General features: G+C 41.5%; 2 protein-coding genes and 1 long non-coding RNA gene across 3 annotated transcripts in view; all 3 read right to left on the reverse strand.

Moving 5' to 3' along the window:
• Window positions 1–13,496: 13,496 nt before the first annotated feature.
• CDC42 (cell division cycle 42) lies at window positions 13,497–49,364 on the reverse strand. The gene is made up of 6 exons (XM_016214650.2): window positions 49,306–49,364; window positions 25,198–25,353; window positions 22,795–22,867; window positions 20,664–20,773; window positions 20,345–20,542; window positions 13,497–14,959 (listed from the first exon to the last, which is right to left on the reverse strand). Exons 2-6 carry the CDS (start codon window positions 25,300–25,302, stop codon window positions 14,870–14,872), a joined length of 576 nt encoding a protein of 191 aa, XP_016070136.1. The 5' UTR covers window positions 25,303–25,353; window positions 49,306–49,364; the 3' UTR covers window positions 13,497–14,869.
• Window positions 49,365–59,765: 10,401 nt separating this feature from the next.
• Window positions 59,766–63,715, reverse strand: LOC107538355 (uncharacterized). Its single transcript, XR_001603310.2, has 2 exons — window positions 63,607–63,715; window positions 59,766–60,705 (listed from the first exon to the last, which is right to left on the reverse strand). It is a non-coding gene; the product is annotated as an uncharacterized LOC107538355 (long non-coding RNA).
• Window positions 63,716–70,560: 6,845 nt separating this feature from the next.
• CELA3B (chymotrypsin like elastase 3B) overlaps window positions 70,561–72,089 on the reverse strand; it is a 5,214-nt gene continuing 3,685 nt past the window's right edge. Inside the window, exons 6-8 of the mRNA XM_016214584.2 lie at window positions 72,071–72,089; window positions 71,305–71,457; window positions 70,561–70,578 (exon numbers count right to left, since the gene is read on the reverse strand). The exon at window positions 72,071–72,089 is cut by the window's right edge and continues 124 nt beyond it. Of these exons, the coding sequence (XP_016070070.1) occupies window positions 70,561–70,578; window positions 71,305–71,457; window positions 72,071–72,089 (190 nt within the window). The remainder of the gene's footprint in view (window positions 70,579–71,304; window positions 71,458–72,070) is intronic.

A 72,089-nucleotide genomic window follows, 5' to 3' on the forward strand; every position in this document is an offset into this window, starting at 1 on the left:
CAACAGTGTGGACTCATTTCTTCGGGGCCCAGAGTGGAAGGCTCCCCAGCACCTGGGAGCAGCTGGAAGTTGGAACTCAAGGATTCATCGCTGCTGGTCTCCCCATCCTGTGCCAAGTGCATCTATAAACAAGCCTTCTCAGTGGCTCCCTGCAGCTACTCCCAAGGGGTCAAAAGGGAAAGACTAGAATCCAGGCAGTCCATGGCTTGGAGAATTGAGCCAGGCAAGGCCTGGTCTGAAAGATGGTCCCTGGGTGTGGCCAGGCCTGCACTGCTGGCCCTGTGCCCAGAGCTTTGGATGGGTTCACCATTACCAGGATTGCTGCCCTATGCCAGCTGCTGGGACCCCAAGAGGCATGGGGCCTGTGTCACACTGCTGTAGGTCCCACTGTTTTACAAGTTGGCAGAGAGAAAGAGCTTGCTGGGGTGGAGATGCCTGGATGCTGGGCTGTTGTGCGTGATTCTGTTTGCTATAAAACAGCCAGACATTCCTAGGACCTGGAATCCCGCCGAGGCCATGGAGCTAGCCCTCCCGGCCATATATCTCCAGGCGGGGGACAGGCCTGAGACATCTGAGATAATAAAGACATGATTGTCTCAGCCCTGGGGCTTGTCTCCCCTTTGTCCCAGGGCCCAGCAGCCAGCAAGAAGTTTAAAGACATCCTCCCCCTTCTCCTGGGAAAGTACAAATGCATCAGATTCTATAGCCCCTGGGGTGAGCTTCCCAAGAACCAGGCCTGGGATTCCTGCTCTCAGCTCACCAGTGGAGAAGACAATCAGGGGTCCATCCCATGGCAGCACACAGGCGAGACTGTGAGTAACCAGGATGTGGAACACTCACTCAGGAGGCATGGCCTTCTCTGGGCATGCATCTCTAATTCTCATCAGCCTTCCAACATAGGAACATATCTTTTAAGAATAAAGAAACTGAAGCTGAGAAAGGTTAACAGATTTGTCTAAAGTCACAGCTATTTGCTAGCAGCGATGGTTTGAAACTTAGATGTTTTACTCCAAAGCCTACAACTTCCACAGTAAGTTAATAAATTCCACCCCCTCCCTTTTAATGCTTCTTCCCCTAATGTCCGGCTTCTCAGCCCCAAAAGGGGTGGTTTAGCCTTTAATATCTAAAGGGAAAAACTCTTGAGGGAAACAAAACCCAAACTCTTTCATCTGGATGTGAAATCTTCGGCTGTCAGCCTGGTCTCCCATGAGTAGTCCCTATCTCAACCTGACCAAGTGTGAGCAATAATCTGTCCCAAGGGCATGTGGCTTCATGGAGGGAAAATGGACACAAGGGCTTCAAAGGATGAATCCTATCCACCTTGTGAATTGGTGGAATGCCAGTTCTAGCTTTCCCAACCACAGTACCACTGAGTGGAAAAAGGGCACCACCCACACAGAAGTACGGTGCTAGAGTACAGGGGTGCTAAAGCACAGGGAACACTGCACTCAGAACCAAAAGACTCTGGTTCAACCTGTGAAATCTTATAGAAGCTCAATTCTAAGCCAGTTTTCTCATTTGTAAAATCACCTGTTCTACTTGCCTCACAGGCTTTCCTGAGGATGAGCATGTTTTTCCCGTTGGTTTCTTCCATATTTTGACTCGCCCTCTTCTCCCTGCCTTTCTTCTGTTCAAATATCTGAACTCATTATGTGCTCAATGCCATGCTCGACACAAGGAGAGCCTCACATACAGGTTAAGAAAAGATGACAGACGACCCTGGCCAGGTAGCTCAGTTTGTTAGAGCGTCGTCCCAATATGCCAAGGTTGTGGGTTTGATCCCCAGTCAGGGCACATACAAGAATCAACCAGTGAATGATGAATAAGTGGAACAGCAAATCAATGTTTCTCTCTAAAAACATCAGGCAGTGTGAGACCAGAGCCAAGTGGCTACACATGAATTGAAGGCCCAGGCATGCTAAGAAATGGCCAGGGTGTTTAAGCCTCAGGCCTGCCCAAGGCCTTCTCAGCCTGACTATGGGGCCTCAGGCCTTAGCTTCCTCCTAATTCATTTATCTGCCCACAGGTAAGCATATGGAGCACATGATCTTTCAAGGCTACTTCCAGGCTCAGGAGTCTACCAATTTGCTCCTAACTCCTTGATTTTCCCATGTTCTACTGTGGGCGTTAGCAAATTAAGGAGCTTCAACACTGTTAGACATACAGCTTCCCTCCTTAGAAGCTAAAGGGGGCTGGCAGAAAACCACCAGTAGGAAATCTTTCTGAATGACCCAGGGAAAAGCTGTAGATTCCCCCTTATTTACCCATTCTGGCCATCTAGGCTCAGAACTGTAAGAGAATGTGGAGGTTACCTGGTCTAACAGTCCCAATGTACACCCAAAGAGAAATTCTCTGCTTGCACACATTCCAACCAATCCAAACCTTTTCTACAGCCTGAAATGAACCAATTCCCTCCAACTCCCACCCCACATGGACATTTCACTCTTCCCTGGCAGCTCAAATTTGATGCTGCTGCTTATAAGGACAAAGTGCATCCGTCTATAACAGGATGTCTTGGTCTGCAAGGACAGAGTCTGCACCAAGGCTTGGTTCATGATCCATTTTTTTTTAAATAGAAAGAATGAAGGCTGATGCTTGCCTGAAGGTTAACTGAAAGACATTCAGGTATGCCCTGGCCAGGTAGTTCAGTTGGTTAGAGCATTGTCCCGATACACCAGGGTTGCAGGTTCAATCCCTCATGAGGGCACATACAAGAATCAACCAAATGAATGAATGCATAGATAGGTGGAGCAACAGACTGATGTTTTTCTCACTCTCTACCCCTTTCTCTCTCTCTCTAAAATCAATAAATTAAAAAATTTTTAATATATATATATATATATCTTTTTTTAAAAAGACATTCAGTTGAGAAATGGCAGCAAGATCATTGGCTCTGGAGGGTAATAACAGTTCTCAGAACTGGAAGTACAGGCTGGAGGTATGGGTGACAAGATGCTGCGGGCAGTGGGCTCTTTTCCCACCAGTTTGAGAGTTTACACTCTCTTCTCAGGGGCAATGAGAAAGGCAGAAATTCAAGAAACCTTGCTAAGTCCCACAGCTGACCAGACTTTTCTTGCTGTTTCTCTGCCATCTAGTGGCTCCTCTGGAGCATTACAGGTCAAAAATGGATGAGAGATAACAAGTGTTCCCTGAAATGAATAAATACCTAAGAGTCAATCACACGGTGATGAGCCATTTTGAACCCCTAACATTATAAAATTGGATGCCCTTCTCTGAGAAGAGCTCCCTAACAGGCCAATCTGTGTCCTTTTGTCTGAATGATCATTGGAGATTGAAGATCCATTATCCCTAATCCTTATGGCAATTCCACAAAAGTTAGCAGGTTTTATGGGCTCACTTTACAGATGTGTAAATCAAGACTGAAAAACTGGTTTGCTCAACACAGCTAGTTATTGAGTCTAATTCAAGTGTAGGTCCTCTACTCCAAAATATGTGTGCTTCTCCTATTATTTGATATTGTTTCTCTTTAAAAAGTTCTATATGGAACTAGTATTGATTCCCAAAACACAAATAACCACAGCTAATGCTCATTTTATATAAATTGTAATAGAGATGTCAGAATATTTACAAGAGATCTGTAAGGGGATATAGTTTCACTACTGAATTTTATTAATGCTTGGATCCCACTGGTATTCCCAGAAAAAAAAAGTGGTCCATAAGATAGGGAAATACAGTGTCTGCCACTGTTAAGAAACCGTATTTATCCTACAAGTAAAAATCCAGTCAGTCTTAACTGGACACTGCAATAAACAAAACACTACAGACTGAACCAAACTTTAGAACCTCTCAAATATATAAATGAAAACCTAATTCTTCTTGAAGACTCATTAAGTCTACTTGTATATTTAATACACAGGTTTTATAGATTTTTATTAAATACCTGTCAATAGCAAAAAATTCCTAGAGTTGTAGAGATGATCCTGCACCAGTGGTGTTCAAATCTCTTGGCAAAGCCCTACAAGTAAAACAGGGGTGCACAAAGTGTGTACCCGTGTTAAGGACAAGGAAGCAGTCAGGGGAACAAACCTGCTGGGCTTGTTTCAATCACAGCAGTTGTTTCATGATACCTTTTCTGTTTCTATAATGAGGTTCTATGTAAGATTTTATTTGGGGGGAAAAAGGAGTCTACTGCTAAAAAGACACAAACCATAAAGAATGGAAAACTATTTTATCTACGCATGGGGAAACTGAGGCCAAAAGAGGTATAGCAACTCTTCCAAGGAAATTCTGGTGCCCCAACTAGAACCTGGGTCTCTCAACTCCCAATACAGAGCTTTTTCCAGTAATGACATTACCAACCTGGGAGAAATTAGGAGATAACATCAAACACCATAATGCAAAAAAACAAAACACAGGACTCCATTTAGTCACACTACATTTACCAGGTTTCATGATCCCTATGGCCTAAGGAAAGGCTGGTCTTAGAATCGAGTGGCATTGAAGACGGGAATTTTATACAAACCACAGATAAAGTCCCCCCCTTTACCTGTGGTTTCACTTTCTGCAGTTTCAGTTACCTGTGGTCAACTGCGGTTCAAAAATATTAAATGGAAAATTCCAGAAATAAACAATTCATAAGTCTTAAATTGCATGTCATTCTGAGTAATGTGATGAAATCTCACACTGCCCCGTTCTCCCCCACCCTGAACATAAATCATCCCTTTGTTTGGCATATCCATGCTGCATATGCTACCTGCCAGTTTGTCACTTAGTAGCTGTCTCAGTTATGAGACTGACTGTTGTGGTACTACAGTACTTATGTTTAAGTCATCCTTATTTTACTTACTAATGGTCCCAAAGCACAGCAGTTTTTCTGGCAATTCGGATATGCCAAAGAGAAACCATAAGGTGCTTCCTTTAAGTGAAAAGGTTAAAAGGGGGAAAAATCGTATGTTGAGGTTTCTTAGATCTACAGTAAAAAAAAAAAATCTGTGAAATTGTGAAGGAAAAAGAAATTTGTGCTAAGTTTTTGCTGTCACACCTCAAACCACAAAAGTTACAGCCATAGTGCATGATATGTGTTTAGTTAAGATGGAAAAGGCATTAAATTTGTGGGTCAAAGACATGAACATAAAATGTGTTCTGACTGTCAGCAACGTGTTGCACCAGAAAGCATTGAGCTTGTACAAAGACTTCAGCAAGGGATGCCCTGACACCGAGCCATTCACTGCTTTGGACTGAAATATATAAAAGTTACTGGAGAGGCTGTGTCTGCCTACGAAGAAGCTGCTGCCACATTTCTAGCAGAGTTGAAAGAAGCTGATTAGGGCTCAGTACTATCTGCGGTTTCAGGCACCCACTGGGGGCCTCAGAATATATCCCCCACAGATAAGGGGGACTACTGCAGTAGTGGATGAGGTAGCAGCAAACTCAGCATACTGGGGTGAAGTCATTCTCATGAGAAGTGAAGAATTCAGGTGCCTACCCACCCTTCACAGCTGCCAGGGGATGTAGCAAACTCCCTAACACCAATACAACTGTGAAGTTCTCAAGCTGTGGAGAAAGGGGGCATTTCTTTAGGGAGTAAAAGATTCAGAGCCAAGCCCAAAATTCCTCTCCCATCAGACCAGTGCAGATCTTATAAAGCTTTACAAAGGAGGTCCAGGAAGCTGGCACGAAGGCTCCCCTGTGGGTCTGGAGCTCCAAACACCCATCCCTGTCACTGAGTTGTTACAGATGAGACATAAGAAGGGTATGATACACTCTCAAGCTCCCTGAACGTCTTATCCTGCTCCTGGCAATGGGGCTGAGGGCCCCTCACTCATATAGCAGCCTATGACCCAGAAGCCAACAGGGCTCTATGGCCCTGGTACTACTTGCCAAGCACTGTGCTAAGTGCTTTATGTAAAGCATTTCATTTAACTCTCACAACTCTCAGGTAAAGTAAATATAGCTATTTCCATTCCACAGAGGAGAATGCAAGACTCAGAAGGTTTAAGTTACTTGCGGAAGGTCAAAGATCAAGTGACAGGGCCCAAATTCAAATCCAAAGCCTACACGTGTGCTTTCCATCACAATGCCGAATTGTATAACCTCTTGCCATCTGATAAACGATCCCATCTATCCTACCTCCCTTACAGGACTGAGAATAAGTGAAATCACTAATACAAACATGATTTGAAGTTTATGAGGTTACTACCTAAATTCAAAACAATGTGAGGACTCCTGAGCATTGGGAAGATGTAGCTCCAGAATCCCAATCAGCTTCCTTTATTTGGGTCCAGCCAATGAGATTTTGTTCCCTAATAACAGAGTTCCTTGCTCCTGAACAGGCCCATATTAGATATGTGGGAAACAATGGTGCTATTCTAAAGGCCTTTATGTGGGATAGTAAAGAGAAAGGGTGCCAGATCTCAGAACTGCACTCAGACTATTCCCCTGGCTTTGGGTACTCACTAAGGTCCAGCTTTCTCATCAAGAAACCCTCCTTGCCAACTTTCGGGCCTACTATAATGACTCTAGGGGCTAACTACCCAAATTCAAAGATACCTCATACTCAAGACAAAGGGTATCTTTCTCTCATGCTACATACAGTGAAGTCACCCTCCCTAAAAAGCTCCTACCAGATACATCTGTCATTGTAGATGAAGCCTCACTGCTCTGCTTGCCCTGGCATTACATGATGCTTGAACTACAATTTTCAGCTTTGTAATCAGTCACATGTATTTTATTTTCACAAGATACATATGGTTAAACACGCAGGCTCCAGAATCAGATAGACCTGAGTTCCAACTCTGGCTGGATATATTAACCAATTATAGAATCTCGGAGTCTTTATCTATAAAATGAAGATACTTATAGTATCAATGTCATATAGCTATTGTGAGAACTGTCGTAACACTGTGGGTTTAACACCGTGCAAAGCATAGTAATTGCTTAATAAACATAGCTATTCTTTCACCAAAGAGTATGTTCCATTTCTTTTATGATCCTGGGTAGTTAGAAGAGAGCTTTCCCTCAGTATAATGTTCCCTCTTTAATTCACTGATTTGTTTATGGGGGCCCTTGAGAGCTAGCTTTCTGCCCACTATACCTATTCCTAAATAGGGCTCCTGACTACTCCCCAAAACTGGCCAAGTGTCCCCCATTCCTCCCTTCCCAGAAATCCATACTCATCCACTTAACCCCACCCTCACCCCATGTAGCTCTAGATTTCCAAATCAGACCCATCTACTAAAATACAACTAAAATGTCAACTTTTTCAAGAAGCTTTTCCTGATTTCTTTTCACCTCTCCCCGTCGTCCCCAAACAATATACACACAAAACTGTATTTTCTCTTCTTCCTGGTATATTCAGTTACCCTCCCTTACTTTTATTCTTACTACAACCTTCCTCATCTACCATACTATCTAACAGAGGGCCTCTCTTAGTACTAAGTAAATATCTGTTAAATTGACTTTACACAAAAGCTTTGGGGAGATTTGTATCTTCTGAACATTTATCCCTTGATGTTCCTAAACTAGCTTGGATCAGCAAGATCTTTATGCTAGCCTCAGAGATTTGGCCAACCTAGGTCAGACCTGGTAACTCTGGGACATTGGGGAAACTGCACAACTGACCTGATCTGCAGAGGTTTTTTGTTTTCCTGCCTCCCAGGCATCCTAAAAACAAAGTAATTTCCAAGATAAAGTATCTAGAGCTCCTTAGATACAACTTACTGTGTACATGAAGTACTTCCACAAGATTAAAAAGCTAGGGGGAAACCCTATCTCTAGGTCTTAGGTTCTTCTTAAAGAAAGCTCTGGCTCTAGCTGGGTGGCTTTGTTGGTTAAGAGCACTGTCCTATACACCACAAAGGTTACAGGTTTGATTTCCAGTCAGGGTTGTACCTAGGTTTCGGGTTCAATCCCCTGTCAGGATGCGTACAGGAGGCAACCGATGGATGTTTCTCTCACATCTATTTCTCTCTCTCCCCCCTCTAAAATCAAAAAACATATCCTCAGGTGAGGATAAAAAAAGAAATGAAAGAAAGCTCTAAACTACCTTTGAGTTCCAACATCCTAGTTCTATAAATACTAAACCTATACTCCTATAATTACTAAAATACAAAATCTACAATATACACCCAGTAGCATGTGACAATGTCATCAGTAAATAATTACTCATAACCTAAATTCTTCCCATTGCAATGCAAATCTGGTAGCTGTTAATATTTGCACTGCACTTTTGTATTTACAGAACACATCCACATGTATGACCTCATTTAATCCTCACACTCAACCCTAAGATGTAGATATTATTCCTAAATTACAGATGAAGCAAATGAAGCTTAGGGACATTCAGTGTTTATCCAACGTCACGCAGCTAGTAAGGCCAGAAAAGAAACTCAAAGCCAATTACTACAGCCAACATCACCTTGGATTTTAAATTTTTATTCACTAGGAATTCTCAGACTGACTCTTCATCTCTCCTAAAGAACCCATAAGTCTCCCCAGCCCACCAGTAATATTTACTCAGCCTTCATCCCCTTCTTCATCATCACCTTCTCCCTTCCCTTCAGACATCTATCAAGACCCCATAAGCAGTTGTGTCCAGAAATTAAGTACCCTCGATTCACCAGAATTTTAACAAATTCACCACTAGGTGGAGCTCATCTCAACAATCCAAGAAGCCAACTGGAGAGCACATAGGAAAAGAGAAAACAGAGGAGGGGTTAAAAGTGGCCACATACACTGTTTAAAAGAAACAAGAAACAGATAGCATGGTTGTGGCACGAGCTCTCCTACCTTCTTCCCAATAGCCCATGGTCAGGAAGTTAACTTCAGTTCAAGGCTTATGGCTCAGAAACAAACATTTGCAAGCCCTCTCCAGTTCCTGCCTCTGAGAAGGCTGGCTACCTGATTTTGCATCAAATTACAGCTAAATCACAAAAGAAAACACAGAAAACTCAGACCCTATCCAATCAAATATCAATTCTCATCAGTATCAGGCTAATACACAGAGGAAGCTACCTCTTTAATCACTCAGACTTAAAAAAAAAAAATCAATCCACCTGAAACTATTTATTTACTGACAAGAAAGGGAAATAAAGCCACATAACACTGGCCCACACCCTGCCCAAAGGTCTGACAAACAATGGGTGTTGGAGGGGGAAGAGGAGTGCATCTGCAGCAAAAGAATAAAATGGTGTTTTTAAGTTAGGAAGAGACTTAACATCCTAGGAAGTACAACTTAGTCTTGGAATAACTTCAATTTTATACTCATTTCTAGCAGCACTATTTGGAATTTGGTCCTATGTGCTCTCTGCAGATGCATTAGAATATTCCTGAGAAGAGTGGAAAGGACACCCATCTCCACCCAGCGACACTTGTAGAACACATTTGTATTGAAGTTATCAGGGAATACAGCCCTTCTCTACATTCCAGCTTTTACTTAGAAAACTTTAGTTGATCTCTACAACTCAAATACCTGCCTTTTTAAAAAATATATGTATCTTTATTGATTTCAGAGAGAGGAAGGGAGAGGGAGAGAGATAGAAACATCGATGATGAGAGTCATTGACTGGCTGCCTCCTGCATGCCCCCGACTGAGGATCGAGCCAGCACCACGAGCATGTGTCCTGACCTGGAATCCGAAGCGCAATCTCCTGGATCCTAGGTCAATGTTCAACCGCTGGGCACACCCAGCTGGGCACCTGCCCTCTTTTTATTTAATTACTTAGGAATCTGCCCAAACTACCGCAGTGCCAGTCTACCAACAAGATTATTATGATTAACTCTGTAAACCCTCTTTCTGATGGAGTCAAGAACTGAGTGCTAGTTTGGGACCACAAGTTTGGAAAACCTCTTTCTTCAAAGAACAAATAAAGCTGTAAAGACTTGTAGCCCAAACTTACTCTAAAAACTCGTATCAAATGTAAATGAAACCTTAAAGAGATCATCTAGTGCCACGGTTCTCAAACCTGGCTGGCATATTAAAATAATCTTGTGAGCCCAGCCCGCATGGCTCAGCAGTTGAGCATCGAGCCTATGATCCAAGAGATTGCAGTTCAATTCCCGGTCAGGGCACATGCCTGGATTGCAAGCTTGATTCCCAGTGCGGGGCATGCAGGAGGCGGCCAATCAATGATTCTCTCATCACTGATGTTTCTCTCTCTCCCCCCCTCTCCCTTCCTCTAAAATCAATAAAGACAATTTTTTAAAATAATAATAATAATAATAATAATAATCTGGTGAACTTCAAAGAAGTGATGCCCCTCAAAAAATAACTTGAAAAACCAGGCTCTATCTCCAGGGGTTGACTGAAATGGCCCCAGGCATTATTTTCCCCCAAGGTGATATTCGCACAGCCAAAGAACCACTGAGGTATGCACTAATCCCCAAACAGAACTAATCTAAGTCCTGCCTGGCGAGCTTTTAAGAACTGGACTGACTCTCAAGTCCCACTCTAAGGAATTTTTTAAGCTTCCCATTAATTGTTGACCAACAAGGCACCTGACTTGCATATGAGACCTCAATAATGATAAAGTACATACTTTACAGACAGAGGCCAGGAGAGTGTAAGTTTCCTACCAAAGGACACACAGAGTTGGGGCTGTCATCCCCAGGCCTCTGGTGCCCAGCACGAATGTGTGCTCTGACACGTGTCTGGCCCGCACACGCACATGCACAGATACAGCTTTTGTCCTTTTCTAACTTCTACTCTCTCAAGAACCACTCTCGAAGTGGGACGAGACCACACAGCTATTCAAGAGAAGGCAGCTATCAAAACTGTAAGGAAAAGAAAACTCCTACTAGAAGTCAGGAGCCCGCATCTGTTTTGTTCTGTTATATCCTGAGAACCTTAGTAAGTGCTTTAAAAAAAAACTATGTTTGAATTTACTAAATATGAATTTTGAATGAATGAGTGGCTCAGACTTTGCCTTGGCTACATGGAATCCTCTGGGCAATGGAACATGAGAACTTTTAAACGTGCTTGACCTCGCACTCACTTTGGCTCACCAGGCTCACCGTGAAAAAGTCATCAACTCTCAGGTTGCCTGCATTCTGGAGCCAACCTGAGCCCAATCTGAAGCCTACAGGCAAAGCCCAACTGACCCACACATAAGAAAAATAAATGCTTATTGTGGTAAGCCACTGTTATAGGTGGCTTATAATGCAATATTAGTGTACCAGTAGCTAATAATTTCTTTTTAAAGGTAGGGGCACTTTGGAAAAAACTCAAAGTAATATCTAAGCTTAAAAGTATTTAAATAGTCCTGGGAAGAAAATAGTAAGGTGAGGTCTTCTGTTGTTCTAAGTAGTTAAGTCACCATGCTCTGAGCTGGGGGAACTCAGGGTAAGGCCTACAGAAAACAAGGAGGGCTGTATTAGAAAGGTGATTTAAAGCTACTTCCTTCACATATCAATCAGAGATAACCTAACCACTGAGGAGCTCAGCCCTTCCTGAAAGTACTAGTTACTACTGCCCAGTGAAATGCTGTCCCTTTCCCACACTATTAAGTTTCCAATGTACGTTAGCTGTACCCAGCGGGGACTAAGTTCCAATCCTTCTCAAGCAGCGTCCTTGTATACCAGAGTTTCTTGGCACTCAGTACCCAAATAACCATTAACAACATCAAAATGGGAGGAGAAAAGGAAAAATAGTTCACACCTAACAATGAAGAAAAAGAAATACCTTTATCATTATGAAGAGAACAATTATGAGATACTATTGATTTAATGACAGCTCTTCAGAACCAAAAAGAAGTACTACTACATTAAACATACACACAAGTTTTAAGAGGTACTTGGATTATAATATGAAAATGTATGGAAAAATATACCTTAGAATAAAGAAAATACTGCAGTTGTTCCTTTCAAACCACAACCCTTCCTTCCCTTCAGAATATACTCCCCTACTGGCATAAAATCCAGCTCTAAGGATGCAACTTGAACAAACTACAGAACCTATTTCTAAGATCTTCAGTAAAACATTGATATATTAGAAAACTAGCGATGTATTAGCCTAAATAACGTAAATTTTTGCCCTGGCCAGTTTGGCTCAGTGGTTAGAGGGTCAGCCTGCAGAGTGAAGAGTCCTGAGTTCAATTCAGGACAAGGGCACGTGCCTCAGTTGCAGGCTTGTGCCTGGCCCTGCCCCACGCCCAGGCCCAGGCCACATCGAATGGTTGCCTCCTTCACTCTCTCTCTCCCCCTTCTACTCTCTCTGAAAAGCAATGGAAAAAATGTCCTCGGGTGAGGATTAAAAAAGAAAAGAAAAAATATAAAGTTTGTCACATACTAAGTCTGCTAAGGACTGTTTTAAACTCTTTTACAACCTGGGCAGTATCACTCACTAAGCCAAGATGACAGACACATTTTCTTAAGTCAAACAGAAAACAATATTTTAGCAGAAAATACTAGCTTCATCCATTTGCCACTCATATTCGTCTGATATGTAAAAGTGAAACTGAAAATATTAGAAAACAATGTTAGCTTCAATCAATGTCACCACTTTCAGCAATGAAGATAAATGAAGATATACCTCCTTGTCACCATCGTTCTTCTGGTGTGCGTAATTCAACACAATCATGTGACCTGCCTTATTTATTCATTCTTGAAATCATGTACCCATCCAATGTTTGTCTTTAGAGCCATCTCATGTGTCAAACACTGCTCTAGGCCAGGGATACAGGAATAATCAGAATGGACCTATATGCCACTCTACGAAGAACTAGGGACAGACAGTACCTGCTCCACAGAGTCTCACTGTCAACAAGTAATAAGACACATTGGTAAAATAGTAAAGCTTAGATCTGCATCTTCCTAACCCCTTCCTAACCAACCCAGTTTAGTTCCAGAACAGTATGGAATCAAGCCAAACATGACTCCCTGTAAAAAACTATCAAAATGAGGCTATACTGTATCAACCTTATTAACTGGACTAACAGTTCTTGGTTTCTAAAATTCTCAGACCAGTATAATGTCCTTAAGGTAAATAAATCGTTCTTGCCACCTATATTCAGATTCATAGCACAGAGTCTAGAATCTGACAGAAGCAGTTTGGGTTAACCACCCAAGAGCAGTGGTTCTCAAACTTGGCTGCATTGTGGAAATACCTGGAAAACTTTTAAATACCCCATTGCTCAAGCTGCACTCCAGTAAGCAGCAAAGTTTGAAAACCACAGATACAGAAAACTTGGAGGAACTGGCTGCTTCCCAACCGAATGATTCGAGGTGTGCTTCCTTTCAACATGAGCGGCGAGCTTCCTTAACACTTCTTCACTAAGACCTGCTAAGAGCCCACTTGGTAAGGAATAGGAATTTGTAGGCTACATGCCAAACTTAGGGGAGAAGGCACAAACCTAAACGTATGGAGTAAAAAGCATTAGCTCAAACTGAATGCCAGAAAAGAAACATAAGCACATAAAAATAATAAAGCTTTTAAAATCTTACCCCAAAATTTGTTAGAAACTGATGTTAACAAGAGTCAAGTTACCACTAGTAAATATCTAAAAAAGAGGCGGAGGGAAAATAACAACCCCCAGACTGGCTTGTGAAGGGTTTTTTTGTTTGTTTAATACACCTGAAAAGAATGCATATACAAAGAATTGAGACATAAGAAAGCAATGGTTCAACACTAATGAATCTACAAGAATTAGGACTTGGGGAAGGTGGAGAAGATTACCTAAACATTTTTAAAAATTGGAAATTGCAACCAAAATAACCTGATAAAGTCCCTATTAACACTTATGAAGAGTCTTCATAAGACTCTCTCCATGATTTCTATTAAACTAGAGCGCCTCAATTGGCTGCTCTAGGATTCCTCATGCAAAACAGAAATAAGGGGATTCCCCTGACTGGTCCCCATGTTGTTAAATGTTCTCCCCACCCCCACCCCACCCCTAGCTTCTTAATGAAGCAGGTCTCCATCCTCATAACTTGAAGAGGATGTGAATCATTCCATAGACATCTGTCTTCTAGCACCACACCTCATATATACCAGGTCTTCAGCTGTGTTCTAGGAACACCATATCATACACTATTAAGCTGCACATCTATGCTAAGCATATAAGACAGTGACTGACAAGGAAAAAATGTTTTGTTTTTTTTAATTATGTACTTAATCCATTTGGTGTATTTCAAAAGGTGCAATACTTTTCTTCATTTATCAGTGAAAGTTAGAGATTAACTTAAAAAAAAATCAGCAAATGGCTGACAAATTTCCTTGAAAGTCAGTCACATATATAGTGCATCCTAGAAAAGAGGAGGGGCAAGACAGGCTCCACCACTTTCATGAGTTTCATCAAGCACTGAACCTGCTCAGGGTGGAGAGAAAGGAGCCCGGTCCGGAATGAGGCATTCGCTGCACCCTCCCTAAGAGCACCAGGCGGAGCACGCTGCCCCAACGAGCTGGGAAGAGGGGCACGCCACCATACCGTCCTCCTCTCCCAAGGGGCTAGCCAGCGGTTAATGAACTTCCTAGAAACGGCTGAATAAAAACAACCCACACTCCCCCCGCCCCCCCAAAAAGAAAACAAAACCCTAGATGCCCCAGATGGCTCCCCAGAGAAGAGCCCAGGAGCAGCTTCAACAACCCGAATTAGTCTGTTACAGAGTCACCACAAGCATGCCTTGCTTTAAAAAAAAAAAAAAAAAAAAAAAATTTTTTTTTGAAACAACAAAACAAAAACTAGTACTGATCACTTTTCTGACAATATACAAGTATTCAAAATTAACTAGTATTGAGAGGGGGGAAAGGGACCATACCTATGGGCCTTGTTTCACATGAGTGCATATGGGTAGGTGCAGGGCATTTGTCATTATTGCAAAAACGAATTTTAATTTTTAATCTTTAGTTTGATTTAAACATTGCTTTTAGTATAATGCCGACACCAGCTGTGCAGAAAGGGCTCTGGAGAGATGTTCATAGCAGCACACACCTGCGGCTCTTCTTCGGTTCTGGAGGCTCCAGGGCAGCCAATATTGCTTCATCAAATACATTCTTTAGGCCTTTCTGAAAAGGGGTAGAAAGAAAAAAATGGGCAGTCTGATTTTCAGTATAATAAAGTTGGAGCTCAAATTAAAAACATTCAAACCCCCAAAAGTTGGCAAAGAACAAAACATTAAAAACAATCCTGACTCTCAACACAATCATCTCACTTAACCAAGTTTTGTCCAGGCAGGGCCCTGGAAGGATCCAGCAATTCAGGAGCAGATATTCATGAGTGAGACAGTGGTCCTTTGAGAAAGCTTTTTGCAGACCAATGTATGTCACAAGAAGCAAACAAGCACATGTGTCATTTGCTCATTCAATATGAGTTTTGTAATGTGTTGCTGAAACATTGTACATAAAAACAAGTGAAGCAGCTCTGCATTCAAATGGAACAGCTGGATATGAAACGGGACTGGGAGGATGGGCACCGGGCAGTGGCATCCTTATTACATGAAGGCGCAGGCAAAGATGGAGAGAGTGATTACAGTGGCTGCAAAGATATTCACTCTGAACTCCCTTTATCCCACCAATTAGAGAGAGCCAAGGGGATTCAAGGAAGCAAAATGTAGGTACCTGATACATATGTAAAGCTAGAGCCAGTCAAGTGCAACAGGAATAAAGCTTCATCAGGCATTTATACAAACAATTGTATATTTTTAATTTCAAAATTTGAAGGTAACCACAATTGTATGTTTCCCTCACAACGATAAAATCAGAAGCAGGAAAATATAAAGGTGGCAGCTTTACATCTCAACATTAACAAACCTTAAGTCAACTGTTAAAATGGATGCTATTCTTAAAAGATAATGTAACAAATAATCTCATAACGCAGTAGCAGATACATCAATACCTTTCCCACCCCAGACTGACAAATACTCCACTACAGCACAGACAGCCAAAGCAAGAGCAACACAAAATTTCACCGCACAAAGGAAAACCAGGAAAAAAATCGTCCCTTCCCCATTACACTCTACTAACAAGTCACCCTTTTTCCATAAAGTTTGTCATGCAATTACAATTAACAATTGATCATAAGAGTAAAATGTTGTTTGTGTTATTTTCTCCATCTAGAACTAAGATCTAGAAGTGTTAAAACTCTTATTTTCTCCAAGAGGACATTCTTAACACCAGACCAAGTTCCCTTTTGCAATAGTAATCCAACCAAAAAGCTCTGAGCATCAGGCAACTCAAGCAGCAGAAAGTAAACAAGTCCAACTTGACTACTGATCACAAAAAATATTCTATAAGATATTGCATTCTTAATCAAAAACTAATACAGAGGTTGCTCTAAGGTGGTGAGTAAAAAGACGCAGAGGCTTTCAAACAGGATGGTTTTATTCCTTTGTTTTTAAATGATCTTTCTACAGTAGTGGGACAGGAAGCAGCAGCAAAGAGGGGAAGGAGAAAACAGTTTAGAATATACAGCACTTCCTTTTGGGTTGAGTTTCCGGAGGCTCGAGGGCAGCTAGGATAGCCTCATCAAACACATTCTTCAGACCTCTCTACAAGACAGAGGGGAGGAGAGAGAATAGCAGCCAGGTTAGAGGATTAGAAAGACTAGCAGATACAACAGCAGTCTGGATTAAATGGGCTGAATTCACAGAAGCAATGTGCCTTAAGAAAAATAAATGCCAGAATGTAGAACTTAAGCCCATTACAGGGAAAGTACATAACTGAACAGAAACTTCTTCGAAAAGTTTAACTGAGCCCTGGCCAGTGTGGCTCAATAGGTAAGAGCATCAGCTACACACGGAAGGGTCCTGGGTTCGATTCTTGATCAAGGGAATGTACCTGGGTTGTAGGTTCTCCCTGGCCCCCATAGGGGCACGTTTGGGAGGCAACCAATTAATGTGTCTCTCACATTGATATGTGTGTGTGTGTGTGTGTGTGTGTGTGTGTCTGTCCGTCTGTCTCTCCCTCCCCTCCTCTCAAAATCAATGGAAAAAAATATACTCCAGTGAGGATTAACAAAAAAATAAAAAATAATAGCCCAGCCAGTGTGGCTCAGTGGTTGAATATCAACCCATGATGGTGGTTCGATTCCCGGTCAGGGGACATGCCTGGATTGTGGGCTTGACCCCCAGTAAGGGGTGTGCAGGAGGCAGCTGACCAATGACTCTCATCATTGATGTTTCTATCTCTCTCTTCCTCTCTGAAATCAATAAAAATATTTTTTAAAATAAATAATAAAATAAATAACAATAAATAAAGGTTAACTAAACTGAGCAAGAAAGCAATTTTATGAAAGTGCCATATGTTGACTTCTAAAACAATCACACTCTGAAACCTAGTATCACAACATTTTAATGAAAATAATGCCAGGAGAGAAAAGTAGATATGTAAACACAAGAATAGATTCACTGTATAATTAAGCCTTGTAAATTCCCCAGTACTTCTAATTATAAGAATGACACACACATTTTGAAATCTATTAAATTTCAGGATTCTGTGAATTCAGCCCCTGAATAACTGAAGGACACAAATAGCAGACTAACAGGCATGCTACATGTTTCTAGATTCAATGACATAGCTGGATGGGATTAATCAGGATTTCAGAGTTAACCAGTTTCCCAGAGCAAAAAGGTTCAGACATTTAGAAAGAGTGTTAATTGTTCAACAGTACCAACTGGGAAAAGTTTAAAGAACAGACTCTAGAAACAGCATACACTTCAGTTATTCAGTAATGTTATCAGAGCAAGTAACCACCACCCAAGTTATAGGAAAACAAAGCATGGGTCCTAGAATGAGTTTTAGCAAGCAGTCCAGTGCTTTAAGGTGTCTGCATGGGTATCAGGCATAAAAGCATGGAGTGAAAACAAAGAGTATCTCAGATCTACAGGGATTAAGATGCATAAATACACTTACACCTCAAGCAGAACTCCAACGTGACAGGGTGACTCAGTAGTACTGGTACCTTGGGCCCAGGTCTACAGACTCCCCTAAACTCACCTAAATCTGAAGCCACAGGTTTACCACCCAAAGAAGTTTCACATGTTCCTTTAAGTCAGTTTGATCCCAAAAAAATTTCACAAGTGTCCCAGAATACAGCTCCAATAACAAGTGCCAGCCCCAGAATACCCTACATGCTCCCACCCCCACCCTATCCCCACCATGGCATCCCAGAGGACTGACACCTACACATTCTATTAGGTACAAAATAAATCAGAAATAACAGTAAGTACTTAAAAAGAAGCAAAGAGGTCAAAAAGTTTTCTTCTTTCCATATCTTTTACAAAGTAGAAATGCTAAACAAAAATTAAAGTTCCTCTGAAATTCCTTCTACACATCTAGGAGCAAATTCTGGTAGTCAAATATAAAGGAAGAAGGGAGAGCCCTGGTCGGTGTGGCTAGGTGGTTAGAGCGTCAGCGGCCCACTGAAGGGCCTCAATTCCCAATTAAGGGCAGGTACCTGGGTTTCGGGTTTGCTCCCTGCTCCCAGTCTGGGCGAGTGCTGGAGGCAACCAGTCAATGTGTCTCTTTCACAGGACACATTGATGTTCCCCCACTTCCTTCCCTCCCTCTCTCCTTATCTCTCTCTTTCTTTCTCCCCCTCCCTCCCTCCCTCCCTCCCTCCCTCCCTCCCTCCCTCCCTCCCTCCCTTCCATACTCTCTCTGAGAAGCAATGGGAAAAATATCCTCAGATGAGGATTTAAAAAAGGAAAAATGGAGAATGGAAAGGGAAATACATTTTATGAGGTAAAAAAGTGGAGGGCAGCTATGAGAAACTAGGGCATCTCTTTAATAAGAAGCAAATCCTTTCTTGCTTATTGACAAAGATCAACTAATCCGCTACAAAACAAATCTTTGCTTTTACCCACACGATCTGATTATATAAAGAGTTTACTTTTAGAGGAACCAACAAACAGAATCTGGAGTCCTAAAAGTTCTAGCTCCCAAATATAACCACAGACCCTATTTTCTATCTTGTCCTCTTTTAACTTCTCCAACTTCAAAATCTGATAAGAAAAGTATAGTTGCTAAGACCATTTCAACTTCTTATTCTCTGCAAAGTGACTTACTATACTTAACATGTGCATACTGTAAAAACAATCATATATGGAAGCATCCAATTCTCTATAATAAGCTTCACCAGTGACCTAAAATTGGGTCCACATGGCCTACTTGTCTCCATTTCCCCCCAAAGCAACTCTTATTTAGAGAAAAGGGGTATGCAAAAGATGCATACAGTTAGTTATAATCTGACCCACATGTTCCATACATATCCTTCCCCAACAAACACACACTTTTCTGAGGATGGTATCAAAACACAGAAGCATCAGGCATTTTTTAAAATCTCATTTAAGAGCTGTGTGTGAGAAGATGTAAAATCTTACTGTTTTAAATATCTACTTTTACAATAAAACTAAACTACCAAGGAAAACTGGGTCTGGGAGAATAGTAGGCCTTGAAATTATCCTGTGGAATATCCAGATAAGCATGAAAATTTTATCTTTAAATATCCAACCTACTGCTAAACTGAAGATTATTAAATTATGTGTAGGCCCCACATACTAAATACCTAATATATGCATAATATGCAACTATATATGCCATTTACTTTAGTATACATATAATCAAGATTAATGTAACTAAAAATATCTCTTCCCTTCAACCCTGCCCTAATTTACTTAGGCATGTCTGCTAATTGTTCAAAAGTCAAAGCCACCAGTAACTAGTAAAATAAAAGAGTTCTGTGCAAATTATTTCCATAATTCTTTCCTTTGACCCCAGATGGAGAATAGAACAGGAGAATCGGTCGGCAATAACCATGAAGGTTGAGGAGATGAATCCATACAGGTCAGTTACAACTCTCAGTCTAAACACTCTAACACTGTTCCCTCTCCACAGAATCTGACATTTCCCATCAAGCTATGAGAAGAGTTCCCATTAAATCATTCAGATACAGACAGAGAAAAGAGGGCCACATAAGGAAAGAATGCCTCCAAAAACTGAAGAACAGAGACACTATATAAGCATGCTTGAGAAATAGCCATCACAACTTTTCTTTGACATGCAAGTCTCTATTATGACTAATTCCCTATCCCTAAAACAGTATAGCATCAATTGTCAGAACAGATAAGATCAGTTCTATTTAGATGAAAATTTGGGGGAAAGGGTATTACTGTAAATACTGCGCTCAGCTGGACCTTCCCTGTAAATTTTTTTTAACACAATCCCTGACCACTACAAATGACTCAGTACAACATGGAAGTTCACCAACAAAAAACTTTACCTAGAGACTAAATACAGACCTCCAGCAAAAGAATATACACTATGAAGCTGATCACAGTCTTCCTGGGCAACTTTCTTGAGCATTGCAGGCCACCGTTAGAAACAACCCCTGAATCCTAATGCTCTAAGAAACTATTCAGCTATAAATAAAAATCAGGTTCCGCACAGTCCTACCTGTGTGAGTGCAGAACACTCCACATACTTGACAGCCTTCAGGTCACGGGCCAGCTTTTCAGCAGTCTCTGGAGTGATAGGTTTCTGTTTGTTCTTGGCAAGTTTCTCAATAGTAGAGGGGTCATCTCTGAGATCAATTTGGGTCCCAACAAGCAAGAAAGGAGTCTTTGGACAATGATGAGTTATCTCAGGCACCCACTAGAGAAAAGGTATTTTAAAAAATACACCTTCGTTAACCCACAAGCCTCTAAAAATATTTACAAGTCAATAGAAGTTCTGTGACAACCTTTTTCAGGACAAGAATACCTGATTGACTCACCTTTTCTTTCACATTTTCAAATGAGGATGGAGAAACCACAGAAAAACAGACTAGAAATACATCTGTTTGTGGATAACTCAGCGGTCGTAATCTGTCATAATCCTCTTGCCCTAGGGAGGAAAAAAATTAGAGAAATCATCAATTCAATCCTGATGTCCTCATAGTATTAAAATCACAAGTCAGTCAACAAATTAAGTATGCAGCTAACAGCACAATTATTAACAAGAAAGCAACTTATCTAATAAAATGTATGGCTTTATATAACATAATATTTGAAAAAATTCTCACTGGGCTAAGTCTATTTAATATTTCAAGCCATTAGAATACAATGAATGGTATATATTATTTGCTTTACTACCAGTTTATAGTTTTCAATCCTTGTGTCTATTAGCAATCCAACAATAATGTAATAAACACAGTAAACTGTTGCTACAGAAATGGTTAAAAATTAATCCTACTCAGATCTGGTTAACAAATGATCACACTGACACCACCTAAGGAAACAAAAATCTCAGTGAGACCCAGCTTACAAAATTCATTGCCCATTTGTGACTACCAAAACAGGTTCACATGCTTAGTTAATGTGTGCACATAAGACCAGTATCTGAAACTAAGAATGCCTAGAAAAAAATAACTCAGCAATACTCAATGGATGCTACACCCATGGGGAGAAATTCTGGCGAAAAGGAGACTATCTGTACAGTCTAAACGATTCTTTATAAACCACGGGGGGAGGGGGGATATAAATACACTGTGAAGAAACCAGACATCATCTTGATTGAGTGATCAAAATGATCATCACCACTGAGTGGCAGAATATCGTGCCTCCAGATTTACATCCTAAAAAAGACACATCACTAATGTAGAATTCCAAACAAATAGCATAACCTGAATCTAACCATGAGGAAACACAGACCAAACTCAAAATGAGGAACATTTTATAACGGGAGGAGGAAGAGAGGATGGGCTTGTATGATATAAAAATAACATGATTTTTAAAATGTCATGCCCTAGCCAGTTTGGCTCAGTGGCTAGTGTTGGCCCTTAGACCGAAGGGTCCCGGGTTTGATTCCAGCCAAGAGCACATACCTAGACTGCAGGCTTGATCCTCAGCCCCAGTCAGGGCACTCGTGGAAGGCAAGAAATCGATATGTCTGTCTGACTTCGATGTTTCTCTCTCTCTCCCCCACCCTCTCTCTCTCTCTCTCTCTGTCTCAAAAGCAATGGAAATACCCTTAGGTGAGAATTTAAAAAAAAAATTTCATGAAAGCCTAAGAAAGGCCAAAGAACTGATCCAATTGAAAGAGAATAAAGAGACATGACAACTACTGCAATGTATGGTCCTGTACTGAAAGCAGAAAACACTGGACTTGGATCAGTCGACAAAACTGGAATATAGACGTTAAAGTAATGTATCAAGGTCAAATTCCTAATTCTAGTTACATAAGAATGTTCTTAAGAAATACATACTTATTCAAGGCTAAACTGCTATGATGTATGAAATTTACTCTCAAATAGTTCAGGAGAAAAAATAATGTGCACATATGTTTAAAAATAATAATAAAGCAAACAGGGCAAAATGTTAACAATTGGTAAATTTGGTTAAAGGGTATATGGGGCTCCTATTGCAACTATTCTGTAAGCTTGAAATTATTTTCAGGTAAAAAGATTTTTTAAATAGCCATACACATTTCCAAAACTGGAAGGAAAGGGGAGGAGTCAAGAGGAAGGGTTTAATTTCAAAACTGAGCTACAGCAATCCTATGTATTAAAAAGAAGTATCTGCCAGGCTGGGCGTGGCTCAGCGGGTGAGCATTGACCTAGGATCCAGGAGATCGAGGTTCGATTCCCAGTCAGGACACATGCCCAGGTTGGGGGCTTGATCCCCGGTCCAGGGTGTGTGGGGGGCAGCTGATTGATGACTCTCTCATCATTAAGGTTTCTTTCTGTCTCTCTCTCTCTGTCTCCTTTCCTCTCTCTGAAATCAATAAAGATATATTTTAAAAAATAAAAAAATAAAAAGGCAAGTGGTTTGCTAATATGCGTTACCCAAAAATGTCCAAAAAAGACAACCAACCAGCAACTGTCAGAGTTACAGACCAAAACATTATAAAAGATATCAAGTTTTCACCTGCAGTATCAAAAAGTCCAAGAGTATATGGCTCTCCACCAATCATAACTGTCACTGCATAGTTGTCAAAAACCTAAAAACACAAAAATAAACTGTTAGTGTGCAAGGCAATGGTCAAAATAAGATAGGACAATTCTGAAGCTAAGGTGGTGTTTCCTTCCTAAGACTGATTCCTCTCTTAGCCTCTCTTCCTTACATATAACCAACCTTGTCAACCAAGCCCTTGCATGAGCTCAATGGTTACTGGAAAAAATGACAAGGGATGTGTTCTGGAATGTCTGCTCTACCCCAGCAGCCTGGATAAAAAGCCGCAGAAGGGTTAGAAATGTCACAGGAGAAGAGTCCCTAGCTATACAAAATGACCCTGTTCAAGTTTGAAAATTCTGAGACAGTACTTTAAACTTTATCTCAATGTTCAATCTGATTTCTGAGAGATTATTTCTTCATAGACCATTTCCTTTTAATCTAGAATTAAAATCTCCTAGATCCATGATAATCTTTTTCCCTTCAGGGTTCAAGATAAGAAGAGCCTTGTTGCCAATAGGTCCATCAGAGAAAAATAAGGTTCCCTCAAGGTACTCAAGGAAAGTGTCTAAGAAAAGGCTGGCAGATTATTTGTTGGAATTTCATGAATAAAACTTATGTTACTGGGTACAAATCACATGACTTAAGTTATCTTGACTAGATATTTTATTTGTAAATAGACTGTAAAAATTCATGACAAACTCAATATACACTAATATGGTTGTACTAAGTTACTTATGAAAATGGGAGATAACGGTGCTAAACAGATAAAGACCCAACACTAACTCATGGATGTCTTTGAATTAATTTACAATTAAAAAGCAATGCTTTCCAACTAGAAGAATGTTACATTTCAAGACACCTTTTATCTATCTAACACTAATTTTCTGATTCATGTTTTAATAGGTTAGGAGCTTGTTTAAATATAAACAAGAGTGGAAGCAAGGGCATGGGGGAGGTGGTAGTTAAAGGAAAGTCAGTTCTTGATAACAAGAACAAGGAAATGTAACTAATGTGGTTAAACTCTCAAACCATACAGGTTATTTTCTTAAGTCATATCTAACCCTCTTCCAGAGATCCACATACAGACACATATAGAAAGCACCCACAAACACACCTTAAAGAGAACACCTACCAAAGTCATAAAACAGTCAGAAATGTTTAAAAGAAAATAATGTTAATGGAAACTGAAACAAAAATTCTGATAGTTGCCCTCACTCTGAAATAAGATCCACGTATCTATAAAAATCCCCTGAAAGTCCCTTTCAACCTCAGGATTTCTTTCTCTTACAATGTTCCCAAATAGGCCAACACAAAAATATGATTTTGTATTTAATTATACATTCAAATTCTCCCCCTCCAAGAAACCTAATCTTGGCCTACTTCATTCACTTTACCTGCCTTGGGAACTGTCAATTCCAATTAAACACAATTACCAAGCCTTTAACAATTCACACTCTTAACAATGCTTATGTCTCTGAAGAGTAACCTAAAGTACTCATATATTTTCTTCCCTTTTACTTACAAACAATATTAATCCCATATTAACCTACATAGGGGCTTCATATCCCCTAAAATAGCTCACTTAACAGAGGTGGATGTTGCCAGGCCAGGCCAACCCTACTCCCCTCTCATCACTGAATGGACATCTATGTTTAACATAATTATACCACTAGGTTGGTCCAACAACCTGGGACAAACACTGGATCCCCAAACATACTCTTTCAAAAGTGAGTGTTACTCTAAATAACTCTCTCTCTCTCTCTCACTTCATTATCTTTGTTATTCCCATTTTCCCTCTACTCTTCCAAGAAGCTAATAAAAAGATTTGTGGGAAAGGACCCCCCTCAAAGGCTTCTGTTGGTGTTCCCATAACAAAAGCAGGTCTTCTCCACCCCTCAAAACCAGTTTGGAGCTCCATTACCACTAAGACAGCAGCTCCCTAAGATTCTCTTCTCCCTCAGGAGAGTAAGGAGAGACATACTACTTTCTCTGAAGTTATAAGACCCCAAAAAGCATTCCAGAAGACCTACAAGCACTGATTAATCATTGGCCAAGATATCAAAAAAAAAAGTCACCTCATTCCAAGATGTAGGGCATACTTCTCCAAACTGAGACCACCACTCTTTAGAATCTTGTCTATTGGAGTTTTGCCTCCCAGCACTTCTTGCAAACCCTTGTGTCACCCCTTCTGACTTTCCACTGATTTTTCAGCTGTTTAATTTTAAAGTGTATATAATTTACCCATGAGAAGTCAAGATCTTTAAAAACAGGAAACAAAGGCAGACAACAGAAATAGTTCAGTACACACAGAGAAAGAATTTTCAAAAGGATATCAAATTATTATGTTTCACTAACAAATGAAGCCTTTATACTTACAGTAGGTACATATTCAGATGGAAATTTGTTTGTTGTGTAGGATATCAGGAGACATGTTTTACCAACGGCACCATCGCCCACAACAACGCATTTAATTGTCTGCATTGCTGAAACAGTTCTCTATCCACTTTAAATTATTTCAAATCCGATGATGACCTACAAAAAGATTAAAGATATTTGTTTTATTTGTACTTATCTATATGTTCTTTTCTTCACCTAGAAACAGGTTCACTTATTCAGAGCAAAAACAGAACTAGCACCCCAACTACTATGACTGAAAGAACCTAAAGAGAAATAGTGACTTGCTCAAAGCCACAATAATAAATAAAAGTCAAATTCTTGATGCCTCGTTGTTTCAGCTATGATTATATACATAGCCCATAGACAAAGACAATAGTGTGGGGAAAACCTGGGGGGGGGGGGAATGTGGGAGGAGGGAATCAATAAAGGGCAGGGGACATCTGTAATTCTTTTAATAAAAAGAAATTTTTAAAAATAAATAAATAAAAATTTAAAGTTCAAAGTGGTGTAAAAAGCAGCCTATTTCTTGCCCTGGCCAGTGTGTCTCAGTGGTTAGAGAATTGCCCACAAATGAGGGAGGTAACCAATCGCTGTTTCTCTCTCTCTCACCTCCTCCCTCTCTCCCTTCCACTCTCTAAAAATCAATGGGGAAAAAATATCCTTGGGTGAGGATTAACAAAAAAAGTATCTTAAAAAATTTTTTTAAAGCAGCATATTTATTATAATGAAAGAGTCTATTTCTATTTTAGAAGGAATCCCATTTAGTGTGTAAAATATTTTGTGAAACTTTTCTTTCAGTTATATGTGCACACACGTGTGTATACATGTATGTGTACTAGAGTACAATATAAAAGCCACTGCTTTAAAGAATGGCCCATATATCCAACCGTAGAGCTACAGATACTCTATAACCAACAAGCAGCAGAGCACCACCACCACCCTCTAAGAGGTAAGCAACATGAGAAACCAGACAAAGATCAGGGTAATCCCTCGTCTCAGCAGCTGCTTTAGCACCAGGTTGCCTAGTTACTAATTCAATATTCATGGCATAAAAAGGCCAAAACCTACATTTTTATAATGAGAAAGTCAAATCACTCTAAAGCATATTGACTTATAAACAGATATAATTACTTTAGCTTCTCTTACTGTAGTCCCCCATTCTAAGAAGCTATGATGATTACAAATGCACCAAAGATTTATTATATCTCATCAATTCTGAGATGCATGTTTTCACCTTTAAACATCTCTAAAATCAGAACAAGTCTTTACTCAAAATCCCTTACAATCATTACCAGCCATTTCCCCCCACATTTTGACATCTATGAAATTGGGATAAATGGCATCTTAGAGTCCGATTAACAGTTTTTCTGAAATAAAAAAGAAACACTACCCTCTGCCCTGGCCGGGTAGCTCAGTTAGTTGGAGCATCATGCCATACACCAAAAGATTGCAGGCTTGATTCCGGCTGGTCAGGATGCATACAAAAGGTTGCGGGCTTGATTCTGGCCGGTCAAGGGTGCATACAGGAAGTAACCAATGTTTCTCTCTCACATAGTGTTTCTCTCTCTCTCTAAAAATCAATAGAAACATATCCTTGGGTGAGGATTAAAAATACACACACTATGCCTGGCCGGCACAGCTCAGTGGTTGAGTGTTGACCTATGAACCAGGAGGCCACGGTTCGATTCCTGGTCAGGGCACATACCCAGGGTGCAGGCTTGATCCCTGGCCCCAGTCAGGATGTGTGTGGGAGGTAATCAATCGATGTATCTCTCTCACATAGATGTTTCTCTCTCTCTGTGTCTCTCCCCCTTCTACTCTCTTTGAAAAGCAATGGAAAAAATATCCTCAGGTGAGGATTAAAAAAAGAAAGAAGGAAATTACATGTTAAGAATGAGTAACACAATAGGAGGGGTCAGCCCTGGATTGCCTTCTAGGACTTTTACACACACAAAAAAGAAACCTCTTTCTCATTAAGTCCCTAGTAATTTGGACTGTTAGAGCAGCAGAACTAAATTCCTAATTACTCTATTTCACAGATTCTAAGAAGACAGTGATTTTAAAATATATCCAATATTCAGAGGTGTTAAATGTGGGATAAAATTCTCAGAATCAATAAAATTATAGTAAGATTTGGATTTATCAAGTAACTTCACAATCACCTTGACCGCTTTTGAAACTCTGTCTCAAAAATATCTATGATAAATGCTGTTTTTAAGTTTTAATCGTGGGAGAAGTCAAATTAATTGTCATCCCTGAATATAAAGCTCTGTATCTTCATTTTGTATCTAGTGTTCACTTTTAAGGCTTATAGCCCACACTAACAAGCAAATACAAGGTCAATAGGCTGGCTATAAACCTAAAACTTCTAGCGTGGCAAGAGCTATGGTTTCTAGAAATTTTCATTAAAATTCCCAAGGAAGAAGAAATTGAGACAAAAAGTTTCCATGATTAAAGCAATGAATATGACTGCACATGGCTAAATCACAAACTTTTACAAGCTGTGATGGAGAAGGTTACAGCTCTTCTAAAATATTCCAAAGAAAGCTATATTAAAGAAGAAATAATTTAAATAGATATATCTGGAAATTCCATCAAAACAGTCTTCAGGAGACCATTCACAAAGAGCAGTCTTATACTGTATTGATTTTTTGGTGTGTGTTTTTTAATATATCTTTATTGATTTCAGAGAGAGGAAGGGAGAGGGAGAGAGAGAGAGGAACATCAATGATGAGAGAGTCATTGATTGATCGGCTGCCTCCTGCACACCCCCAACTGGGGATTAAGCCCACAACCTGGGCATGTGCCCTGACTGGGAATCGAACCATGATCTCCTGGATCCTAGGTCGATGCTCAACCGCTGAGCCACACCCGTCTGGGCTGTACTGGTTCTTTATGTAGCAGAAACCAAAAATGCAGTAACTCTCTCTCCGATGCCAGTAAATAAAAAAACGTTAAAAATGAACTCATTCTGGCCACCAGGAAACTTCCAGTTGTCAAGTAAAACATACAGATAAAACATAATTTATATTAGAAGAAATCTATGATGTAAGTTTAGGAACAAAGATAACAATATTTCAAATTGGCTCATCAGTTTTATCCTTTGACTATAAATTTTAAAAATATTTCTGCATTCTTGGGAAGATGGCAGCAGAGTAGGTGGAAGTTACATTCACCTCCTCCCAGGTCCAAACTGGAATTACAACTAAATTATATAATCAACCTGAATAACCAACTGAAGACTAGCTGAACAAAAGTCTTATAACCAAGTAAAAATATTTCTGCATTGTTAAACACAAATTCATTACAACTAAATGCCAAATTTTCTGAGAGATATCTTTAAGATTTTCCAATGGAAGGTAATGGGTAAACAGAATTCGTATAAGAGAAATGCACTCTGCATACAGTTTGGCTAGATTAGGCAGACAAACATTATTAGCTTGAGAACTTTTAGAAGTCTGTATCTTTTCTTTCCAGAGTAGGAAAAACAGCTCCCAAGCCAATCGGGCCTGTCCTGTGTGTCCTCCTGCCTAATAAGCAGGAAAGACTACCCAATTACATAAACTTAAAATAATAACTTTCCTAACTTTGAAGTCAGGAAAAGTCTGGGTTTTAATCGTTGCTCAGCACTTACTAGTGACCTGGGCAAGTTTCTTAATCTCTTTTTGCCTCAATTGTCTCATTTGTAAAAAAGAACTAATTATATCAAAACCTAGCAAAGCTGTTATGAAAATTAAATAATATAAAAAAGACCTGACATGTAGCTCATACGCAATATACGTGAATTCCTCTACCTAGTGTGCCAAATAAATCAATCCTATCACATTCTATTTTCGTCCAGTGAGTCAAAACTAAACACTGTAGCCCCAGCCAGGTGGCTCAGTTGGTTGGAGCTTCATCCCATACACCAGTAAGACTGCAGGTTCGATTCTCGTTCAGGGCACATACCTAGGTTGCGGGTTTGATCCCCCCGTCAGGGCTCATACGTACAGGAGGCAACCAATGAAGTTTCTCCTTCTCTCTCTCCCTCTCCCTCTCTCCCTCTCCCTCCTTCCATCCCTCCGGTTCTCTCTCTCAAAATCAATAAAAACATATCCTCAGTGAGAATAAAAAAAAATCTTACACTGTACTTCCTTCTCTCTTTGATGAACTACCTAATCAAACTTGTCATGCTTTGACCATAGCAGGCATACCAAAACATAGGTTAAAATGAACTGAATATATTTGCTGCTACTTAATGACACAAAAAAACAAGAAATCCATCCAAATAGTTCTTCACCTAAAGACTCCTTGTATTATTTCTTTCTGTATCTCCCCTATCATTTGTTTCTATAGAGTAGTCCCTAAAACCAAGTTGTATAACAGATGTTAACAAAATAATTTAGGTAGGACAACAGACATTACCACTATCTTTAAACACCAAATCAAATGCTTTTATAGTTTACAAATCATCACTGCCTACATGTAAACTAACAAAAATCTGACAGTTACTACCTTTTATGATCTTTTCTGCTTGAATTCAGCCTTTAAAGCAGCAATTTCAAAATTATCACCTTAGACCGCCAGAGTCAAAATTACCTTGGACTGCGTTTATTAACAATTCAGATTCCTGGGCCTCACCCCAAATCTAATGAACTCTAACACTTCCTATGTAATTCTAATGTACAATGAAGTTTGAGAACCACTTTTCTATATGACAGCAAGACAGGGAATACCAGTAACACAAGAATCTAAACTAATGTTTATTACTGGCATTTTAGGTCACCTAGAAGTAGTCTCTAAAGTAGAATTCAAACTATCAAAATGAATTAGCTGTATCACCCAGTAATTTTACATATTCAATAATGAAAACTTCACAATGAATATTGAGAGATCATGAACTAGTATACTTCAGAAGTGTCTCAACCTAAAAATGTTATCAAATAACGAGAGAAGCAAACACTTATTTAGCACTTCCTATGTGACACATACCGTCCTAAACATATTACACATATTCATACATTTCATCCTCCCAACAACCCTATGAGGTGTGTACTATATTATCCCCATTTTACAGGTAAGAAAACTGAGGCTCAGTGAAGCTAAGTAACTAGGCCAAGATTAATGAGTCAGTAAATGGCAGAACTAAAATTTAAACCCAAGCAGTATGTCAAGCTCTAAAACACTGAACTGTACCTCGCTTGAGAAGAAACATTAATACAAACATAATCACCGCAAATGGAGTGGCAAGTATATACACCATGGCAGTTGCTGACATTAGAAAGAGGAAGGCAGAAGAGGAAGCAAGAAACAGAAGTTCAGTTCCTGTTTCTTCACCCTGCAGACAATTAACTGAATTTTATTGGGGAAAGGAGCCATAGAGAATTAGTAAGAAAGTTTGCGTTTGCTCTTCCCCTTTCTATGTACCCACAAATCTTCCATTTCTTAGGGTTCCTGACTTAACAGTTCAGCAAGCTGTGGGAAACTGGTGTGGGTCCCCTGTTAAGAGCACTTGTTCAGGAGTCAGACTGGCTCTACCACTCAAGCTATGTGACCTTAGGCAAGCTATTTAACTTCTCTGTGGCTCAGTATTCCCTTACCTAAAAAATGAAAATAGTAATACCTTCCTCATAGGATAAGCTAATTAAAATAATACCTGTAAAGAATTTAAAACAGTGCATACAGTAAATGCTTAGTAAATGTTAGCTATTCATCTTGAATGATTAAAGGCACTTTTATGTCAATACAGTTTTAAAACATCAACAATTTCAATCCACTTAGAGAGGAGCACATAAATTTTGTTTATTTCCAAAATAATTACAGTACTCATTGTTCTTACCAAAAATGTACTCAAATATAGAGCTATCATTACAAAAGTGGTCACTTCAGAGTCAAGTTCCAATTTAATTAACTATTCTCCAAAACATTTGACATGTAGTATTAATAACTTCATGTATTAAAATGTCACCAGATGGGGAGGAAGCAGGTGACCAGGGAAGAGACTTTGGTTTTGCAGTATGTACAATGCCAGCTTCAACAACATGGAGAAAACTAGGCCAGACATGTTTGCATATCCTATGTTAACTTCCTGTAAAAACAATGTAAAGCCCTGGCCAGTGTAGTTCAGTTAGGTAGGTGTCATCCTGTGCACCAAAAGGTTGCTGGTTCAATTCCTAGTCAGGGTACATGCCTGGGTTTCGAGCTCCATCCCTGGTAGGAGGGCATGAAGGAGGCAGTTGATGGATATTTCACTCTCACATCAATGTTTCTCTCTCTCTCTCTCTCTCCCTCCCTCCCTTTCTCCCTCCCCCCCCCCTTTCCCTCTAAAAATCAATAAAAATATTTTTTTAAATGTCAAATCACTATGGTAGCTAAGAGGCTACGTAGTACCAATTATCATTTTGCTATCCAAAGTGGCTAGAAAAGTTATTTTGCACCAATAACTAAACAATATCCCTCTTTAATAATGAAGTTCATTTGTACCAGAACTTAAAATAGGGATTGAGCAACTTAAAGCGTAAAAAATGACTCTACCAATTGTAAGGAAAATAAATTGTGAAATAATTTATTTCACACTCCTTCCCAATGCCTATCACTCCGCTAGACAGTGACACCAAAACCCCTGCTTCCTAGGTTCTTAAATGCTTTGGCAGTCCAAATACCCTTTGAGAATCTCAGAACTAAAGTCCCTTTATTTTTCTGGGGTCCTTTGAGTGTAGATTTAAAGAGGCGATGGAACTCTCTCTGTAGTATCGTTATTATTGGCTGACTACCAGCTAAACTCCAAAAGTCCTATTACACCTTCACCACAGTTACCTTTCTCCCCAAAACAATACATTGTAAAATAAATGTTTTTAAACCTTAAAATAAATGTTTAGCTTCAAACAGAATTCAAGAGGACTTAATGGTATTAGTTGATCCATTACTTAAAAGAACCAAAATAATGAGAATCATTTTAGGACTTGAAATATCCCTTAAGTGCCCAAAGTTTGCCAGAATGTTAACGCTCACATATCCTGAAATTCTTTTCCAACTCTTCAGACTTCAGGCAAACACAGAACAAGCCACATAAAGACTTTTTTCCCCCCTTCACCCAAGGACATTTTTCCCATTGCTTTTTCAGAAAAAGTGGAAGGGAGAGAGAAACATCAATGTGAGAGAGAGACATCAACTGGCTGCCTCCTGCCCAGATCGAGCCTGCAATCGATTCTGTACTTGACCAGAATCAAACCTGAGACCCTTCAGTCTGCAGGCTGACGCTATAACCAGAGTCAAAACAGCTATGGCAAAGACAGTTCTTAAACTTAGTAATTTGTTTCCAGAATCCTCAATAAACATGAAATAATCTTACAAACTTTGGCACTCATTCAAAAAGTCAAATACTTTTTTGTACAGTAGAGATACTGCTCAGTTATTTGCCCTAATTAAAAAAAAAAAAACACAAAAGCTTAATATGATCAGCAGTTTGCCTGTTTTCAATAACAAATGTATCCACTCCCATTTGAAAAAATAAATTAAAATTGTAATTCTGTAAAATATCATTCAATTAGTAAAAAGCAGATAACCCTGTGTTGGGGGAGATAGTCCTCCATGGGTTGTGGGATTGATCCCTGGTAGGGGGCATGCAGGAGGCAGCCAAAGGATGTTTTGCTCTCACATCAATGTTTCTCTCTCTCTCTCTCCCTCTCCCTTCCTCACTCTCTAAAAAAGAAATCAATAAAAAATATTTAAAATAATAAACATTTTAAAATAACATCTAAAAATCCAATTTAAATAAGCTATATAATTTTTAAATTTAATATTTCATAACAATTTGAAAAAATTGAAGAGTATGAAATGTGTTTCTTTAGAAAAGAATGGAAAGTATAAGATTTTTCTCTCAAATATTCAGGACTTGCAGATTTATTCATTCATTCAACAAACCTTTCTTTAAGCACCTAATATGTGCCAATCCCCCTATACACAGCCAATGCCTGGAACAAAATTCCTGTTCTCTTGGGGCACCAATCCTAAGTGGGGTATGCAGACAATAAACAAGCATCACTCCCCCCCCAATATATTCTTCCTTCATAACATTACTGATACTGACACCCTTATAAATGTAATTTTCCCATTCTGGTCTCTTAATTAAATGCAATATAATTCTACTCTCTTAATTAAGAACAGGCAAGATATATACACTCAAATCTTCCCCCGTTTCATGCAAAAGACCAAATAAGAGCATTGTGCTTATCCCAAATCTCAAATCTTAATTTACCACAGCTCTGAGGTCTAGACAACTTGGGGGGAAATAGGACTGAATTTGCATCTATCTTACTCTGCCCATGTAATCAACTGTCAATTGCCTGATACTATATAAATTATCCAATTTTGTGCTTATTTCAAAGTCTTTGATTTTATTCATATCATCTCTCCAAACCATGGATGTCTGGCCTTACAACTCATCCTATTTCTATCCTAACTCCCCATCCCAAAATCACACCTTATCTGAGTCTCCTTCCCTAATTATTCCAGCTATCAAAAATTGTCCAAATTCTGAACTCCCATGACAAGGCCCTTCTTAGCTCTTTGATCTTGTATTTTACTCCTCTCCCCTTCACTCTCCATGCTCTGGCTACACAGACCTCTTTACATATTCCTCAAACATGCTAGGCCCTGTCTTGCCAAGAGCACTCTTTCCCTACTCTTAAAGCTGTTGATTTCTCATCCTTCAGATTTCAACTCAAATCATCTCAGAAAATTCTCCCTAAGCACACTACCCAGAATAATATCCAACCCCCTCTTTTCTTATTTCTATTATTACCCCGTTTATTTCCTCTAAAGTATGGTCATAATCTATAATTATCTTGTTTATTTATATTGCAGCAAAGGAGACAGACAACAAATAAAATCTCTGTAAAGGCAGGGACTCTGCTGTATTCCAAGAAAATAGCTCAATCCTGGATACAGGGTAAGTACTCACTGAATAAATGAAATCACACACATGACTACTTAATCATGCCGTTTTATACACATGCTTGTGCTTATTCTAACAGATTATAGGCCCTCAGAGAGAAAAAGTAGGCTTATACTTTTTAAAAAATATATCTTTATTGATTTCAGAGAGAGGAAGGGTGAGGGAGAGAGTTGAAACATCAATGATGAGAGAGTCATTATTGATCGGCTACCTCCCGCATGCCCTCGGGCTGGGGATCGATTGTGTCCTGACCGGGAATCAAGCCCCGATCTCCTGTGTCCTAGGTCGATGTTCAACCACTGAGCCACACCCAGCCTGGCAGGCTTATACTTCTTTATCTCCCTCCCAAGGCACCTAATACAGTACTAAGCATATATTAAGGACAAGAAAAAATAAAATTTTTAATGTTTTTTTAAAACCTTGTTGGCTAACCCTAGCTGGTTTGCTCAGTGGTTAGAGCATTGGCCTGCGGACTGAAGGGTCCCAAGTTTGATTCCAGCCAAGGGCACATACCTCACTTTCAGGCTCAATCACCAGCCCCAGTAGGGGCCACCTCGGAGGCAACCAATCGATGTTTCTCTCTCTCTCCCCCTCCCTCCCTTCCACTCCCTCTGAAAAGCAATGGAAAAAAATATCCTCAGGTGAGGATTAAAAAAAAAGCCACACCTTGTTGGCTAAAATAAGAACATGAAAATTGGATTTTTAAAAACAAGCGCATATGGGTTCCAATCTTAGCTCCTCTTCAATGTGTGGAACTTGGAAAGTTACCTCACTTCTATACCTTAATTTTCTCATCTACACAATAACATCTAACTTAAAAAACTGCTATAAAGAAAAATGAGGTAATGTATATAAAGCAACTAACATATCACTTGGCACAGAGTAAACACCTAATATGCACTTTATTCTTATCTGCAATTAAAACTTGCAAAAACCAAAATGATTAGAACTACTACTGTTAAATGAAAGCATGTGAACACTACAATTAAGAGAAAACTCAGAAAAATCTGTGTGTCTATCAATCCTCTTTGAAATCTGGGCACTCTGATCTGAAAGAACAGTTTAAAGGAAACTTCATACTTGTAGCCGGGGGATTTGGAATGTTATAAAAAGGGTTGTAATCTGCCTCTATTTTAAGAAGAGATAAAATAACATTACTTAATCATACAACAAATATTTATCAAGTCTCTAATATGCCCAAGGAAGACAATATAAAGTAGCAGTCAAGCAGCCCTCAACTCATATACCCCTTCTTGTATGACTTTGGGCAAACTGCCTAACTTCTTTAAGACTATTTCTCCACTAGTAAAACAGAAATAGAATTAACTTCACAGGTTGTAAGAATTACTGAGTTACAGGCCAGCACTTAACATTCAAATATGAGCTCTTTTTATCATAGTGAAGTCACCCAGATAAGCAGTCAATTTAGAATCTGATTATCTAGGCAATCTTGTATAGGGGATTGTGTTTATACTCCATCAAAGTGCTAAGTGAAAGTCATTCATGTACTCCTGAAAACAATGTGGTTTTATATTAGGACATAAAACACAAGGCAAATTTTTACTTTCAAAAAATATCAGAAACAATAAGAAACAAGACCTCCATGGCGTCTAGGCCAGTATCTACCAAAATTTAACATGTAATTCTTTGACCCTGGCAATTCCTTTTTTTTTAAATTTAAAATTTTTATTGTTGACACTACTGTAGATGTACCCCATCCCCCCCCTTTGCCCACCTCCACCCAGCCTCCACTTCCCCCTCTCTTGGCCCTCCCCACACTATTAATCCCTTCACCTTCCTCTATCCAGTCCCCCTCTCCCCCTCCCCTCTGAGATCTGTCAGTCTGTTCCATGTATCCATGCCTCTGGTTCTATTTTGTTCGACAGTTTATTTTGTTCATTAGATTCCACATATTAGTGAGATCACATGGTATCTGTCTTTCTCTGACTGGGTTATTTCTCTTAGCATAATAATCTCCAGGTCCATCCATGCTGTCACAAAGGGTATGAGTTCCTTCTTTTTCACAACCTCACAGTATTCCATTGTGGTATACCACTGCTTTTTTATCCACCCATCTACCGATGGGCATTTGGGCTGTTTCCAGATCTTAGCTACTGTGAATACCGCTACTATGAATATAGGGGTGCATATATTCTTTCTGATTGGTGGTTTGGGATTCTTAGGATATATACCTGGAAGTGGGATCGCTGGGTCAACAGGCAGTTCCGTTTTTAATTTTTTGAGGAAATCCCATACTATTTTACATAGTAGCTGCACCAGTCTGCATTCCCACCAACAGTGCACTAGGGTTCCCTCTCCTCCACATCCTCACCAGCACTTATTGTTTGCTGCAGCAATTCCATTTCTAAAACTTTCTCCATGTAGGCAAAGAGGTAAACACAAGAATATTTACTGCAGCCTTGCTTGTAGGAGCAAGACAGGAGACTATCTACATGTGTACCAACAGGGGATTGGTAAACTAGGTTATAATACAAAGGAACATTATGCAACTATCATAAAGAATGTGCTATATGCCTATTAAAGACTGAATTGTGATTCCAAATAAAGTAACATGTTGAAGCCCTAACCCCAAGTACCTCAGGATATGACTGACTGTGTTTGGAGATAGGACCTTTAAGTCATAAGGCAAAATAAGGTCATACTGGTGGGCCCTAATCCAATATGACTGGTGTCCTTATAAGGAAATTAGGACACAAAGAGGGAAGACCAAGGAAAGACCCTAAAAGTGGGCCATTTATAAACCAAGAAGAGAGGCCCTCAGAAAAAACTAACTCCTGCCAACACCTTGATCTTGGACTTCTAGCCTCGAGAACTGTCAGGAAATAAATTTATATTGTTTAAATCATCCAGTCTATAATACTTTATTATGGTGGCTGTAGCAACCTAATACAGTGCCAATATGGAAGATCTCCAAAATAAAAGTTGCAGCAAAAGTAGGTTTACAGTTTTGAGTATGTGAAAGTTTATTCTTGAATTATTATTAGTTGTTGTATTATTTTCCATACAAACTATAAACCTACTTTTGCTCCACCCTTTATATCAAGTATTTAAAAAGCAAGGTGCAGAACAATGTGTATAACATACTGATTTACGTGTGTGGGTTTTCTTTAATGGAGAAGACATACATATATATTTCCAGGTACAAAGACTATCTGCAGACACATCTGCCACATAGGTAACAGCTGCTGCTTCTGGGAAGGGGAATGGATAGACTTATTTTTCATCATATTCTCTTTTGTACTGAAGTTTTCACCGTGTGCATGTAGTATTTCCTTTCATTTTAAAAAGAAAACTACTACAATGAAAAGATCTCTAAGACATACTCAATAATTAAGAAAAACACCATAAGCAAACCTGGTCTAACAGCTAACAAGTCCTGATAACCCAAACTCACCAAAATCCTCTATCTATTAAGTACAGGCAGGTTTTTTTTAATGTTCTACACATGTATTTTAAGAGCTATAAAAATATTCACATCACTTGTCTCAATAATTCCATTTCATCCATTTAAATCACTCAATTTACCAACTGTATTTCAACAATTAAAACATTCATATCCGCCCGGCCAGGCATGGCTCAGCGGTTGAGCATCAACCTAGGATCCAGGAGAGGGGGCAGTTTGATTCCCGGTCAGGGCACATGCCCCAGGTTGCAGGCTCGATCCCCAGTCAGGGGTGTGCAGGAGGCAGCTGATGACTCTCTCATCATTGATGTTTCAACTCTCTCTCTCTCTCCCCCTTCCTCTCTCTGAAATCAATAAAGATATACTTAAAAAAAAAATTCATATCCCCTGTAAAAAACATACGTGTGTGTGTGTGTGTGTGTGTGTGTGTGTGTGTGTGTGTGTGTGTGTGTGTGTGTGTGTGTGTGTGTATCATTCAGATAATTTATCCAAAATGAAGAAAATACTTTACCAAGAAACAATGAAATGCCATAACATTAAGCCCTAGACAGTTTGGCTCAGTAAGAGCATCAGTCCTCAGACTGAAGGGTCCCAGGTTCAATTCCGACCTAGGGCATGTACCTCGGTTACAGGCTCAATCCCAGGCCCCAGTCGAGGCGCATGTGGGAGGCAACCAATCGATGTCTCTCTCACACCGATGTTTCTCTCTCTTTCTCCCTCTCTCCCCATTCCACTCTCTCTGAAAAGCAATGGAAAAAAATAGCCTCAGGTGAAGATTAAAAAACAAATAGTAATGCAACAAGAAAATGATTAAATAACAATATATCTCAGGATGAAATGCTATACATATTAAAAATAGTTGTGAAGACTATCAATATAGTAACACAATGTTATTAAAAACATACTACCAGTAACTGTTAAAATTTTGTGTTTTAATGCGTAAAAAGCAAATGCAGAGAGTTTAACAGCAGCTCTGCTGGTGCACACGTGTGCGTGTGCATGTGCACGTTAAAGAACAAGACCGAGTGCCTAGAGAATGTTACAACTGGCATCTGCTCTTCCAAGAAACAACTCTATTAACTATAAAAGTCAGCGAGATATTTCAATGCCTATTATTACATTAGATAAGACAGAAACCCTGCCTTCAAAGGTCTTGAAAACATTTCAGTAACTTACTGAATGCCTGCTCTGCCAAACTCTATGCTAAAAAGCTTGACCCACATCACCTCATATAATTTACTGGTTATAAGCAGAAGAGGTTAACACAATTGTAGTACTGATTACTACAAAATTACACTACAAGTGCCATAGATTTTCAAGAGTGATAAATATGAGAGTGATTTAGAAGAATGTGAGAATAAATTTCTAGTTATTGCCAACCTGCAAAGTGGAAGAAACAAATAAAAAAATGGATGAATCCAAGTCATTAAAGACTGACAGCTAGGCAGAGAAGGTTTAATTTAACATGGGTGGTAAACAGGAGGCTACCATTTCTTTCTTACACATGAACAACAGTTTTTGTTTTGTTTTGTTTTAGGAATACCAATCTTGTACCTGTATTCCAAGGTGAACTGTCAAAGGTAACCAGATAAAGGAACTCAGCTATGAAACAACTTTAATAATCCAAGACTTAAACAAAAGACCTGCACTAGAGTAGGAGCATGGAAAGACAAAAGAAATAACTGACCAGTTTAGGGGTGGAGGGTGGGTTTGTTTAAGGAGGTGGTAAATTATAAAAAAGTTTTTTTTAGTCTGGGAAATGAGAAAATAAGTTTGTACCACAGATAGAGAAATTAGAAGAAAAAATCTATTATATTCTTAAGGCATTCTTGTAAGAAAACAGCCACACTGGCAAGGGCTGCTTAATGTCTATTTTTAAAGATTTCATATAAAAGTAAGCATAACAGCCCTAGCCAGTCTGGCTCAGTGGTTAAGTGCTCCCCCTTAATTTTTCTCGACTTCACTCCAACTCACACACTAGTATGTCAATTTCATGGGGGGACAGAGATTTGTTTGGATCTATTTTATTCACTGCTACATCCCCAACACCAGAACAGTGACCGTCACACAGCACACACTCAAAGCATTCCTGAATTCATAACTTAATAAAACAGTATGGATTAGTGATGCAGCAAGTCAAAAACATGTTCTTTGGACTCAGAATATACCCTTTAATGGGTCCTTTAGGCTCCTTTATTACTATCTGAATAAAGAACAAAAAAAAATTTCTGATACTCTTCTGAAAGAGAAAAATTCTATTTCTAAGACATAAGTCAAATAAATCTACCCCCTGAACTAGCTAAAGTAGTTAACACCAAGTGTTTGAAGCCACCCAGCATCATTTTCAGGAATACTCTGTATCATCATGAGGATATTCTGTTCTGAGCATGCACAATTCCACCAACTTTTAAACTAGCAAAAAAAAAAGACAACATTCTCCCAGAAAAAGCAGGATTCCCCTCAAAGTACATGTATTACACTGTGTTTACCACTCTATCAGAGTAAAATAGTTAATGTAAGCAATCTTACACTCACTCATTTTGTAAAATATGCCTCAAATTTGGAAACTCACTCATTTAAATTAATTAAAATAGTGTATAACAAATTTAAGCATCACATAATTGCCAAAGAATTATCTCCACAACTTAGGTCTTCACAGAAGTCTTTGCCATTGATTAGCTCTATTTTTTTTTTAAGATTTTTTAAATTGATTTTTAGAGAGAGAGAGAGAAGGGGCAGAGAAAGATCTGTGAGTGAAACATCTACCTGCCTCTTGCATGCCCCCTACAGGGGATCAAGCCTGCAACCCGAGCATGTGCCCTGACCATGAATTGAACTATCAACCTTTGGTGCAAGGGAAAACGCCCAACAGAGCCAAAAAGGCCAGGGCAATTAGCTCTATTTTATTTTATTTATTTTTTAAGTATATCTTTATTTATTTCAGAGAGGAAAGGAGAGGGAGAGAGAGAGACAGAAACACCAATGATGAGGGAGTCACTGATCGAGCCCGCAACCCGGGCATGTGCCCTGACCGGTAATCGAACCCCGATCACCTGGACCCTAGGTTGAGGCTCAACTGCTGAGCCACGCCCGGCTGGGTATTTTAGCTCTATTTTAAAAGCTGCTTGTCTCAGGTTTCTTTTCTTAAGACTTTTGGGGGTGGTTTGTTTGTTTTTTTTTTTAATGTTTGTAAAAAATCATCTTACAGTCATATTTTAAAAAGAGACTGCCCTAGCCAGTTTGGCTCAGTGGTTAGAGCTTTGGCCCTCAGACCGAAGGGTCCCAGGTTCAATTCCAGCCAAGGGCATGCACCTCAGTTGCAGGCTCGACCCCTGGCTACAATCAGGGTGCATGCGGGAGGCAACCAATCAATGTGTCTCTCTCACACTGATGTTTCTGTCTCTCCCTCTCCCCCCCACACTCTCTCGAAAAAGCAAAGGGAAAAAATGTCCTCAGGTGAGGATTAAAAAGTAGTTATAAAAAATAAAAAGAGACTAAGTGCCAGAGAGGTGAATTTCTATTTTATAGGAGCAGAAATGATACCAATTACTACAACTGGAAGTAGCTGAAGAAATTTAGTGTCAGCAGAAAACAACACATCTTCAACACTTCACATGCAGGATATGAATCAATCTTGATCCTGAAGAAAATTTAATCACGAAATAGCAATTTTTTAAAAAGATCTGAGACAGCCCAACCTAAGTCCCTAACATGATATACAAAATTATGCCCTTCACCACTCTTCCATTTTTCTCTGGTAACTGGTAACACAGAAATAAGTAAAATAAACTTCCTGTTCCTGGTTCTGATTTAGCTAGATAGAACCAAGAACAAGTTTTTAGGAGAATATCTTCATTTCCATGTAATACATGCAACCGAGAAACAAAAATTCATCCAAAAGATGTCAGTGGGCTCAGCTGGCATGGCTCAGTGATTGAGCGTCAACCTATGAACCAGGAGGTCATGGTTCTATTTCCAGTCAGGGCATATGTCTGGATTGCAGGTTTGATCTCCAGTTGGGGGGGTACAGGAGGCAGCCGATCAATGACTCTCTCGCATCATTGACATTTCTCTCTCTCCCTCTCCCTTTCTCTCCCTGAAATCAAAAAAACCTATTAAAAAAATAAAAAATAAAAGATGGCACTGGGGTGGGGTTTTTTGAGAAGGGAAGAGGGAGGAGTGCGTAGTATATGTAACAGGAAGAAAAAGCAAAATAGATTTTATTTTCTATAAAAGAATTTATAGATTGCCGCAACCTCCTAAAAATTTTTTCTCATGTATGTGCACAATTATTTTTACACTTGATCTTAACCAAAAGGCCAAGAAATGATGAACAATTATTTTTAAAAAACAAATTTTTGGACCTCAGATAAAACAGTTGTGACTTTCAAAGCATTAAAATACTGGCTTTGAAATTACTTTAAGCTTTTCAGAACATTGGAAAATAAAATACACAAACTAAAATCATTGATCCAAGAACAGAGGAAACTGGAGAAGGTGCTTCCATTTCAGATGTTCCGTTGCAGCCACTGGACAATCACTTCTCCAGTGCTTAATACTGGTCTGCTTCTCCCTTCCAATACCTTGCCCCAATTTTAAGTAGAGATGGAGCTATTATCCCACAGATACCTCAAAGATGTATTTTATACATAATGTGCTCAATTTCATCCTGAGAAAATGCAAATTAGCAATTTCTGTAAAACAACTCCTGAATGGGATTTAGGCGACAGGAAGAACAGATAATCCATGGCCTTTGCTGAAGTCTGCCATGCACCTGCCTCAGGAACATCAGAAAATGTTTCCCATTTTTCTACCCACAGCAAATTGGCGACACCAACAGCCTTTCAACCTAAAAGAGATTAACAAGTCACCAGACAACAGTGTCTCCCAGTCTATTTTCTCAAAACTTTAAAGGATCTTGGAGGGGATTACAAAGGAAGAAGAGCCTCATCAAACAAGTTTAAGAAGCAATGAATTAAACAGATTCTCTGGGAATTAAGAAGTACAAATTGGATGCCCCGACTAGGTAGCTCAGTTGGTTAGAGCATTGTCCTGATATACCAAGGTTGTGGGTTTGATCCCCAGTCGGGATTTATGCATTTACTCAAGAATCAATCAATAAATGCATAAATAAGTAGAACAACAAATCAATGTTTCTTTCCTTCTCTCTAAAATCAATTTTTTAAAAAAATACAAATAAAATTGAAAATTAAAATAAATAAAATAAAGAAATACAAATTGGTAGTTACAAAATAGTCACAGGGATGTAAAGCACAACATAAGGAATATAGTCAATAATAATGTGATTATGTGTGGTGCCAGGTGGGTACTGAAATATCGAGGAATCACTCTGTAAACTGTATGATTGTCTAACCATTATGCTGTACACCTGAAACTAATATAAAATAATATTGAATGTCAACTGTAATTGAAAAATAAAATTTTAAAAGCAGATTCGCAGCCCTGGCTGGATAACTCAGTTGGTTAGAGCATCAACCTGATATGCCAAAGTTGCAGGTTCGATCCCCATTCAGGGCACATACAAGAATCAACTAATGAATGAAAAAAAAAAAATTAGTAGAACAACAAATCAATGTTTCTCTCTTCCCCCCTTTACTCTCTCTCTAAAGTGAATAAAAAATAAAAATAAACAAATAAATAGATTCTGACAATCTAACTCCTCTCAGCCTTTAATAAACATATACATTATGAATTTCCAACATGGGGATATAATAAGTAGGGTTTCAATTAATCGGACACCCTCCCCCATGGAAACATCTTTCAGGTATTCTGAAACACTAGAGAAACAACACAGACAATCTTAAAATTAAAAATTGTCCCCTAGCCCCATCTCTACTGGTTTATAAACTCTCAAAATGACCTAACATTCCCTCTACCCCTTTGATGAGCAGAATAAACAATATCACCTAAAACAATTCAAACATTTCTACAGTTTATATTTTGTACTATTTATACTATTTGTATACTTTCTGAAACAAATAAGGGTATCAGATTAGAGTGCTTTAAACCTTAGCACTCTAATATTCACAGGAATTATCCATTTTTCCTAGTTATCAATGAAAATTTACATTTTAACCCTGGCCAGTGTGGCTCAGTCAGTTGAGAGTCGTCCCATACACCAAAAGGTTGCCAGTTCGATTCCCAATCAGAGCACATGCCCAGGTTGCAGGCTTGATCCCCAGTAGGGGGTATGCAGGAGACAGCAGATCCCAATGTTTTTCTCTCTCTTAAAAAAAGAATAAAAACCTTTTTTAAATTACATTTTAAAATCTAATAATTTATTTTAAAATCTTAATGTTTATCTTAAGCGCCACGATAAAAATATGGTTTTCTGGGAAAGTAGTGAGATATAGTTTAATTCCACTTCAGAAAATTCCATAACTGAGCGAGTCTGAAATAGCACTCAACTGGTGAAACAAAGGTGTATTATAATGAAAAACCCTGAAACCACAGATAGTAATGCTTTGTTAAGAAACTTTATTCTTTGCTTCCTACCCTCATCTGCCTTTAAACAGGTTTAAAAGCAAACCAAAAATAAGTTACAAATATTCTTAAACTGCCAACCAACAAAGCAACTGCACCTGAAATCTTGCTTATGCTTTCTCCTATAAAACATATCTTCTCATACTCCTTAACACTAACTATACAGTGATCTTTTTACTCCACCTTCATCTCTCCCTTGTTTCATTTGTTCCTCATTTGGTCTGTCCTCAATCCCTTCTGTCTCTACAAGGAATAGCAAACAGTGATAATCTTTTTAGCTAAAAAGGATGGCTGTGGTTTAACTTCCAACACTACATGGCTTCATAATGCCACTTGGGACACAGAGAATGGACACAGATATGACTGAGACATTGATCCTACAGCTCTCCTGGGGTCTGCAGCACCTCCAGTCAGCCAAGAGCAGTCTCATCCACTTACTATAGTGTGGCATTTTCTATGCCTGCCTTGATTTCAAAAGGGTTAGGAAACACTACTCTAGAGTATACACAGCAAAGAGATAGCACTGTGAATTACTCCTACACCAAATAGTTTAAGAAAAAGGGAAAAGTTATTAGAGAAAAATTCAATCTAGTTCTTTAAAAATATCAATAATTTTTCAATATGCAGCTAAAACAGACTAGATTTTTGGTACTAACATCTTCCCTTGAGATTGGAGATACGATTTTATTCTTTTTTTTTTTTTTAACGTCTTTATTGATTTCAGAGAGAGGAAAGGCAAGGGAGAGAAACACGAATGATGAGAGAGAACCACGGATCAGTTGCCTCCTGCATGCCCCCCTCTTGGGGATCAAGCCCACAACCCAGGCATATGCCCTGACCAGGAATCAAACTGTGCTCCTGGTTCATGGGTAGACGCTCAACCACTGACCCACGCAAGCCAGGCACTTCGAACTTTAATGTGCATAAAAATCACGTGGGGGTCTGGTTAAAATGCAGATTCCGATTCAGGGATGGAGCCTGAGATTTCTAATAAGCTCCAAGGTGATGCTCATGCTGCTGATCCACAGACCACACAATGCATACTTGGGAACTTACACCTTTGCTTCTATGAAGCTGGTTGAGATAATGGACAAAAATTTAAAACAGGCAACAATTTCCACTTGGTTTAATAATTTTAATTAATAATAACGGTCTCATGGGATTAATCTGGGGAAGAGATGGTTATTAAAATATTTATGTTTAGGGGAAAAACGCAGATAGTTTCTTAAAAGTGGGGGCCTAAGAGAAGTTGTAATAATAAGAGCAAACACCTACAGAGCACTTCTATGTGCCAGTGAATTGTCTTAAGTACTGCAGAGAGATTAACTGATTTCTCATAACACTGTGAGGCAGGAACCATTGCTAGTCCTATTATACAAACGGTAAACCTGAGTCACTAAGACACTACTTAGATTGCACATAGCTAATAAATGGCAGAGCCAGGATTTGAACCCAGGCAGTCCAGTTTCAGATTCTACACTTTTAATCATTATACTAGCAGTATTTTTCTAAAGAACACACAGCAGCAGAATTAAAATGGCAAATCATAATGGCTTATTCTTGGAGAAAATGGTATGTATTAAAGTGCAGTGTTAAAGCAGAGGGAGAAACAAGATTCTCTTCAGGTGGCAGACCACTGATGCTTGGTGAATACCATGTCTTAACAATATGTAGGTTTTTTATATATTAGGAACTGTTCTGGACTTAAATATTTGAGAAAAAAGTATTTTCCTTAAAAAAATTTAATGGGGCACCATTTTGGTGGCAAAACACCTGGTTTCACTTAATAAAACAAGTATTTTAAGACCCAATGTCCTGGGGCAACTAGTGAAGAGTTTTCACATCCAGGACCTCTAACAGCAGCAGTGGCAGACACAGCTGAAATGGCAAGTAATGAAAACTGCTTTAGCAAAAATATTTTGGACTGAAGTGATGAGTAACTAAAAGTAGAAACTGGTAAGGGACAAAGCATAACATGACCAGGAATTTGATACTGTCGAGTAGAGAAGTGGCACAATAAGCTGCTATTTGCAAACAAAGAAACAGAGAAATGAAACAAACATTGAAGTCGGAATATTTTTCAAGAGTGTAAGAACTGATCATTAGAGAAGATTTTTCTAGGCAATGGTAAACTGTCCCAGATAGTACAGCTGCAAAGATACTGGACCAAACAGATGGATATGGTCAAACAAAAATATCATTTCAATGAGCCCAAATTTGGATATGGCTACACAAGCACAAAAGAAGTCTCAGGAAACACAGAACACAGGCCAATAGAAGACACAGAAAGAGAGGGTTAACCCTCAATCATCATCAAATTCATTCAACAAACATTCCTAGGGATACAGGGGTGACCATGCCAAGTCAAAGCCCTGCCCTCATAGAACCTATATTCTAATAGAGGAAAGTAATAGATTTGGAAGAGAATATTGAATATTGAAGGTCCAGAATGAAGCCCTTTGATATAGTAGGATATACAGATCTATTTGAGAGAAATAAGTTCACAAAATATTAAGCCCTCCTCCTGCTGCAGAAGCCCTGAAGCTGGAAATGCTTCTCATTAAGCATTTCTTATCCTCTCGGAAAAAGGCCCTAAAACAATAAAGAAATGCATTTAAAATGTATCTACAAATAAAAGTACAATTTAACTTTTACTTCTAAAAATACCTATAAATACTGCTCCCAGACAGGCACAGTAAATTGTACCTCAGTTTTCCAAATGTGACAGCTCTTGGATTAATAGTTTATTAGTGTTAACCACTTTAAAAATAACTAGAAATGCTTTTCTAATAGACCGTAAAATTATAAGTAGAAAAATTATCCAAATAAAACAAAACAAATCTTAAGTTACAAAAGAGTCAAGACTTGGTCTCGGTGGGCTTTAAAAATCTCACTGATATTTGATTTAAGCCCCCAGGATACCCTAGGCTGTAACGCCTGTCTTAGATTTCTGAAAAATTAAGTTTAACTGAGTACAACTATTCATTATTATGTGAAAACATTTTAAGAGGATGGGATATGTTTCAGGTCCTGAAGAAATTACTAGAAAAAAGCTCATTTTTAATAATTAATTACCAATCTCTTATCTCACTGTCTCAGTCTAAACACTGTAAATTCAAACTAATCCGCTATATTTTAAGAGGAAAGATACAAATTGATATGTGTACATTTAAACTTCTTAAACATAGAAGATTCAAGAAATAAAGCAACAGGGGTAAGTGTTCCTTTATAGTCTTAAAACATGATATAAGTTATGGCAAACATATTTCAGAAGATCCAAGCTCCACACCTATCCAAACACAAAGCCCATTTAAACCTCCATTTCTTTTAGTGTATCTTAACAAGCAATTTATTCTCTCTATACAAATGAGAAACAATAGGAAAGTACTTGTTCCAGCAAGAACTACTCTTAAAATGCATTACACAATTGGATCTCATTTGCTTTACAATGCTAACATTTTTCTGTGCTACAGTACCCTGTAGTCCATGAAGGATGTACCTGACATTCTGGGGAATACTATGATCCCAAAAGTCTGAAAACGTTACTCAAGTTTTTTAGTTAAAAATCCAAAACTCGCCCGGCAGGCGTGGCTCAACGGGTGAGCATCGACCAAGGATCCAGGAGATAGGGTTCGACTCCCCATCAGGGCTGGCTGGATCCCCAGTCGGGGGCGTGCACGAAGCAGTGGATCAATGACTCTCTCATCATTGATGATGTTTCTCTCTCTCTCTCCCTCTCCATTCCTCTCTCTGAAATCAATAAAGATATATATGTTTTTAAAAATCCAAAACTCGTTTTTAATAACAAAACTAAGTGTCTAACGAGCAAAGATTAGGGGTAAAATCAACTGATTCTTTTTCCTTGTCACAAAAAGCCATGTGAGTCAACATAGGTAGGCACGCTGCATCCGTAAGTCATATGGGAGACGTTAAACAGTCTGGGAAAGTCTTTCTGGACCAGAGATGCTTCTACAAATGAACTCACTTCACTGGAGTACAAAGGGATCTTTAAAGGTATTGCCTACCTAAGTGGCTGTAGAAGGTGTTGTCTTACGCTTTATCCCCTGGCACAAACTAATCTTGAGATTTTAAACCTTCCTGGCTTTTAGGTGCATTTGAGACGACCGGGATTTGAAAAGACCTGTGAATACGATGCGTTGAGAAGCAGGAAGGATATGCAACTAAGGCTGCAAAATGCTGTCTTAAATGGGTGAGTCCCTGATTTGCAGGAGTTAAAACTCTCACCCCTTATATTGCGATGACGTAATCTTCCACACTACATTTCTCTTGGACTTAAAGGGGAGGAAAAAAACGAACAAAGAAAATTTCCCCCTAATAAGAGGAATTAAGAAAGGGGCAGAACGACAGTTTCGAGAGGTGGTTAGGTAACTCCCAGAAAGGGAAGCTTCAGCTGAATAGACAGAGGGATAGGGTTGGAGAAGCAAACGAAAATGGTTTTAGGAACTCAATCTAAAGCAGGAGTAAAAAGACTGGAGAAACGGGGATCAGACCCACCCCGCCCGGGCCAAACGTCGGGAGGCTAGGCTGCGGAGGGAGGGAAGCGCGTCGCAGGCCTGGCCCCGGGCAGCCAACAAGCCGCCCCCTCCTGGGCCGCCACTTCCCCGCCGCGCTAGCAATTCCGCTCCCCTCCCCCCGCCCGCCGCAAAATGTCCGCGGCGGCGCCCGGAGAAGCAGGAAGTCGAAGCCCGGGCGCAGAGGGCAGACCCAGCCCGGGCGCCCCGGCCACAGGCACGCCCGCTCAGCCGGGCGCCCGCGAGCGGCTTCCAGGCACCGACCCACGGCGGCCAACCTGCCGCCCGCCTCGGAGCCAGCGGGACCGGCCGGGGGGAGGGGAGCCCGGGCGGCCGGGATGGGTGTGACCCCTTCCTTCCGCCGCTGCCCGGTGACAGCCCGGCCCCGCCCGCGCCCTCAGGCCGGCACCCCGCGACCGGCCGCCCTCCCCTCAGCCAGGCGGGCGCCCCTCGCCTTCCCCGCCGGGACCCCCTCCCCTCTGTTCTCCTATAGAACCCAGACCCGCGCTCGCCCGCACAGCGCCGCGCGAGCGCGGCATCCCCCGTCCCCCACCCTGCGACCCGCGCTCCAAGGCTTCCTCGGAACCCAGAGGCGGGGTGTCCCCGCGGACGAGGAGAGGCCGGGGACGGCGCGGTGGGGACGGGACTGTTGGGAAGATACTCCCGCAGGGAGCCTCAGGCCCCGCACTCACCTCAGCTTCTCCGCCGGGGCGTTGGCAGCACTGCGCGGGGTCTCCTCGGCTGCCGGACAGGGGCACGCGCCTGACGTCAGCACGCAGGTGACGCAGGGTTGGGTACCCGCGGAAGTGGGAGGGATCGGGAGGCGAACCCAGGCTGAGCTGGGACCTGAAGTCATCCCCCGCCCTGGCTCCGGTCGCCTATCGCGCACGCGCCAGCCGACGCGCCTTCCTCGTTTGCTGCGAGCTCCTCGCATCTTTCTCGGATGGTTGTATTTACAATAATAGTGTAAACGGTCGTTGGCAAAGCGCTTCCACTAACATGGCTTTTGGTCCTTGCAGTCTTGTGAAGTACAGTAGTATCATCCCTAGTTCGCAGCGAGCGCGGAGACTACTCAAAGCGGGAGCGACTTGCCGGAGACCACCCTGCGGGTGGATGGCCCTGTATTTTGTGGGTCCACCCTGGCATGAGAACCGAGCCTACGCCCAGTCTCCCTCGCTCCAGCCACAGCGTCCTTTTGCTTTAGAGACTTCCTCCCCACTGCAAGGCCTTCCCCTCACTTTCCCCTGCCTTGGCCTCTTCACCAGCCCTTCGGTTGGCTCTCGGCCCTTCCTGATCATCTATCCTCACAGCACCTGTTTATCATCTGTCTTTCCTGCTAGTGTGGGAGCTTGGGGAAACAGGAACCTTCTCTGTCGTTTTCTCAGATGTGTCCCAGTGTTAGAGGAAAACAGTTTATCTTAATAGTTTGTTTATTGATGACTACCACAGCTATTTGGCCAAGAAAGACACCTGTTTTCAATATATTTTATTTAATAGTCATTTTCTTCTGGACTTTTCTTAATTACACAAGAATAACTACATTTTTGAGTGATTACTATAGGCATGGTGCTAACTTTGCATGTAACAGTAGCTAATTTAATACTCAACAACCATTTTATAAGTTAAGAACTAGTACCCCCATTTATTGATACATGAACTTAGGCTCAGAGGTGTTAAAGGGCTGGCCCAAGGTCTCCAAGGCAGGCAGTGGCAGAGCTGAGATTTGAACCTGGGAGGCTGGCTCTAGTTGACCACATAATACTCAGCAGGTTTATTATGGAGAAATCAACACATAAACTTCAGCTGTGGTCCTGCCTCTAATAATACTGTTAATATTTTAATGTGTAATGTATCAGAATTTATCTATTATATTTGTTACATCTATTGCACAAAAACATTGTAATCTGCTTTTCTCTCTCAAAACTACATCGTGAACATCTTGTTGTGTCCAATAAAGCATTCTTTATAAAGGCTATATTCTAATGCATGGGAATTATAATATTTATCCAATCTCCTGTTGGAATCAAAGTTGTTTTTGGCTATCAAAAATTTTTTACTATTGTAAAAGTGCATAAGCTTAGTTTCTTAAACTTGAGGGAAAACTGGTTGTTGTTTCTCCTCTGCAAGGCCAGTTGGCAGTGACCTTTCCTTCATCCTTCCTCACAATCCCATGAATGTCCCCAGACAATGTCTGCCCTTTCCACCAGCAGCAATATCTTGATGGGGTGTCACCCAACTGCTTGGCTTTTCCTGCCTTTATTCTGAGGACAAGGACTCACTTAGAACTTTGTCTATTATGTTGTCAGGTTTTTGTTGGAAGGCCCCTCCCCCAACTTTTCACAGCCCCAAAAGGCAGTGGCATTACTACTTTACCCCAGTCTACCCCTTTCCTTGCTGCTGGCCCATCCAGACACCAGCCTCCCACTGCCCCACTGGCTATAGCTGCCTTAGGAGATGTCCAGTTCCACTTCCTCTGTGGTTACAAGCCCAGTGTCCATTCTTCCTTCTTCTGGTAGCACTTCCATTTCTCCTGGAGCCACCCCTCCCCCCATTCTCACTCCAAGTAACTCTAGAGGAGATGATTGTACCCCCAGTTGCAGGGATAGACTGGTGACACAGGCTTGGCCAATCAGAGCATTTTAGAGAGTGCCCTTGCTGCAGCATTTCAGTAATGGACATATGACCAAATGAGAGCCAATGAGATTCTATCCTGGGACTTTGGTCAGAACTGTCCAATTGAATGAAGCTATCAGCTGAGGGCAACATGTAGCCAAGCCACTGCTGGCAGTCATCTTCCCACTGCAAGGAGAGAGACTGCCTGAGACCAAGACGGGAAAAACAGAGCTGAGAGATGGAGACAGTGACACCAAGTCCCAACAGCACTGTTTGAGCCCTTGGATTCTGTCTTGCTTCAGCTTTAGCCACATGAGCTAATAAAATCCCTATACTGCCTGAGCCAGGTTGACTAGGTCTCTGCCTCAACTGTGAGACTCTTGATGAATCACTCTGCCACCCCTGCCCCCCGTGTCTGCCCTTGTGTGGTACTTGCCACAATCCTCTGTGTAGATGATTCCCAAATCTCCACCTCTTCCAGTGCTTATTCCCACCCCCATTTCCAAATTTCAGCTACTCAGAAGTCCCATCAGCACTACTGAAATCATCTTCCAGTTCCCACCTGTTCCAGGTTCTGTGGTGCTCATATCTGCTTTGGGCCCCCACACCCTTGTACATCCAGGGGCTCCCAACCTTTCCTGCATCATAGATCCTGTACCCACAAAATTAATACCCTACTTCTAGAGGTTTCCTTTGAGAATCTCTGTTTTAATTCATTTTATACAGCACAACCTTCATCTTCCCAGATATCAGCTCTTACCAAGTCACTTGCAGGCTCAGGAATCCCTCGTGTTTTCTCCTTTATCTTCCAAGTAAAATTCTAAGTCCTTCAGCCAGGCATTCTGTGTCCTCGGTGATCTGGCACCAACTTGCTTTTCCAAAGTTATTTGCTTTTCCCTTCTGTATTAGGGGTCTCCAGAGGAGTAGAACCAATAGGAAAGAGCTACACCTACATCTATTTCCCTTTCTTTCTGCCTATTCTATATCTCCTATTTTATATATATTAAGGAATTGACTCACACAACTATGGAGGCTGATAAGTCCCAAGATCTGCAGGGTGAGTTGGCAAGTCAGACACCCAGGAGAGCAAATGGTGTAGTTCCAGTCCAAGCATCCTAGGGCATGAGAAGCAGGAGAGCCGATGTCTCAGTTGCAGTCCAATGGCCAGCTGGCTCAAGACCCAGGAAAGACCAATGTTTCAGTTTAAGTCCAAAGGCAGGAATAATTTTCCCTAACTCAAGGGTTGGACAGCCTTTTGTTCTATTCAGGCCTTTAACTGATTAGATGAGTCCCACCCACCACATTAGGGAGAGCAGTCTGCAGTATTCAGTCCACCAATCCAAATATTAATCTCATCCCCAAACACTCTCACCCCCAGACTAATGCTTGACCAAATATCTGGGCACCTCATGGCCCAGTCAAGTTGGCACACAGGATTAAACATCACACTTTCCATCACACACCTTATGCTGACAACTTCCTTTTGTGCATTCAGGTACCATAATTTCTTGCCACTAAACCCCTGCTCACGCTGTTCCCTTTGCCTAGAACACCTTTCCTGCTCATCCATTCTACCTGTCAATTCCCATTATGAACTCAACCTTTTGCCAACACTGACCTGTGTCCTTTCCCACCTCAGCGCCTCTGCAGATTCAGTGGTTCCCCTCTCTGTCTGCCAAACTCCTACTCCTCTCTCCTTCAGATACTATCCTAGACCTCAGCTCTGAAGCCCTGCCTGACAGCCCCAGGCCACAATCACTCTTATTACACTTTGTATTTTGAGCGTATCATATTAGAATCATTTCTATTTGTGCTAACACAACCATTAGTCTATGAGCAGGCAGGGATCTTACTCATTTTTGTATGCTTTGACCTAATTTCATGACACACTGCTGGCCCGGCCATCAAAAATGTTTGATAAATAATGCATGAATGAACTTAATGCCACCTCTTCCACAAAGCCTGCTCTGCTTCCGGCTGCCAAAAGGGATCTCTGCCTCCTGAAAAACACCGATAGCACTTACCTGGGGACTTCTTCAGGCCCTCACCCTGTTCTGGCATGTATCTCCATGCTGTCTCTGCGTGGCTGCAAGATCCCGGGCAGGCGCGGTTTTGAAAGCATCTCTGTACTCTTCAGGTGCCTTAAACATAGTGAGCACTTAAACACAGGCTGAGTGAGAGAAGCCTCCAAACTGTGTTGTCTGCCAAATGCTGAAGACCACAAGTCCACCACCTTCTCCCCAGAGCCTGACAAGGTTTACGAAAGACGAGGATGATCCACATTCAAGAGGCTCACCTGCTTGGTCTTCAGTCCTAGGATTTACATGAGAAAATCCTAATATAAGGCTTGCCATGTGATTCATAGGTGATAAAACCATATAGGAAAGTCAGGAATTGATTATTATTTTTAAAAATCCAGCTGTTGGCTGCCCCTAAATGAGGTTGTAATCTAGGAGGGATGGGGGCTGGAGGGGGCAGGTGTTGGCAATATTCTGTTTCATGACCTGGATGATGGTTACATGGATGTTTGCTTCGTAATTATTTACTGTACTGTACATTTGTGTCATGTGCTTTTTCTCATGGGTAATATTTCATAAAAATAAAGGTTAAAAATAATTCAATAAAACAGAGTCTCACTGCTGTTACTGAAAAGTTGATTTTGTTGTGCAAATTCCTATCACTTAAATGAGGCTACCCTCCTTAAATCAAAACCTGAGACTGGCTGGTCTCTCCTTCTGCTGGCTGGTAATGGCTCAGACCTTGTGAACAGCCTCACTCTGCTGCTAGGACTCCAGATGTGTTCCATAAGAGGCTAGAGGTGCTGCAGCTACAGCCTGCCTACTCCACGGCTCTGACCCCACGCCCACCCCTTCTGCAGCCCCTCCTGCCGCTGAGCCTCCCTCCTTCCCTTTGTGCCGCATCAGTACGCTTGACCAGGGACCTTGACCCTTCTAGGAGTCAGAGAAAGGGCCGGAACTGACCAAACCTGTTTCGCACTTGCCTTTTCTCCAACTGGTACAGGCTTGCCAGGCTTTCATCTCTGTTACATGTCTCTGGTGGAGATAATCTGGGTCACTAAAGAAGGGTAGATGAGATGGGATGAGGAAAGGAAAGTCTAGAAGTAACTGAGCAACTCCATCCCCATCCGGTAGGGTTTAGTAAGAACCCAGAGGCACATGGCACAATGATGAAGTTTTAATTTGAAAACCATCTGGGAATCACTCCTGTGGACCACGTGGTTATTGGCAGTTGTGACCAGTATTCAACAGTTGGTGTTTATTATGTGCTAGGTACCTCAGATGCAAAAGTGACCTATATCCCCCTGCTTAACCCCTTCAATGCCTTCTCCTGGCTCTTGTCCATCTCTCCAACCTCCCCTGGACCATGCATCCACTCCCTGGGCTCCAGCCATGCTGCCCTCTTTGTTTTTCTCAGATATATTTGAGCTTACTGTACCCCCTCCTTTGGGAAACCTTCCTGATCACGCTGGGTTTGAACCCCAGCTCCTCCATCTACCAACTGTATGACTTTGGGCAAGCATTACTAACAACCTCTCCATGCCTCATTTTGGCTGAAGGTAAGTTTCTATATTCCAGATTTCTTGTGAATTTCAAGTGAGATAATATGTGATAGATACTTAAAACAATACCTGGAACACAGGAAGTGCTTAATAAATGTTAGGCATAACTATTATGAATACTTTTATTACTCCCCTAGATCCTTGTACAAACTCTTGTCCTAGCACTTATTTTTGTTGTTTGTCCCACTATGAGACCTTAATTCCTTGATTAGGGATTATGTCTTCATTTATTGTATTTCTTCAACACATTTATTGAGGAGTGAATTTTGATCTGAGTCTAGAGGATATGCACAGACTGGCCAGGCCAGGGTGGGGCATGCTGGAAAAATAGAAAGCTTCCTGGCAGAAAGAACAGGCATGTTCAGGTGCACGGGCATGGAAAAGCAGGGACAGATGAAGCTCACTGACACAATATTGAACACAAGAAGCCAGACAAAAAGGGTATATACTATTTAGTGCAAAAACAGCCAACACTACTCTAGGGCAATAGAAATCGTACCAGCAGTTACTCTCAGGGATTAATGAGTAGGAAAGCATGTGAGACTTCTGAGGTACAATTATAGTCTGTATCTCCATCTGGTAGGTGGTTATAGGGGTATGCCCACTTCGTACCATTAAGATTTGTGCACTTTACAGGATGCATGTTAAATTTAAATTTTAAAAAATTAAAGGTCACTACAGTATTGACCTAAAGACCAGAATACTTGTGATTTTTAAGTGTAGAATTTTTTCGCTGATAAGGTATAATGCCTATGAACAAGACAAGCACCAAGGAGATGGATGGGGAGGAGCGGGGTAAGAACAGGATTTTATGTATAGGAATTAGGAAACAGAAGATGAACTGTTTAAGAGAGGGGCTCAGGACAAGATCAAAGGGATAGCTGAAAAAGAACCATTTCCCCTGACCAATCAGAGTTAGGTACAATTGCATTTATTGAATGTCCCTGTCCCTGATGCTGTGCTATGGTGATCCTAGCTAGAAATAAGACAGGAAAGGACAGGTGTGGAAACTGAAGCTCAGAGAGGTGACCTGACTGAGTTCACACACCTAGTAAACACTAATCTTTACTAGAAACATCCCATTTGTGCTCCTCAGACAGGGTTCCAAAACACTAAGTATTGGCTCCAATCAAAGGTGGAGCTTGGGCTCAGAGGAAGTGAACGGGAGGCCCTGGCTGCTTTGGCGGTGTAGGTGGCTTCCTGCCCAGGAGACACACCCAGCTTCAAAATCACCACCCTGGGCAGTCAGGTTGTTGCTAGGTGCCAAGGGTCCTTTGAGCTTTCAAGCAGAGCCAGTGCAGGGCTGTTAACCTCACCTCATGGCAAGGTCAGGTGCAGAATGGAAAGGGAAGCCAGTCACCAGAGTAAAGCCTAAGCGAAGTGGCCTTTTTTTTTTTCTTTAACTGCCATCACCAGTCCTTACACAGGAATGAATAATCTCACTCCCTGCCCTCTTCCCAGTGTAACATTTAGTGGTCCCCCATGAACTCTACATTATTTGTGTTCACTAGAAGGAAACATCTTAAACCAGGGAGCAATCACATGTCTCCCACAAAAACTGTTCCTTGAGAATCAGCTATGTGCAATACCTATGTTGGAGGCCAAGAATAGATTCCATCTTCATGGAGCTCACAATGTACCTGGGGACACAAACTAGAAGCCACACTACAGTGTGATACTTAGAACAGGGCATGGCACGTTGGGTACACAATATATATTTGCTGAATAAACACGGACTGATGTGTTATCACAGCTCACTGGAGGGCTTCAGATGCCAATTAAAGGCAGACATCAAAAAAAAACTTCATCCCAGCCTGGCGTGGCTCAGCGGTTGATCACTGACCTAGGATCTAGATCGCGGTTTGATTCCAGGTCAGGGCACATGCCCAGGTTGTGGGCTCGATCCCGTCGGGGGAGTGCAGGAGGCAGATCAATGATGTTTCTCTCTCCCTTCCTCTCTCTAACAATCGATAGAAACATGTTTTGTTTTTTAAAAAAAGAATGAATAGCAGCAGGCTGGCAAAGACTGGGGGAGGGGCATTCCAGGCCAAGGAAAAATGTACACTAAATGCATGGCAGTGGGTGGAAAATGCTTAGCAAAATAGTTGTCATTGCCAAGTGCATTGTACTGAGTGGCCTGTGGAAACTGACCACACATGATGCTCCTGGGAAGGCCAGTTACACTTGAATTCTCCAGCTGCCACCACCATGGCCCCCTCAGAGTCCCCACCCTTCCTGGAGTTGGCCTTCTCTCCAGCAGCCGAGGCCAGTCACCCACTCACTCAGGGAGTAGCTGCCCAACAGATGACATTTTTCCGTGGCACCAGCCAGTTGCTAGCAATCTCATATTACTTTGTGGTGCCAACACTGATTTTCACCGGCACCATCTGGCAAGAGCATTTTTCAATAATTAGATGAAATTACTCTTTTGTGGAATTTGTAATCAAAACAATCACAAAGGGAAAATTAGATCCAAGACATTTTAGAAATACTTCCCTCTGGCTCCTCCATTGTCTTCTTCCTTCCCCATCACTCACAGAACTAAAGTTCTCAGGGTGCTTTAGAATTGGGAACTATATTGATTCAAGAAATGACAATGACAAGACAACGGTGGTACCTGGGTAGTGCCCACTGAGTAAAAAGCACAGGAATCTCAGGGAGTGGCAAGATAGGGAATTACTGTACTCCCAATTCCCCACAGAGTCGTTAAAACAATGGAATTGGTTTACTCTTTTGATATCCAGGCAGTGTAACCTTGTGGCATCGGCATGGGGCTAAAGCCAGATGAAAGAGAGATGAACTCCAGCTTCTCCTCTTACTGGGTTGTTTGGGGCAAGGAATCTCATCTATAAATTCACAACCCTGGGCAAGAGCTGGTACCAGAGGTTGCTGGGAGACAGTGCTGGGCAATTGTGAATTATACCAGTTCTGGTTTTAGAACATGGGGATTGAGTCTTGGCTCTGTCACCTACCTCTCTAAATCTCACTTCTGCTTTGGAGGTTGACTCCATACCTACTCTACTTTGCATTTTTTACTAGTAAGTGTTAGGCTAGGTATCAGCCACACAAAAAACTATTCTGAAGCTGCTAAAAAATTTTAAATAAAAGACCTCTAAGGCTTATTGGGCAGGAAAATATATATATACTAAAAATGTATAATATATATTTTGTATAAATAAAAAAGGGATGTGTACAGACACGTGTATGTATCTGCTTACATAAGTATAATTCATATTTTCTGGAAGGTATGTGTTAATGAGAAGAGAGCCTTAGATTTTCCTTTTATATCTTTCTATACTGTTGGACTTTTCTATCCACATGCCAATATATCTTTTACCTTAAAAATGTCAATAGCAGCCCGGCCAGTTTGGCTCAGTGGTTAGAGTGTAGGACAGAGGATAGAAGGGTCTCAGGTTCCATTCCTAGCCCCAGTCTGAGTACCTGCAGGAGGCAACCAATAGATGTATCTCTCTTACATCAATGTTTCTCTCCTCCCCTTCCCTCTCTTCTACTCTCTCTAAAAATCAATGGAAAAAATATCCTCGAGTGAGAATCAACAACAAAAAGTCAATAGCTGTTACCTAGGAATTGAGTTTGTGTACCATTTTTGGTGGTTTTTTTTCATTTTTCTTTATCAAATGAATCTAAGAAATGTTATTTTCAATTTGATAAAGCAAAAGAAACATTATGCACACAGGAGATTCTCAAGAGACACTTGTTAATTAACATTTCTAAACACGGAAAAAAGCCCAAGACTAGGGGGACAGAAATCCAAGGCTCAGGTTCTAGCTCCTCCACTTACTGGCCATGTTGCTTATCTGAGGCATGTCTGTGATGAGCTCTATTACATCAGTGGTTCTCAACCAGGGGCAAATTTGCCCTAAGGGGACATCTAGCAATGGCTGGAGACATTTTTGGTTATCTCACCTAGGGGAGCTGCTACTAGCATCTAGTGGTTATAGACTAGGGATGCTGCTAAGGATCCTATAATGCACAGGACAATCCCCCACAAAAAACTATCTGACCCCAAAGTGCCAAGGTTGAAAAAAATCTGTGCTAGGTTCACTCAATTCAGGAAACCTCAGCTTTCTTGCCATAAAACCCCTTTAGTTGCACGCAAAATTTGAGATCATTGAAACAGCTAAGAAACTGGTGCAGGCAAGGAGATTAACACCAGAAGTTCCTGATCCCTGCAGACCAAAGGAGATACCTTCACAATGTTTTGAACAAACTGAAGTATTAGAGATACTAGGACCCTATGAGCATTACTAACTCTTTATCCAAGTTAAATTTACTCCTAGAATTAAGACTAGAAAACCTTAACCTAGTTAGTAAGAGGCAGAGTTCACTTGTCTTTATGTTCACCATATTTTATATTTGTATTCTAGCATCTACAACGGTCCCAAAGGCACAATAAGTACTAAACACTGGCAGCATGGAGCTAATCACCCCTAACTCAAAAGATTAGTTGTGAATCGGCACCAAGTTTGTTACAAGAGCAGATCTATAAAGCCAAGAGCCAGGCCACAGAAGCAGAAAGGCTCCTCAGACTGAGTCATGCTGGGGAAGCAGCTGCTGTTTACTGTCACCACCACAGCTACCGCTCTGTCTCAGCTGTCAACCAAAGTACAGGTCTCTATACACAGAAAGCCAGAACGACCTGTTTCAGGAAGACCAGAACTGAACTGTGAGATGGCTTTAGAGTGAGTTCTGTAGGAAGACTAGCTGTAGAACAAAGGTAATGGAAATGGAGAAAGAGCAAATCACACAGTTCTGCCTAAGAGTTACTTACCTCTTATGACCCTATTCTGTCCAATTTAAATTCTGACTTTGAAAACAAAGGCCAGGCCTGTTCCTATTTCCCAGCTCAGCAAATGCTACAGTTATAGTTCTTATCTCTAGCTCTACTATTCCCGGTCATTGTCTTTCTCAAATGCTAACTACTAAAAGCTACACTGGTAAATTACCACAGAACATTTTTATTAAGAACCAAACTTTAATATTTCAAGGACATCCCAAATGAGTTACTGGTGGGGTTACAGAAGTTCCCACTCATGCCACAACAGCAAGCAAGAATTCTGCAAGTTGAAGCAACTACCTCTTTGGATACATAAAAATATATTAAAGGATGTCACAAAGTGCAAAAAGGGAGACATTCAGCAGAGCAAAAATAAACAGCAGGCTGATTGTCCTAACAAGAGGGCAGAGAAACTCCTTGTGGAGTTCACAGTCCCAGGAAAATAGAGCTGCCTCAGGCAAAAACAGGCCCAAACACGGGTTCTGATCAATTCTTATTACAACTAGTCAAAGGCAAACAAAGATAATCGAGGTTCAGATTTCCCATGGAACTTGCAACAAAGGAACCTGCAACAAAGAGAACCTTTAACTAAATGTCTCATGTAGGTTGAGCAAGAAATGAGCAGTGAGACTTAGCCAGTGAATCTGACCACGGACGGACATTTCTGCTCCTGAGCTCTGAGCATCTCATGCATGACGACCTGGAATTGCTCGTGCACCAGCATTTCTATCATCTGCTCCTTTGTGTGAATATCAGGTCTCAGCCACTGCCTAAGAAGCTCCAAAAGGTTCCTGAAGACATCCCTGGGCCCAGATGCATCCTTAAAGTGGAAATTTCTGAACATCTGCCTGCAGACTACAGGGTTGAGAGGATTCCTTCCTGGCCCAGTCTCAACATCTTCAAGGCTCTTCGGTGAATGCACAGAAGGCTCTTGTGGAACCTGGGCCTGGGGAACCACTATTAGGACGTTTGCTGGCTCCTTAGCCATCATCTCTTTTGGTGGTGACATTACTTGATCATTCTGGACTTCTCTATCTCTTTGTGTCTCTGGGTCTCCTTCAGTCTCCATTCTGGAACTATGGAAAAGGATTACTCAGGCTCCTAGACACAAAGAGAAAAGTTAGGATCAGTGAAAATAGACCACAAAGGCTATTAAAACTACCCTGATCTCCTGGATCTGGTTCAGACCCAGGTTCCATCAGCTTTCCAATCTTAACAGGTTTCCTTTTTTCTTTTCAGAAATGCATACAGATTTGTTTTTTAATTTTACTTTTCAATTACAGTTGACATTCAGTATTGTTTCCGGTGTACAGCATAGTGGTTAAGACAACTATATAATTTACAAAGTGATCCCCCCAATAATTCAAGTACCTACCTGGCACCATATATAGCTATTATAGTATTATTGACTATATTCCCCATGTTGCACTTTACATCCCCATAACTATTTCATAACTACCAATTTGTATTTCTTAATTCCTTCACCTTTTGCACCCATCCTTCTAACCCCCCTCCCCTCTAGTAACCATCAGTTTGTTCTCTGTATCTATGAGTCTGTTTCTGTTGTAATAGGTTTTCTTAATAAAGCTACTAGAAATTCTATTTTTATTCCCTCTTGCTGGATCAATTGACATAATTGAGGAAATGTGTCAATGGTTACCACAATGAAAAATGTAAATGCTCAAAGCAGAAAGAATGAAGAACACTGGCCTTGTTAGCTGGAGAACCTTTCATCCATTCCCCCTGCCCTCCGCCCATTTCACAGTACCTTACATTATGCTAAAACAAAAAAGTATATATGCACATGATTTGTAGGAGGGAAAAAATCTTTAAAACCATGGGTATTTGCTACTTCCAAGCATTTTTACATAGCATCTGTGATGTCCAAAAGCAAACTGCGAAGCGGTGCTAAGATACAGAGAAAAAGATCAGTTTGTTTACATCTACTCCACTGTCTTTTCTACCTTCCCCCATCTATCTCATGAAATAATAGCAAGTGTTACTCTAAGAGCTAAGGTAGAGCCCCAGTGGGCGTGGCTCGGGCATGGCTCAGCGGTTGAGCGTTGACCTAGGATCCAGGAGATCGAGGTTCAATTCCTGGTCAGGGCACATGCCCGGGTTGAGGGCTCGATCTCCAATGACTCTCTCATCATTGGTGTTTCTCTCTCCCTCTCCTTTCTTCTCTCTGAAATGAATAAAGATTAAAAAAAAAAAAAGAGCTAAGGTAGAGCTAAGGCAAAGAAAAAAAAAGAATGAAGCTTGGCCCTAGCTGGGTAGAGTTCAGCTGGTTAGAGCATCATCATGATACACCATAGTTGTGGGTTCCACCTCCTGTCAGGGCACATAATGAATGTATAAGTTAGCAGAACAATACATTATGTCTTTCTCCCTTCCTCTCTAAAATCAATTTTAAAAAAAGAATGAAGTAGTCCTAAGGGTGCTGATATGTGAAGAATTCCATAAGTCATTACATCACCAAGGTGCAGTTCAATTCCCACAGTATAATCCCATCTGAGGAAACCTTCTCTTTCTGTATTGTTCTTTTTATTTCTTTAATCCTCACCCAAGGATACGCTTATTGATCTTAGAGAAGGGGGAGGAAGAAACACTGATGTGAGAGAGCACACTGGTTGCCTTCCCTCCATGCCCTGACTCCATATCAAACCCACAACCTTTCAGTTGGTACAGGACCATGATCCAACCAACTGAACACACTGGCTAGGGCTGTACTGTTTTCTTTTTAACCACAACTAGGTATCACTTTCACAACTCAAGGAGAAAACCTTTGAGTGAAAAATCCCTAACCCACTTAGGAAAACACCCTTTTAGTAATTCTAGTTTCTAGCACCACAGAATTTTACAACCCTGGCCTCTAGGAATAGTCTCATTTGTCAGTAGGTCAGTTCTCAAGGTTGGCTCTGAAAGATGGACCCCACTTGTAAATCCTATCAGTTTTATTTTTTCAATTTTTTTAAAAAATTGGAGAGAGCGGGAGCGACATGGACCGTTTCTCATCGCCTGCCCCTGCACGCCCCCTACTGGGGATCGGCTGCCTCCTGCACGCCCCCTACCGGAAATATCAGTGCAAGGGACACGCTCAACAGAGCCACATCGGCCAGGGCAAATCCTACCAGTTTTAATTTTTTTTTCTTGTTACTCCTCACCCAAGGACGTTTTTACTATTGATTTTTAGAGAGTGGAAAGGAGGGAGGGAGGGAAATAGGGGGAGAGAGAAAAAAAATGGATTGGCTGGCTCCCGCACGCTCCCAGGTCGAGCCAGCAACCCAGGTACAGCCGTTGACCGGAATCGAAAGGCGACCCTTCGGTGCGCGGGCCGACGCTCCAGGGCAAATCCTACCCGTTTTAGACGACCACCTGACAGTGCTTGCTCTCACCACTTACTACAGTTTACTCAACACTATTTCCTATCTGACACTGTGCTGAGCACTTTACATTATCTTCTACGTGCTTCCTCAGCCACTCAGGTTAAACACTTGATACGACTCTACCGCCCCGGTTGTTTCTATTAGCAGCAGCCACTATTTGTTGAATTTCACAAGCCAGACATTTCGCGGCAGCTTTCCTCCATCCAATCCTCCCGATGACCCAGTGGGACAGTTACTGTCATTTCCAGACACAGGTAAGCAAACAGGCTCGGGGAGAGAGGACGTGCGAAAGGTCACAAGGCTAGGACGTGATGAGACCACTCAGCCGAGGAAAAATCCCCGGCGCCTAGGCGGGGAGCTGAGCCCGACTCCTCCCACCAATACGGGCGCGGCTCACAGGTCCCAGGCGGGGCGGGAAAACGCGCCTCTGGGGATTTTCACCGGGACCTACTCCTCAGCTGAGGCGACGCCCGACGTCAGGCCGGGCGGAGCAGCCGGCTGACCCCCAAGAGCTGGGCCTCCAGACTCCTAAGGCCGGCTGACGCCCGGGTCCCCAGCTCCCAACAGACTGCGCGAGGGACGGACGCCGAGGGAAGCACGCGGAGGGAGCGTTCACCTGAGCATCCCCCACTTCACGAGTCGGACAAGGCAGCGGAGGCAGCTCTCGGGAAAGGGAGACCACCGCCCCGGCGCAAAGCTTTGTACCCCATTCCCGGAACCGGAAGTCGAGCCCTTCCGGAAATTGGAAGTGGAAAGGGGTCTAAGTTAGAGGGGCCGGGTTTCTCTAGGCCTTGGGGGTGCTACGCAACTTCATGGTTTTAACCCGTGATGGGCTTAGGTCATCCTCGGGCCTTAGTCCTCAGCTTGTCTACCGTGCGGAGCGCTGGGTACATCCTAGGCAGCTTTTCCGCTTCGGGGAAGTTCTTTGTCTTTCTGAGCCGCAGTTTGCCCAACTGCAGAATGCAAAAAGGATGAAGCGAGGGTTTGAGACACTCTAGGAGCCCTCCCGCAGCTGAGTCAGCGGTCCACCCAGAAGTTACATCCTTGGGTCTTTGCACCGCCCAGAGGGAAGAAACCGCAAGAGAAGGCTGGGTGGCTGCTGTTTGGAGACAGTGGACCTGTGTGGCGCCCCGTTGAATCACTTCACATGAGGAAGTGGGCACAGTCTATTAAGGGCCCCTGCCTCAGTCTACCCAGACAGAAGTGGGCATATGCCGTGCGTATTTAACAGGGTGCTCTTAGTCCTGTGTGTCTCTTCCCAAGACTTCCCAATTGCTGATGGTTAAGAACTGAAATTTTAAAGTCACACTGAGTTTGGGTTTGAGTCTGCACACACAGGTTAAATAATAGCACAGCCTTAGGAAGCAGTGCAGAGATGCTTAGCGAGGCAGCCCTGCCACCTGGCTCTTAACCCTGAAACAGAAGAGACTTGATTGTTAGGAAGAGGCACTCAGGTGGCTCATCCCACTCTCCTTTTACTGGACTCTCCAAATGGGACAGGCAAAGGAATTAAGAGGGTCACCTCAAAGCCCCCAAAAGCCAATGTCCCTGGGGAAGGGAAGATGTGCCTTTGGTCTAGACTGCCACTGCTGGTCAGTAAACTCCTAGATGGCCAGGTACTCCAGCTGGTAGTTGGCGAACTAGGGCTCCTTGCTGTGGTCCCACCCCTACCTCCCCTAGCACTGTGGGCCCTTTTCCCACTCACTCCTAAGTGCAGTTTCCGCTTCCTCCCAGCCTTGGTTTCCCTATCAGTAAAATGACAGGACTGGACTAGATTAAAGACTTCCAATTGTCATCCTGTCACCACGTCTTCAGCACCTAAAACTGAGCATAGCCCCGCAGACATTTGTTGAGTAAATAAATGAGTGAATGAATGAACAGAGAAAAGGCTTGAATTTTATGATAAAATCAATCTGATAAAGACCACCAGGGACACAGGTGTAGTTTAACAAAGTTGGGTTTATTAACTTGATTCAGCAAGCACCCAGGGGAACTATGGGGTCTCACTAAATAAAGGAAGAAACAGAGTTATAGGATTTGGAAGGAAAATGGAATTTAGGTGAAATTGAAATGAAGCAGTGTTGATAGGCTCAAAGCAAATCCGGCTGTGTGGAAGGAGGTTAACATCTGGCTTGGGCTGAGAAGCGGACTCATGGTCCTGTTTTCTTGGCTACCACAAAGTTAAGATAAATATAGACTGTCATGTCCCAAAACACCTTATCTGAGGCTCTGCACCTGGCTTGGTAATCCAGGCTGCTTCTCTGTGTCAAAACTGGCTCTGACCCGCTAGACAAGAGGGGGATGTTTCTGTCTCACTGACATGATTTCAAACAGAGAAGTTTCTCAGCACTGCGTCTTTTGTATTGACAAAAGGTTCAACAGATTCACATTTGACAGGAATCCCTTGATACCTCAATCATCTGGATGTGAGGGCCAAGAGCCCTGATATTCCCATCCCAGTGTGAAACCGGCTCCCGAGGCCCCATATCACTCTGGGCCTGCATTGGAACACTGAGTCAATCCTGCTTGGGTGTACCTGCCGGCTTTTCAGCCAGGCTGTGGGCTCAGTGAGGGTCTGGCTCAAGTTTGGGTCACTTTTTCTCTGCTTATGCCTGGCAGGGAATGCCAACAGGTGCTCTGTCCATGTCCATTAAATCTAACTGTTGATAGGTTTTCTTTTTCTTTTTTTTAACTTTTTTTTTTTAATATATCTTTATTGATTTCAGAGAGAGGAAAGGAGAGGGAGAGAGAGATAGAAACATCAATGATGAGTCAGTCATTGATCAGCTGCAGCCTGCAACCCAGGCATGTGCCCTGACCGGGAATCAAACCCCGATCACCTGGATCCTAGGTCGATGCTCAACCGCTGAGCCATGCCCGGCCAGGCTCTAAATGCAAAGAAAAAGAAGTGGAAGGAGGCATATCAAAATGGTCGTATCGGCTGTGTAAGAGAGGTGGGAATGTGAGGGATTTTTTAAAATTTTTCCCAAAATGAAAATTTTCTAAAATGTAGCCAATATTAATGTCCTGAAAAGGGGGAAAGAATGGAATTGTTGCCTCTTTTAAGATTAAAAAATGAATAATTGACACTTTAATGATTTTTAAATGAGAACTAGATTATTGATGTCATGATTATAAAGAGAGCTTTGCAACACTGATCCTTTCTCCTTTTTGAAAGGGAATTGAAGTATTGACATCATGCTTTTTCAGGTGCATTGTTCTTCACGCTTTAGAAAACAAAAAAAGTTGGTGTTGCCATTCTAATTACTCAAAAAATTAAATTGACTATATTTTTTAATTTATTGAATTTATTGGGGTGATGTTGGTTAATAAAATTATATAGGTTTCAAGACTATATGATTCTTTTTTAAGATGCTCTTTTTAAAATAAATATATGTTTTTGTTTTTTTGTTTTTTTAATCCTCACCCAAGGATATGTTTATTATTATTATTATTATTATTATTGATTTTAGAGAGAGAGGGGGAGAGAGAGAGAGAACCCTGGCCAGTTTTTCTCAGTGGTTAGAGCATCTGCTGGAGTACTGAAGGGTCCCGGGTTCGATTCCAGCCAAGGGCACATACCCCTGTTGCAGGCTCCATCCTGGGCCCCTGTCGGGGTGGGTGAGGGAGGCAACCTATCGATGTGTCTCTCCCATATCAGTGTTTCTCTCTTTCTCTCTCTCTTTCCCTTCCACTGTCTGAAAAGCAATGGAAAAAATATCCTCAAATGAGGATTTAAAAAAAGAGAGAGAGAGAGAGAGAGAAACATCAATGGGCTGCCTCCTGTATGCTCCCTCACTGGCGATGGAACCCGCAGCCTGTTAGAGTATGGGATGACACTCCAACCGACTGAGCCACCTGGCCAAAGCTGGAAAGATATATTTATTTAGTAAGTCTGTTTGGCATCTATACTGCAGAGATAAAGCAATCCTTTTAGAGAGTCTTGGTTCTGGGGATTCCAGCAAAGCCCTGTTTATAGATACGGGCCTCAAACACTTCCTTGCCCTGTGTCAGTGTTGCAAAGGGCACTGTACTCAGCAAAAGCTGCTTCATCTGTTTCATAGTGACCATGTACTTCCACGCTAGCAGGTTTCAGGGGTGTCTCCTAGCATGATGAGGGGAAGGCTCAGCGTCTGATCAGTAACCTGTTCCACATAAATCAAGACATTGTTTCGCACTTCTGTTCTGCTCGTGTGTCTAGATAGTTCAGGCATTGTCACTGTCCCACTGGAATGAAATCAAATACCGTCTTTATATCAGCAATTACCACGCTGGAGCTGGACGGCTCCCCGTGAAGCAGTCTCCACGTGGCTGCTTCTTCCAGCCCTAGTTGTAGGATGTCAGCAGCTAGGTTTCAGGCAGCTCTGAACGGCACTTGCTCTGTAGTGTAGCTGTAACTTTGATGTGCTTGTGGGAGGATGGGATTTTCATTTACCTAGGCTGCCGGCTTGACCAGAAGTGTTGACTAGATGGTTTTTAAAGGATCTGAATTGTTGTCCTGGCTGGTTTGGCATCAGCCCGTGGACTAAAGGGTCTTGGGTTCAATTCCTAGTACCTCGGTTGCAGGCCAATTGATGTGTGTGTGTCTCTCTCTCCCCCTCCTCCCTCCCCTCCACTCTCTCTAAAAAAAATCAATGGAAAAAATATTCTCAGGTGAGGATTAAAAAAGAAAAAGGATTTGAATTGTTGAGACTTGAAGATTACACAAGAGGAAACTGAATTACTGATAAAAGTGGTGGTACTTTTAGGCAAGATTTCCTAACTCTCTGTTGCCCATGTATATGAGGAGGGTGTCATAGCAGTTCTCAGCCTCCCCTGGAAGCTGGGTAGTGGGCCCCTGAAGACCCACTGCCCAGCCACAGGGTGGAATTTTACACATTTGACTGCCCTTTATCCTAAAACTGTTTTGGAAGATTGTCCAAGGGCCCTCCCCTGACCCATTAGGAAGAAGTAGATATTCAGCTTTTGCAACCCTGCTGTGCCTTGGGAACACCTGACGGTTATATCTATCACCTGGCATTGTCTGTCTGACTCAACACAAATGATTAACATATGCTGGTTCCAGAAATTCTCCCATCTCCCCCCACACTCCCATGATGCAGAGGCCTCTGCTCCACCTGATGCAGTTTCTTCCCTGCCCTCACTGGGGCTTTGCCAGACCACTTCTTGGACTTTTGTAAGAGCTAGAGTGGGGGTAAGGGCTGGAGGAGAGTTTTCTGGGAGAGACTTGAGATTCCAGGAGTGGTTTTAGGAGAAAAATGTGGGGCAGTTATAATATGTGGAGACAGTGGGTGGGAAAAGGGAAAAAATGGGAATTTTGAGAAGTATTGTTGATACAAATCACTTTGGAGAGCAATTTGGCACTTGGTAAAGTTGTGAATGAGCATACACACCCCCATTCAGCAAATCCATTTCTTGGAATATACCCTAGAGAAGCTCACACATGTGCACCTGGAGATATGTCCAAGGACATTCATTGAAGCACCATTTGTAACCACAAAAAAATTGGCCCTGCTGTGAATGTCCATCAGCAGGGGGAGAAGAATAAATAACTAGCGGTGTTGTGCAATGGGAGACTCTGCAAAACCAGCAGCAGTGAGCTAAAGGAATATAAATCAGCCTGGATAGAGCTCAGAAACATAATGTTGGATTGAAAAGGCAAAATCATCTACACGGCATGAAGCTGTGCATGTGTTTTTATTTATTTTATTTAAACATTTTAAAATTACAGTTTACATTCAATATTATTTTGTGTTAGTTTCAGGTGTACAGCATAGTGGTTAGACAATCATACAATTTACAAAGTGATTCCCCTGATATTTCTAGTACCCACTTGGCACCATGCATACTTATTATTACAATATTATTGACTATATTCCCCATGCTGTGCTCTACATCCCCCTGATCATTTCATAACTGCCAGTTTGTACTTGTCAATCCTTTTCCCTTTTTGACCTAGTCCCCCAACACCCATCTCCTCTGGCAACTATCAGTCTGTTCTCTTTATCTATGAGTCTGTTTCCATGCATGTATTTTTAAAAACTCAAACAACACAATATATTGTTTATGGATATTTATATATGTGATAAAAATATAACAGCATGAAGCAGAAGGATAAACACCAAACTCATTTTATCAGTCAGAATAGGTTAGGGCCATGCTTCTGTAACAAATACCCCATATTTCAGTGGCTTATAACAAGTTTGTTTCTTGCTTGTGCTGCATGTCCAGCAGGGGTCAGCAGAGGCTCTGCTCCATGTCTCCTCACTCTGGGACCAGGCTGACCTGTAGCCACCAGTTACCAGAGGAAAGGGAAAGAGAGCCTGGCAAATTGTCCTGTCTCTCAAGTCTCCCCCTTGGCCAGGGCAAGCCACATGGCCAAACTGGACTTCAAGGGGGCACGCAAGAGCTATCCTACTATGTGCCCTAAAGGAAAAGCAGTAAGTGTTGATGGCCCCACACCCATGATGATGATGACCTCTAGGGGGAGCTCAAAGGAGCCTCCACCTTAACTGTAGTTATTATTTTAGAAAATATGAAGTAAAAATGTGAAATTTGTTCATTCGGGAGGGAAGCTACTTGGGTGTGTCCTACATTATTTGCTATGTTGTACCTTTTCAACTTTCAAAATTAGAAGGATGATTTTTAAAGGGAGGGGGCAATGAAACAACATTAATATTAAAAATGATATATGTATGTCCTCACTGGGACCATATTTCCTTTCACGGTATTCAGGAAAAACAGGAGTGAAGGAATTCTTTGTTTTTAATGTTGCTTTTGGCTGCGTGGGAGCAGTCTTGGACGTCAACATCAGTTCCCAGGGCTCCGACCTCGTTTCCAGCATTGAGTGCACATCTGTGTGTGCGTTCGCCCCTCACCAGCAAGGGCTCTCCCCAGGTTGTCCCACTCACGTCTATACTCCCAGCCCTGAACTTCCACAAAGAACATGCTAGTAAATGTACTAATGGATGATTCTGATATACTTATTTCTATCTAAATAATGAGCTGTTTCAGGGCGGGAACCATGTCATCTCCCTCTGAGCCCTTGTCTGGAACAAGGGATGAATGCTTGTTGAATGAATGAGGGAGGGACTGTAGTCCTCCTTCCCCAGCCCATCAGCAGAAGCAGAAAAAATATGGCCCTTCCCACTCTACCATGAGCCTCCTAAGGAGCTGGCAAAGTCAGCTTTTCTGCAGATTCTAGCATGTTTTTCTGCCCGCATTGAAAAGCCAATGATTGTGTGTCGCTATATAGGGTGACCGGCTTCCCAGGACTCTCCCAGTATCAGCACTGAAAGTCCTGTGTCCTGGGATCCCCCTCACTCCCAGGCAAACCGGGATGGTTGGTCATCCTGTAGCAACTCCTTTCTCTCTGGGTCTCATTTTTTTCTCTTTGTTATATGAGAGAGTTGGATCTGGTCTTGCCTCTACATAAGATCTGCGATTTTAGGAAAGGTTGGAGGGGAAGAGGTGAGTCGAAGGAAACAAGACTAGAGTTAGAGTTTCTGTAAGATCTTTATTATTTTTTTTGCAAAGAGTGTGGATCAGTCCCACCACCCAGGCCTGGGTTCTAGTTGTTTGCCATGGTCTGGAAAAGCAAGGGGGAAAAACACAGAATAGTCTAGTTAGGAACACAGGTTATGAAGCCAGAGGGAACTGGGTTCAACTCCCAACCATGCCATTCATTAGCTATGTGACCCTGGGAGAGTGACTTGACCTCTCTGAGTCTCAGTTTCCTCATCTGTATAATAGGGATAATCATAGTAGTCGCCTCATGGGGGGTTTTAATTAAACTGTTAACTAACATGCTTATTTCAGTGCCTGATATATATTAAAGTAGTTCATAAATGGTGCCTATTACTATTATGAACATTATTAATCCCCCTTCACCCTTCAACCCCAGATGATATCTGCACTCTCACTGGGGCCTGAGCTTCTGCTATCACAGCTCATCATTACTGCTCATTTAATTATCTGTCCCTCCACGAGGCAACCCTTAGACACATCGCTCTGTCCTTCATGACAAGAAAAGACCTGCACAGGGGAGGTACTTCATAAACACTTGCTAAAATAAGAAAGCTTAGCAATTCAAAGCTCCATCCAGAAGGCATCTCAGCTCTTGGGGCCACATTGTAGCAGAAGATACCCCCAAACCCTCTGGAATGTCACCAAGGGCCCCCTTCACTACTGACCTTCTAGGATCATTTGAGCCCCTCCTCAGGATCTGCTGTTCTCACCCTCCTTCCAGCCCCTCCCCTCGGCACCTCTCAGAAGAGCAGCGCCTGGCGCCCTCCTGGCTCGCCTGCCTGCTCACCTCCTGGATCCAGTCGTTAAAGGCTGAGACACGGGTGAACACAGTGGGCTTCTTGCGAGTGTTGCAGCCGAAGGCAGAAACGAAGCTGGTCACACCGTGGACCTGCCAGGAGCCATCTGCGGCAGGGCAGTTGAGGGGTCCTCCAGAGTCACCCTGGAAGAAGGGTCAGAGAGCAGTGGGGAACTGAACCATGTCTGAGCTTTAAGGAATCGCTTCTGATTTTGGGGATTTAAGAAACCCTGATTACTTGGCCTGTCTGAGCCTCAATTTGCTCATTTATGATGGGGAATAGTATCGGTCTTATGGGATGTTGTGAGAATTAAATGAGATGATAGACATGATCATAGCACAATGCCTAGTAGAAGGGAAGCAGTTAATACATGATGGTTCCCATTATTAGTGCCACAGTTAACAATGTTCATATTCACTTATAATACAATAATAGTTTGGCTTAATTATAACTTTAGGACAACAGAGTCGAAGATGACTTTAGAGGTCAATATCCTTTGCTGTGTTGATAGGGAAGCCTGAGGGCCAGGGAGGGACAGTGACTTGCCCAGGTGGAATCCAAAAGTCATGACCCCCAGGCTGAGAATGTGTGTCTGGACTATTCGGTTTCTTCCCAGTCCTGCCTGACCTGGAGCCTGAATGGGCAAGCAGGCAAGGTTCCTCCCACGCCGTCCAGGCAGACGTGGGACCCCAGGGCCCTGCCCGCCCGCTGAGTGGCTGTAGCCCAGCACCGCCTCAGCAGGTGAGAGCGACTCACGTTGCATCCGGAGCGGATG

Source organism: Miniopterus natalensis, chromosome 9, assembly GCF_054644295.1.
Source record: "Miniopterus natalensis isolate mMinNat1 chromosome 9, mMinNat1.hap1, whole genome shotgun sequence".
Lineage (NCBI taxonomy): Eukaryota > Metazoa > Chordata > Mammalia > Chiroptera > Miniopteridae > Miniopterus > Miniopterus natalensis.

Excerpts from the sequence above, each read along its gene's own strand:
- CDC42 (XM_016214650.2), bottom strand. The coding sequence starts at position 25,302 with ATGCAGACAATTAAATGCGTTGTTGTGGGCGATGGTGCCGTTGGTAAA. Across the intron at positions 22,868-25,197 it reads CATCTGAATATGTACCTACT|GTTTTTGACAACTATGCAGT; the intron begins GTAAGTATAAAG and ends TTGTGTTTTTAG. Across the intron at positions 14,960-20,344 it reads AGTGTTCTGCACTCACACAG|AAAGGCCTAAAGAATGTATT; the intron begins GTAGGACTGTGC and ends ACCCCTTTTCAG.